Source organism: Aquarana catesbeiana, linkage group LG04 (genome assembly GCF_042186555.1).
Source record: "Aquarana catesbeiana isolate 2022-GZ linkage group LG04, ASM4218655v1, whole genome shotgun sequence".
Classification (NCBI taxonomy): domain Eukaryota; kingdom Metazoa; phylum Chordata; class Amphibia; order Anura; family Ranidae; genus Aquarana; species Aquarana catesbeiana.
In genome coordinates, this window is record NC_133327.1 from 96,362,422 (window position 1) to 96,434,510 (window position 72,089).

A 72,089-nucleotide genomic window follows, 5' to 3' on the forward strand; every position below is an offset into this window, starting at 1 on the left:
GTGCATGAGGCACTGTATTTTTGAAGCACTGGGAACTTGGGTTTAAAGAGAACCAGACATAACTGGATTTAACCACTTGCCCACTGGGCACTTTCACCCCCTTCCTGACCAAGCCAATTTTCAGCTTTCAGCGCTGTCGCACTTTGAATGACAATTGCGCAGTCATGCAACACTGTACCCAAACAAAATTTTTATCATTTTTTTCACACAAATAGAGCTTTCTTTTGGTAGCATTTAATCACTGCTTTTTTTTGCAAAATAAACAAATAAATACCTAAAATTTTGAAAAAAACAAAAACAAACTTTTTCATAGTTTGTTATAAAATTTTGCAAACAGGTAATTTTTCTCCTTCACTGATGTGCAACGATGGGCTGCACTGATGGGCAATGATAGGCGGCACTGATAGGCATTGATATGTGGCTCTGGTAGTCGGCGCTGATAGGTGGCACTGATGGGCACTGGTATGCGACACTGATGGTCACTGGTGGCACAACTGATGGGCACTGGTAGGCGGCACTGATTGGTGAAATTGATAAGGAGACACTGGTGGACACTGATTGGCAGTAGTGGTGGGCACTGATTGTCAGCAGTAGTGGGCACTGATTGACAGCAGTGGTGTATGCACTTTTGCAGAAGCCGATTATCAGCTCTTTTCTTCCTCTCCTCCATACACTGACATTGTGAGAAGGAGCGGTGAAGAGGGCCGGTAGCCATCTTCTGTTGACATTGTGATCAGCTGTGACTGGATACAGCTGATCATGTGGTAAAGAGCCAATGATTGGCTCTTTACCTCAATCTGTGTTCAGCAGTGTCCGAAAGACACTGTAAACACAGAGCGCGCCGCCCACACCCAGCAGTGGGCTCACGGTGGGCGCGATAACGGGAGGCCATTATAGGAAGGTCTCCCAGAACTGGACGACTGCGCTGTAGCCATCATTCAGAAACTGGTTAAACAAGAATATAATTATTCAATTTCAAAGTGGTTCTAAAGGCTGAAGGTTTTTTTACCTTAATGTATTGTCTGCATTAAGGTAAAAAAAAAAAAAAAAACCCTTATACTTGCCTGAGCCTGATCTTGATCCAGTGATGTGCATGAGAAAAGTGTCTTGCTCCCTCCTCATAGGCTCAGAGACAGCAGAAGGAGCCATTGGTGTCAATCTCAGGCAATAAGGAGGAGGCAGGGCCGAGCCACATTCTATGTGTCTATGAACACACAAAGCCAGCTCAGGAGTCAGCCCGAACAAGTGCCCCCATAGCAAAGGGCTTACTATGGTTGGCACTCAGCAGAGGGAGGAGCCGGCAGGGGGACCCAAGAAAAGGAGGATCGGGGCTGCTCTGTGCAAAACCATTGAATGGAGCAGGTAAGTATGACATGTTTGTTATTAAAAAAAAAAAAAATGAGAGTAATGTCATTTAATTATAATAGAAAAATCACATACAGTGGAACCTCGGATTACGAGCATAATCCGTTCCAGGAGAATGCTCGTAATCCAAAGTACTCGCATATCAAAGCGAATTTCCCCATTGAAGTCAATGGAAACTAAAATAATTCGTTCTGCATTGACTTCAATTGCATGCAATACCGCATGTGGCCAGAGGTGGGGGGGGGGGGGTGCTGGAGAGCCTCGGAAATGGTCAGAAAGGCCTGAGCACACCTCGGCTGACCTCGGCAAACCTTGGAAAGTCTCCGTTCCTGAGGTTTGCCGAGGTCAGCCGAGCTGTCCTCGGGCCTTTCCGTGCATTTCCAAACAGCGCCGCTCGGCTCCGGCGCCCCCCCCCCACCTCAGGCCAAACGTGGTACTGCACATGCTTTAGCCTGAATCGTGCTAGTTTTGTGAGACAATACTCGCAAACCGAGTTACGATTTGTAAAAATACAGTGCTCGTATTGCGAAACGCTCGTTAACCGTGTTACTCGCAATCCGAGGTTCCACTGTATTTGGAAATGAAGAGGTAATTTAATTATTACCTATGAGAGGTGTACATTTGCCCCCTTATTTAGTTTTATTTTGTCTTCATCTGGCTCTTCAGCCTGAGAGTCAGAGGAAAGGAGTTGCTGCTGTGACTGCCTGACTATGTTAAAAATACATATGGTCTTGTAGCTCCTAAATATAAATACCCATATCAAAGAACAGAGCCCCATAGTTGTTCTCTATCTTTCTAATTACAGGGCTTTGTTTTTTGATAGTTATGCACACTCAGGAGCTGTCAAAAGTGTACCTGAGCTGAAGTTCAGGCAACTGACAGCGCATCGACTTTTAGTTCTCGGGTGACCTCTTGCATTTTATTTTCAAACTGCTGTGTAAAAACAGGCTAATGGAAAGTAAGGCTAAACTTGGAGGCAAAAAGTATTCTGCACAATTCTAATCATTTCAGTTTTTTCATAAGCACAATTCTGACAGATTCTTTACTACCCATGAGGCACAATATCTGGAAAGAATATTCTCTGTGAATGCTGACTGTCAGAATACAATGGTTGATTAGATGAGGTAGAGTAGTAGGGCAGCGATGTCGCAATCTCCACCTCATCCAATCGGAGAACACTTTGCATTCATACAGAAGGTGCAAGGAATTTTTTTAAGGGCATCTATGCCAAGCGCCAGACCTCCTGTGTTCACAATGCAGCAAGCCATGGTTTTTCTCAGGACAGTGAACTGAATGATATGAGAAAGGTAGGTGGGAAAGCATCAAAAAATGAGCTGCCTTCTGGACGGAGAAGGCAGGGGTCCCACCAGAGCAGATCTGCAGGTCAGCCACATAGGTAGGTTTCAACACAGGTTTCATCAGACATTAGAACTAGTTTCCAGTTAGGACCAAGCGTTTAGCAGAAAAGACCTGCAAGCAGTAGTTCCTTATTATTATTATTAGTTCCTTCTTTAAAAGGTTGTTTTTTTCTAGTTTATCCTCATGTGTGCCCTCCTGATCATGGGGATTTTTACCTGGTAACTTCATTTCCAAGAATCATCCAGGACAGATGGGTTTTCCCAGCCTATGTTATGGTGTTTATGTATTGCTTACTTGCTTAGATAACTATGCAGTTGTCCATGGCCATCGGTTCTCCGAGGCATGAAGGGTTCTAATGCCTTTTTATTTCATTGTGAACGATGGATGGGCTGTCCCTGATGTCAACAGAAAGCAAGCTGGAAACCTATTCATGACAGTTCAAACTATTGCTGTTACAGTGTTTATCACTGTAACAGCAATCACAGTGTAAAAAAATAAAAATTAGAAAAACGCTGATCACCCTTCCAGGGTAGTACAGGTCATGTAAAAAAAAATATATAAACACATTTTTTTTAATGTTAAAAAGAAAAAAATGTTAAAAAAAAAAAAAATATATATATATATATATATATATATATATACATATATATTTATATTTAAAGATTGAATAAAAAAATGATTATTTTTAATATTTTTTTTACATATTGTCACCAGTCAGTATCCCTGACCACCGCCACACCAGTCAAATAATGACGCTGTACTGCTGTTCTGCACTGGTGAGAGTATGCAAAAGAAAATTGTGAAGGGAACTAATTTTTTTCATAACTTCTTCATTTTCCATAAAAATTGTGCCAAAAATAAAAGCTTCAAAAAACTAGCCATGCCTCTTACATAATACCTTGGACTGTCTACTTTCTAAAAAGGGGTTATTTGTACTACATAGTTACATAGTAGGTGAGGTTGAAAAAAGACACAAGTCCATCAAGTCCAACCTATGTGTGTGATTAAAACCTGTCCTGATATTTTTGGGCTTCAAGAAATGAGGCCATCAGTACATAAGGTGTGATCACTTTTCAAATATTTATACTATAGTTTGTAGACTCTATAACTTTAGGGCCCCTTTCACACGTGTGGATCTGTGTTGATCCGACCCGTGAACATCCGCTTGCTCAGCGGGGATCGCTCCGTTGATCCTCGCTGAGTCGGCGGATGATAGGGCGGTCCCTGCACACTGTGCAGGGACCGCCCTGTCAGATCTCCGCTCTCCCCTATGGGGAATCGGATGAACACGGACCGTCTGTCAGTGTTCATCCGATCCGCTCTGCAGATGGATAGAAAAATAGGATTTTCTTCCGTCTGCAGAATCGGACAATAGCGGGGCCGGTGTCAGCAGATGTTCATCACTTATTGGGATTTTTTTCACCAAAGACATGTAACCGAATACATTTTGGCCCTAAATTTATGAAGAAATTTGCTTTCATTGGATATGTTTTATAAGAAAATATTGTTTTTGTTTCAAAATTCTGTGTTTTATTTTCATTTGTATTGTAAAAAATGAAAAATCAAGTAGTGATCAAATACCATTGAAAGAAAGCTCCATTTGTGCGAAAAGAATTATTTAAATGTCATCTGTGTACAGAGTTGCATGCCCACGCACTTGCCAGTTAAAATAGTATATTGCTATGGGGAGGGGGTAAAACTTTCTGGAGGTCAAGTGGTTAAAGCGGTTGTAACCCTAAAAAAAAAAAAAAAAAAAAAAAAAGATCCTGTTCCTATAAAGCATGTTAAGCAACATAGTGCTTGTGCAGTGTTATTTGTCCCTTTCTATGCTGTAAAATACCTAGTTGATTCTGCCTGTTCCTGTGTCCCTCTATGACAGGGATATGCAATTAACGGACCTCCAGCTGTTGCAGAACTACAAGTCCCATGAGGCATAGCAAGACTCTGACAACCACAAGCATGACACCCAGAGGCAGAGGCATGATGGGACTTGTAGTTTTGCAACAGCTGGAGGTCCGCTAATTGCATATCCCTGCCCTATGTGAACTGACCACAGTAATCATGGCTGCTGATTCATGACACCAGGGTCAGTTTACATGCCCCTGTCATCCCGCAGTGTTAAGAGTCTCTCCCCTCTCCCTCCCTGCCTGACAGCTTCTAATCTGTGAGCCATCTCCTCCCTGCCCCTCCTGCCGCTATTCTATGTGTCTGTAAAGTTAGTGATGATCATTACTGGCAGCCCCACGATATATTGGGCAGCGTCTGTGTTTTTTTAAAATCATGCAGCTAAACACCCTATTTTGCATTGCCGCGGTGTGGTCAGGTGACCTCCCAGCTGATCTCAGAGGGGAATCTCAGTCCCTCCCGCTGTAGTCTGCAGATCGAGGAAGGGGAGTGGCGAGATGTCATGTGACTGCACAGCGGTGGGGTGAAATAGAGTATTTAGCTGCATGATTTAAAAAGAAACCAAAGACACTGCCCAGTATAGTTAGTTATTACAGAGGGGCTGCCAGTTTTGGTTATCACTAATTGAACAACCACTTTAAAGTAAAGACCTGTGGGTTCCCCCCTCTCATTGGACTTGCTGCACACTGTCCTGGCATTTTACACTTATTTATAAAAAGCAGAAGGCATAGCTGGTGATGTCCTGTGGTTTGTTCCCGGCATGATGGTGCAGAGAACATTTGTGGAGAGGAGGAGAGCGCTGCCATACGGTCTACTGCAAGGTTATGCTGCAGGCTTCCTCCTTCTTCTTCCAGCACACTTTATCTCTTTTATAAAAATGAATGGAGATTTGCTTGCTTTAGTGTACCTAAGCAAGCAAATTACATTTATTCCGCACACAGCAACACTTCATAACTGTGCCAGAGTAGGTTTCAGTATGGCCCCAGCAACAATGATCAGAAAATGAACCAACATAAATGTTTTATGCAAACAGTTGCAGTTTTATATGGTTATCCAAAAAGGGACAATATTACAGTTCAAAATCAGAAGTTAAGAAATATTTAACAACAAAAAGTAAATACTTTATACAAAAAACAGGAATGAAAAAAAGTTTGCAAACACTGACTTTTTGAGCATGCTACAAATGAGTAGTCACGAGAATTTAGACTTCCATATAAAATAATAGATTTACTTAAAGAGCTTTTTAAGGATCAGGCATATAATCAAGAAGAAAGATAAATGGAAGGAGAACTCCCCGAGTTAAATCCAGTGCATCATCTCACCATGATGGATACCATTTGACCTTTTTGAACAAAAAGAAGTGTAAAAAAATAAAAAACCCTACAATGTGCAGTAACCTAATGCAACCAATCAGAAATAATATTTAGTTGATCTGACAGGATTAAAGGGGAACTACAATTAGTGTTTTTTTTTTATATACGCATGAAACTGAACAGCTAATCCTCAAAAAAAACCTGCCTAAACTGTAAGTATATGTACACAACACCCTTCTTTGCTGTTATGTGCGGCCTCTGCTACATGTTTAGATATGGTTATTGTTTTCTCTCAGCGCAAGTCTATAAGTCAGGTGTGACCGAGCAAGAACAATGGACATTCTACCAATGGGATATGATCTCTGTAGTTGAGGGCTAAATGATTTCAGCACACAGTAAAACCTTGGTTTGAGAGTAACTTGGTTTGAGAGTGTTTTGCAAGACAAGCAAAATTTTTAAATAAATTTTGACTTGATATACAAGCGATGTCTTGATATACAAGTAGCGTCATGTCACAACTGAGTATAAAAAAGAAGAGAGGCGCTTCTAAGTGTAGCAATATGGTTACATTTAATGAAGGTACAACATTTAGCAACATATTGTTACACTTAGAGGCACCTCTCTTCTCTTTTATACTCTGTAGCTCCTGCTGAATTTTGCTTCTAATCCCCTTGTGGAGGCTTCCATTTGTGGATGGACATTTTATGGTTATACAACCTATCACATTGCTATAATCTTTTTATATGGACTATAAACTGAAGGACATATGAATAAATGGTTGTGGAACAAATTATTTGAGTTTCCATTATTTCTTATGGGGAAACTTGTTTTGATATACAAGTGCTTTGGATTACAAGCATGTTTCTGGAACGAATTATGCTTGCAAACCAAGGTTTTACTGTATATAGATGTCCATTAAAAAAAGAATGTGAAAATGTGTAAAGCAAGGCCCCTTTCAGACAAATTGGAATCTGTCAAGCGGATCTGCCTGCTCAGTGGGGGATCTCTTTGCTGATGCCCGCTGAGCAGGCGAATGTGGTCTGTGTCCACTCCTCTGCTCCGCTATGCATATCAGACACAGCCCACTGCTCTCTATGGGGCGGTTGGATGGAAACTGACTGCCTATCCATCTGTTTTTAGCAGACTGGATCAGATGCCGGCGGGTGTCAACAGGCACATGTTCGCTGACATCTGCTGCTCCATAAAGAACAATAGGGGGTCCGATCCTGTCCACCTGAAAAATGGACAGGTGGACCTGATCGGTCCGCTGGTGTGAAAGGGGCCTAATACATACAGTAATGAGAATACAGCAAGTGTGTAAAATTGGTAAAGTCACATTATACACTGGTCTGTGGTAAACATTAAAACCGCTAATGTACCTAAAAATGTGACCACTAATGTCACTTAAGGGCTTGTTCCCACCGGGAATCACACAGGAACGCGCTGTGCATTTCTATGCGATTCACATGCAGTTCTGTGCAGGGCGACTTTACCCCAATTATTTTTAATGGGCTGAAATTCCACCGCACGAAAAGTAGCGCATGCGCTCCTTTTGAAAACTCACTGCAACCACATTGCATGATACTTGTGCAATCCAGTGTAAGCAAACACACTGCGTTTGCAACGTCATTAACTTAACATTAAGACTCGCTGCAGATTGCAATTGCCATGCGTTTTGAACACAATGTGGGAAACAAGCGCAGAATGTGGGTTTCCCACACTGCATTCTGGTGTAAACCAGTCAAAAAAAACTGTAAAAGTTATATTTAACTCTGGAGTCACAGAATCTCAGGTTAGAATAAAAAAAATATACATATCTGCTTAGATCTCTTCTGTCCCCTACAGTCAACTAGTGAATTATAATGTAAGGCTCATCTCCTTAGTTTGCAGTGAACAAAGATGATGATTCAGGAACACCAGTTGCCACAGGGAACCACTATATCGTAGTTATATGGTCACACTTCAATACCAGATCCCATCAGCAGGTGTTGCTTGTAATGGCAGCTAGATATTCTGGTACAGTCCAGGATCTGTAAAACCTCTACAGAGAGGTCACAAATAAATATGGGAAAATCATTATACCTAGATATCCCTTTTACTGTCTCTGACAAAACTGGAATTCATATGAATATTAGTTCAGCCCATACCGCTATAATTCCCTATAGGTAAAAGGCCTGGCAAGGTTACAGAGAATAGTAGTAATGACTGCACGGCTTCCTTCTACCACTCAGCAGCAAATTAATCCCCTGGCTTTGAGAAACAAAATGAAATGTTCTTTTTCCACCGATACTACAGCCTTGGCATAGTAAATGCTCTTCAGTCCTTTACTAGTGGCTTATTCCATAAAATGGAGTAGGGATAAATCAAAGTTAGATGGTTATTAAAAATACCACTTACTAAATGGAAAATCTTACATATAAGGACAGCAATTGTAAAAAAAAAAAAAAAAAAAAAGAAAAGAAAAAAGGAAAGTTTTATTCCATGGGACTTTTAAATGCAACAGAGTGGGGAACATATCCCCAGAAAGTGGAAAGCTTTTGTACATGGCCACAGTGCTGACAAAGTGCACAGTCTGCCATTGTGCACTTAGATACAGAGGGTGGACAAACTTTGGAACTCCATTGAAAGGCCATGGGTTTTTGAGGTTGTTTCCAAGCAAACAATTCTAAGCAGTAATATGTGAAAGCTGCCTGGTATCAAAACAGCTGATGCATGCATGTTCTAAGCAAGGGAAACCCTGCCATCAGTATCGGTACACGTGGATAGGTTTTACACCTTCTACATGAAAGTGTACCTTTTTTTATTACACGATTAGAAATTCGCAGGCAGGGTTCCTCCAGTGGTTGCTAGGGATTCTTTGAGCTGTGACTGATTGACCTCCCATTGGATGGTGCATGCATAGTTTCAGGGCCAATACCACTTGGCAAAGCCAGCAACAAGGCACAGATGATCTTTTTAAGCCATCTGCAAGTGTGGCATTCCTCGCACTTATCACCAATGTAAGGAGCATTCATCCCACTGGTTCCCAATGAATTTAATTAGCAGGGTCTCCCTAATGCCAGCCATACACGGTTCGAATTTCGTAAGAATTTTCTTTCGAAAATCGTATGAAAGAATTTTCGTACAAATTTCGCACCATTAGTGGGCTGCAACAACGGCCGTTTTTCGTGCGGCAATCAAATTTGAGGAACCAGACATGTTGGAAATTTTTAGAAAAACTAACGATTTTCTAATCAATAATGGGAGAATCGTGTGAGAAATGTAATAAGAAAAGAAAATTTAAGGAGAGAAAAGAAGATTCCCAGCCACTAAAATTCTTCTCTGTAGCAAGATGCGGTGAAATTGAAGGCTTGGTCAGTCGAATTTCGAAAATCAATGGTGGCATCATCGAATCACAAAAAACGAACTTCGAAATTCGACCGTGTATGGCCTGCTTAAGGTTAAGAAATGCTGCATTAGATGTTGTCTGTAGTCTGGTAGCTAGATGACTTTCCCTTCTTATGTTAGAAACAACAGAGACACATATGAAAGGGTAGGGGGCATTATTGCAACAGTGTATAACACCAATACGCTAATGGAGCAAGTTAGTCTTCAGCATATCCACAAGAATCAATAAACTAATACTTTGGTTCAAATATTGCAGTCTTTAAGTAGTGTGCAACAGTCTCACTAATTTTTATTAGCTTGTTAAATCCAGTGGCGGATCATCCATTGGGGGCGCCACCCCCTATTCTACATGCAGGGCACCGGAAGCATGGATTCCAATGGAGAACTGCGCCCTGAGCTCACCCAGTTGTGCGACAATAGCGTGGGAGAGGGGGTTGGCTGTGGGTGCATTGTTTGCCACTGACTCAAACCTTCAGCTCCCTCCACATATTTTATATGGGACTAGGTCTGGAGACTGGCTAGGCTACTCCAGGACCTTAATGTGCTTCTTGAACCACTCCTTTGTTGCCTTGGCCGTGTGTTTTGGTTCTTTGTCATGCTGGAATACCCATCCATGACCCATTTTCTATGGCCTAGCTGAGGAAAGGAGGTTCTCACCCAAGATTTGATGGTAGATGGCCCTGTCCATCATCCCTTTGATGCAATGAAGTTGTCCTGTCCCGTTAGCAGAAAAACACCCCTAAAGCATAATGTTTCCACCTCCATGTTTGACGGTGGGGATGGTGTTCTTGGGGTCATAGGCAACATTACCTCCTCCAAACACAGCAAGTTGAGGTCAAAATGCTTGATTTTGGTCTCATCTGACCACAACGCTTTCACCCAGATTTCCTCTGAGTCATTCAGATGTTCATTAGCAAACTTCAGATGGGCCTGTACATGTGCTTTCTTGAGCAGGGGGACCTTGTGGGCGCTGCAGGATTTCAGTCCTTTATGGCATAGTGTGTTACCAATTGTTTTCTTGGCGACTATGGTCCCAGCTGCCTTGAGATCATTGACAAGATTCTCCCATGTAGTTCTTGGCCGATTTCTCAGTTATGATAATTGAAACTCCACGAGTTGAGATCTTGGATGGAGCCCCAGACCGAGGGAGATTGACAGTTATTTTGCGTTTCTTCCATTTGCGAATAATCACACCAACTGTTAGTCACTCTCTCACCAAGCTGCTTGGTGATAGTCTTGTAGCCCATTCCAGCCTTGTGTAGGTCCACAATCTTGTCCCTGACATCCTTGGACAGCTCTTTGGTCTTGGCCATGGTGGAGCGATTGATTGCTCTTTGGACAGGTGTCTTTTATACAGGTAACAAGCTGAGATTAGGAGCACGCTCTTAAAGGGAGTGCTCCTAATCTCAGCTCGTTACCTGTATAGAAGACACCTGGAAACCAGAAATCTTGCTGATTGATAGGGGATCAAATACTTATTTCTCACATTAAAATGCAAATCAACTTAAACATTTTTTGAAATGCATTTTTCTGGATATTTTTGTTATTCCGTCTCTAACTGTTAAAATAAACCTACCATTAAAATTAGACTTATCATTTCTTTGTCAGTGGGCAAACGTACAAAATCAGCAGGGGGTCAAATACCTTTTTCCCCCCTCACTGTACCTGCTGGCTGGGAACAGGCACTTTGAAGATGCAAGTCATTCAAGCAATAGCTCAATGTGAAGTGCAGTTAATTTATCACTTTGTCCTACGCCACCTAATCCTGGCATATACTTGTATGTCTCACGTGGTACCCTTATTTTCTCTGACTCCTGGACTAGTTCCAAACCTTTCTAATGAAACCTGTTGAAGTTTCCATAGCACTGGAGTTGATTTACTAAGGCTACTTTCACATTGGGGTGGGCAGGCGCCGGCGGTAAAATGGCACTATTTTTAGCGCCACTTTACCGTCGTTTTAGTGGCGCTATTCGGCCGCTAGTGGGGTGGTTTTAACCCCCACTAGCGTCCGAAAAAGGGTTAAAACCGCCTGCATAGCATTGTCCCATTGTTTTCAATGGGCAGGGGCGCTTTAGGAGCGATGTATACACCGCTCCTATAGTGCTGCAAAGATGCGGCTTACAGGACTTTTTTTACCGTCCTGCACACACACCGCTCCAGTGAGACAGGAGAGGCTCTTTTACAGGCGCTAATTTTAGCGCTGAAGCGCCTGTAAAGTGCCTCAGTGTGAAAAGTAGCCTAAAGGCAAATAGACTCTTCACTTCGCAAAGTGCAGTTGCCCCAGAGTTTGGTAAATGAGCAGAAGCTCTGCTGACTTCCATCATCCAATCATGTGCAAGCAAAAATGATTGTTTTTTTAATTCTCCTTGTATGCGATTGGGTATTCTTTGCAAAGTGAAGCCTTACCTCATATACCAAGCAGGAGCAACTGCACTTTGCACAGTCTATTTGCCTTTAGTAAATCAACCCCACTAATCTGGAAGCAGTATGCATCCTAAAAGTCACAGAATGGTAGCTTGCAGCTGAAGCTTCTCCAGTGTTCTGCTTTACAGGACATTCCCCTTAAAAAGGATAAGTTCACCCTTTGTAACATGTTACAACCGTATTCAGGGTGTAATGTTACTGTTGCAGCAGCATCCCACCCAGCTGCATCATTCATTCAGAGGCTGTTCTCAATGAACTACCAAGGCACTGTTGAGTACTGTAGGTAGTTTATCGATGGTTCCTGTCAGTGTGTAACTGCCTGCCCGTACGAGGTACAAGAAGACAGCTTACACTGACAGTGTGCAAGAAGTCTGCATTTCACCCGCAATCGGCTGATCATGGGTGCAATGCTTTACATACTCCTAGTAAAAAAATAAAAAAAATAAAAAAGCACAATTTTTTTTACCTGCAAAAAGATGTGCATCTATTCTTTTTTTTTTTTTTCTACAAAGGTGAACTTATCCTTTAAGACTCAACACATGCAAGAACTAGGTCACACTGAGTAAAATCAATGAAGGAGAAAAGATTGTCACTGCTGTCAATGTTCCACCAGAGGGGAGCATGGAGCAAGCACATGAAAAGAAAGTGGGTGAAAACTGTGTTTTAAAATCTTCAGACAGGTGAATTTATGTTTTAGTTATTTACTAAAATGTTTGCATTGTCACGTTTACAGCTTATACAGAAACACATTTTTCCAATATATGTCTATCTGGATAAATACATAATCGTCAGGCAAACAATATGCCTTCATGTAAAGGCAATGGTGACCAAGCTTCTTCTAGGTCAAGGATCTTGCATCTCTTTAAATCCAATTAATACAACATTTAATCTTTCACTCCAGCTTTGTGGGCAAATGTTACTGTAAAAATCATTGGAATTTCACAAATACATATACAAGATAAAAGACGACATATAAAGTATAGTGCAATAGAAATAATGGACACGCTAGAGCGTATTCCTTTTGATAATGCAGTCAGAAGGTGCTTACTGGCAATGCTTTGATCCAGAGCGTAAATTCAGGCTAAAGCTGGCCAATACAAGGGTTTAGATTTATCAAGAGGAATGAAGGCTTTAGTCCAATTGAGGTTGACCCTTTCATTAAGCGATGTTGGGGCAGGAATCTCAACACAAGATACTGAAAATTCAATCATTCAATAAACAGAAGGGCGAACATGACTGCTTATAGAACCCTGCTACTATCAGTCCTGCGTTTGCTGCTCCAGTTTCTTTTACCTATTGATTGGTATTAGAAGATTTCCCAGTAAAGACAATGAGCTCAAGTTTTTGGGTCACTGAAGGTAGGCTTCACTAAAGTGATACTAAAGCTAAAAAACGCTTTTTTACCTTAAAGCATTGCTTGCATTAAGGTAAAAAAAACATTTTTTATTTCTCAGTGCCCCCGTGTGAAGGCTGCATCTTTTCTCCCCTCTCTTCCTCTTTACGCAGCACTCAAGGAGCAGAAGCAGGCTGTTGGCTCCTGCTGCTGTCAACCAAATGCAGTGAGGAAGAAGTGGGGGGCAGGGCTAGGTCCCACTGTGCAAGGCTATGGAGCGCAGCTCCATAGACACACAGCTCGGAAGCATGCAGACACTGAGCCTCCCTAGCAAACAGCATGCTATGGGGACACACAGAAAAGAGCAGGAGCTAGGAACACCACCGGGGGACTCGAGAAGAAAGGGATCAGGGCTGTTCTGTGCAATACCACTGCACAGAGCTGGTGAGTATAACATGTATGTTATTTTAATACATTTTTTTTTACTTTAGTAAAACTAAGCACAACATCTAATTGCTTTCCACAGAAAAACTAACTTTGGGTGGTGCATTCCGATGGAGAAGATAGCAAGTTGCATCACTTGTTGGCTTAATAATTTAAGCACCCTAGTGGTAAGATTTCTGCACCTAGGATCCAACTTTGTCCACATGCAGAAACAATTTAGCGGTTTACTCCCTCGTTTTAGTTATCATCCACTTCTAAATACAGAGAATGTGGATGGAGAAGGGAGATTCCAAAGCATTGAGGGAAAAGAGACTAGAACTCTGCATGGGTCATCTTACTGCCAAAGTCCCTGAAAGGGTAATTAAAAAAAAAAAAAAAAAAGACACGGTGGGGTCCAATATGCTGGTCTCTACCAAAATGCTAGAATACCAGTTTTGAGCGTTATAAAACCTTTAAGTATAAAACAAATATTAAACAAGCTATACTGGTATAAACTGTAAACACAGACTAATTCAATATAAAAAGATTGTCAAACATGATGTACAACTTTTTATTCTGAGAACCACCACCTTTAAATGCACGGTTGGCTAACTTTTGATGACCTCTTTGCTACGTAGACCTTGTTTAAAGGGAGAGCTGAATGCAACCACTGAGTGTTCCAAACTTATTAAACTACAGAACTACCAGCACTTTGCTACATTTTTTTTATGGAATCCCAAATGCTGCCTGCATTGTCTATCTCACAGGTGTCAAACTGGCAGCCCTTCAGCTGTTGCAGAACTAGAACCCTAGCTGATATAAAATCTTGCAGGCACTTTGACTTTGGGTTGTACCCCTAGACCTTACCCCTTAGTGCATTCTCGTGGGATTACAGATACTCTGCCTTCCCAGGAGGCACGACACCTTCATGAAACAGGCAGGACGTGTTGTCAAAGGTAAGTATTTTTCTCTCTTTTCTTCTAAAAGGTATGTATAGATATTTATAATTTTTAATATGCGTTTTTATTTCGGAGGGTCCAAAAAAATCAAAAACTTGCAAGTTCATGCAAAGGTCCAATAACAATAACAGACCGGGTTGGTAAGACTTTGCCCTACAGTCAGGAAAAGCATCTGTAACAAGAAAAGGTGCACAGCAGGGGATCTTTTAGCTACAAATGTTCAAAAAGCTTAACAGGTTCATTTTAAAGCAAAACCAGTGTTATATAAATTTTGATATATATATATATATATATATATATATATATACACACACACACACACATATATACATACATACACACACACCATATATATATTATGAAGAATAACAAATCTCTTGCTCTGAAAATGCTAGTTGCTTCCCTGTCACGTTGATCAATTGTCTTCAGGGCTTTCTGAGACATTGACTTGGAACAAGTATGCAGATCAGTAATTCTGACTTTTGGTGCAGCATGACCAATCACAAATCAGTGGCTCAAAGGACCCAATTCAGAGACAGACAAGCAATTAGCATTTTAATAAGTGGCCGGCGATGGCAACCTCCATATTTCCCATGTACCAGTTTGCTTTAAAGTGACCCTGTCCCTACCAGGCCTCTCATTAAGCTAATCCTAGTATGTAAAAGATGATGCTCTATTATACTTGCCTTTCTGCTGATCCCGGCAGGGTATCTGAAACCTGAGTTTGTTCAATACCCGATGCCCAATCCCACCCTACACTGTACAATCTGGAGGGATCTGCAGTGGCCAGGGAAGAGCAAAGCAGAAGGGTTCCAAGACACAAACCACTGAAAAAGGTAGGTACACAGCATCTTCTATTACTGCTCAGCTTTAGTTTAATAAGCATAGCGACAGTGTCACTTTGAGCTTGGCTGTACGCTAGGTGATAAACCTTCTCAACAAAAGGAACTAAACAAATACTACTCCTTGTATAAGAAAGGAGAAAAATGTTATGATCTGCTTTACAGAACACAAAATTTCACATTAAAAAAAAAAAAAAAAAAAAAAGCTTATTGCCAATACAATAGTTTTTTTATTTTCTTGTGTAAAAATGCTGGTAGGTAAGATTTATATATATTTGTATAATATATTTATATCACTCATAAAGGGTACAAATCAATGTCATAAAACTGGACACAGCCCAAGACGACGTAACAAAGATAAGCACTGAGTTTGTGGTTTAAGTCTCTGGGTGATTCAGTGCGTGAATCAAAAGGCTTTATTCGATTTCAACATATTTGATCAGTCACTCTTATACTGGAGGGGACATGGACACCAGCATACTTAAAGACGGTCCCGGATTTCTTGTCTGCTCGGACGTCGTTATTCTGTTTAGCTTTCCAACCTCTGCCTGCCAGGAGGGAACTTTTTTTGTGGTCATATGTCGTCGGGCGTGCTTGGTCAGGTGATCGCTGCGCATGAATCGTCGGTCGCACAAAGGACAGGCAAATTTCTTCTCGCCTGTGTGGGTTCTGCGGTGTCGAGACAGTTCATCTGATCTGGCAAACTTTTTATCACATCCCTCCCAGTTACAGCTGAAAGGTTTTTCTCCTGCAACAGAAAAACAATAAATAAATAAATAAAAATTACAATCCAGCTGTGGAGTATTTCAGAAATGAGTTATTATCAAGCTCAATTACTAAGAGTCCTTTCACATGGGCCCAGCAGACTCTGCTTTGCTCAGTGGGGGATCGATCTGCTGATCCCCGCCGAGAAGGTGGATGACAGGTCCGTCTCTGCTCACTGTGCTGAGACGGACCTGTCAGAGCCCCGCTCTCTTCTATGGGAAGATCGGATGAAAACAGACCGCCTGTCCGTTTTCATCCGCTCCGATCCACCAGACGGACAGAAAATAGGGTCTCCACCCGTCTGGATTTCACAGACCGGATTGGATAGCAGTGGGTGTCTGCAGACAGGTCACCGCGGACATCCGCCGCTCTATAGGAGTGAATGGAGCGTCTGATCAGGTCCGCCTGAAAAACGGACAGGTGGACATGATCAGAAAGCCTGTTTGAAAGGGGCCTAAAGTCTACATATGCTTACCTCTCTCATTCACAGCATTTTCTATTACTAAAATATTAGAGCCCCACAAAGTGTTGCCCAAAGCAATCATTCCATCTCCTCTTTTCATTTGCTAACCTCAAATAAAAGAAAAAGCAGAGAATTTGATTTGCTGCTATGGCAACACAGGTCTTAAAGGCACTCTGATAAATGAGGCACAATGTTATGCGAGGGCTGTGTGACCCAAGACATTTATAAACTGTCTAAAAGAATGCTCTGTGCCATCAACAGCAAATGATCAGATTATCCCTTTTCAGTCTATTGGTAGCTGTGGGCAACACAAAACACGGTTCTACTTTCAGACACTGACAAATGAAGCTGCGCAAGTCTAACAGTTGCCAGTAAATATATTTTTTAATCCCATTTATTCTCCAAACAGTTGTTTTTGGAAAATGGAAACCAGCAACTTCACTAGCAAACTGACTTTGCTAAAAAAAAAAAATCTGCATTTTTGCTTAGACATGATTGGATGATGGAAGTTGGCAGAGCTTTTACTCATTCACTAAGCTCTGGAGGAACTGCACTGTCGATTTGCTTTAGTAAATCATTCTATGCATAGCAATGAGCTGCACATGTACAATGCAATACATTTTCAGCATGGCAGAAGACCCAGCAGCCAGAAGATGCCAGTACCAGGAAGGGACCTCACAGACATTGGATGGGAGGCAGGTATTGCAGTTTAGTTCCACTTCAAATCCACTACAAAATTTAAAAAAGGTAAAAGAAAACAAATTCTCTTTTTACTTCTGCTTGTAAATTAAACCTCATCACAATATTTAGGTCCTCTAAAAACAAATGGGAAATCACTAGACATAAACTTAGCTGATGATCAGATAAAGCCTTGAGGTCCATGCTGCTCCAGTACTGGGTACAAAACGAATTATCACTACAGCCATTTATAGGGATAATAATCTTCATATAGTCTGAAGATCAAATGACCGAAAAATGAATTTAGGGCATCATTTACTGTATTAAAAAGGAGAAGTATAGTCAAAGCTATTTTAGCTATACTTCTGTAGGTCACAGGAGTGAAATTCATTCTGCACTCCTGTGACTTGGTTCCAGCCGATAGTGGACTTTAGCCCACTGAGGTCACAGAGCTGGCCCGGGCTCTAAAAAGATCACAACCATAGGGTTAGGATCCACACAGATGCCTGGACCAGTCTAGAGTCTTAGAAGTGGTGGGGGACAGATGCATCATCGGTCCGATGCTGCATCCACCTAGGGAAGTATCTTTTTTTCTGAAACCCATACTTCTCTTAATTTCCAAATGACCAAACAGTGAATTTAGGGCACCATTTACCATCTTAAAAAAGGAGAAATAGGGCCAAAGCTGCAATTTGTTCTGCACTCCTGTGACTTGTTTTCAGCCAACAGCAAGCTAAAGCCCGCTGTTGGCTGATGTCACAGAGCCGGTCCAGGCTCTGAAAAGATCCCAACCATATGGTTAGGACCTACCCAGATGCCTGGACTGGCAGCTGACTCAGCCTTTCAGCGAGCCACATAGGCCCCATTCACACTTGAGCTTATCATTTGTTAGAGCTTCAGGCGTTTTGGAGCTTCTGGCTTCAGGCGTTTTGGAGTGGAGATGTGAACCATCTCCATAGAGAATAATTTATTTTTTTATCCTCCAGCATTTTGTAGCTTCGAGGCTTCAAGCTACAAAACGCTCAGGTGTGAATGGGGCTTTAGAGCCTGAGCCAGGCGCTCTGGCCCCCTCCACAGCCTAGAGCTCAAGTGAGTGCTGGAGGGGAAGAGCAGAGAGCTGGTGACTGACCGTCACAGTCTCTCTGCTCACTGAAAGCTGAGAACTCAGTGATCAGCAGTCTTTGATCTCTCAGTCTTAGAAGTGGTGGGGGACAGATATAGTATCATACCGAGGCTGCATTCACCTAGGGGAGTATAATTTTTTTTCCCTGAAACTCATATCTATTAATTTTGCAAAAAAAAAAAAATTGTGCTCATGAGTACTGAAATTACTTCAAACCTTTTATTAAAAAGCATAACAGCAAAAAAGTTTTTGTGGAAAAAAAAAACAAAAAAAAACCTGAACAGATTTTTTTTTATCAAAGTGTCTCACCTGTGTGGGTTCGAAGGTGTGCTTTTAGGTGTGAACTTTTGAAGTAGGTCTTCCTGCACCCAGTGAAATTGCAGACGTAGTTGCGCCTTCGGGAAAAGTCCATTTGTGGGGGGCTAGTCTGCCCAGAAGTAATAAATACAGGAGCTGGGGCAAGAGGCAATAGCTTTGTGTTTCCGACTGTCATTAGAGTCTGTGGACACTGCTGAGATGGCTGGGTGACAGATGCTTGAGGAAGGACAAACATAACAGTCCCTGGAGACATTGGTGTGCCCATAAGGACTTGTTGTGAAAGGGAGGTGGTTTGGGGCAAAATGGGTTTAATGGTATTGCACATGGGTTGAGAAGGTGGCTTAATAAAAGCGGAGAGAACACCAGGTTGCCCGTTTACTGGAATCATCTGGCAGAGAACAGGGGAACTAGAAGCAGGAACGGACACCAACGGATTGGTCTCGTTTGAGTGTTCATTTTCACATTTCACTGGCTCCTGTGTCTGTACACTGGCAGTTTGTTGTCTCCCAGTGTTTGCATTTGCACAGGGAATTTCAGTCTGTGGAAGGTACATAGGGGAGTTGCTTCTGGACAGGTCCTCTTGGACAGGAGTCTCTTTGGTGAGCTTGGAATGTTTGACATCACAGTTTCGGGAGGATACGGCTGTTGGTGCTTTAGGTGGAGATTGGGGGAGGTGGTGGAAGGCAGATGTGTCAGCTGTGTGACGTATGACACTGGTGACCATTGCCCTGCAGGGCTGTGACCTTTCTGACATCTCACAGCTCTGCGAGGACAAGCTGTGGACTGCTGGAGTAAAAGGCTTGGACGCATTAGAAGAAGACACAGAACAATGAGAACTGCTGGACATGACAGTCACTGGCTTGGAATATGTCACTTGGCAGGCAGGAGGGAGTGTTGTACAAGGCTCAGTAAATTCTGGACTGTGTGGAGGAGTCATGCACTGGAAAGCAAAAAACAAAAAAACACAAGCATAAGATAAATGGTGTCATGAAATTAAAGCGGAGGTAGCCCACCTCTGCAAAAATTAAATGCCAGCAGCTGTACATACTGCAGCTGCTGACTTAATAAATCGGACACTTACCTATCCTGGAGTCCAGCGATGTCGGCACCGCAGCGGATGTTTCCATCCGCTGTTGGGTGCATTCCGCCTCCATTGCGAGTAAGTACCCGCAGCTGAGGCTCCCGGAAGTGGGAACATGATACCTGTGAAAAAGACAGGTATCCTGCGCCCCCCCCCCCCCCCTCCAAAAGTAGTACAACGAGAGGAAGTTCCACTCTTGGGTAGAACTCCGCTTTAAAGGGGTTGTAAAGGTAAAAATTTTTTCACCTTAATGCATTCTATGCATTAAGGTGAAAAAACTTGACAGTACCGCCGCCCCCAGCCCCCCCATTTTACTTACCTGACGCCTCGAATCTTCGCTGCTCGTCCTCGTCATCTTCATTGCAGCTCAGCCTGGTCGCTGATTGGCTGCAGTGGATGGATTGAAAGCAGCGCAGCCATTGGCTCGCGCTGCTGTCAATCACATCCGATGACGCGGCGCGCCGGGGGGCGGGGCCGAGTGATACAGCGAGCGGCTATAGCCGCCGGCTGTATCACGGGAGCGCGCCCGCAAGCACTCACCACCATGCGAGGGAGCTCGCATTAAGGTGGTAAATGCTTGCGGGGAGGAGCTGAAACAGCCGCCGAGGGACCCCAGAAGACCAGGTTCGGGGCCACTCTGTGCAGAACGAGCTGCACAGTGAAGGTAAGTATAACATGTTTGTTATTTTTAAAAAAAAAAAAAAATACCTTTACAACCCCTTTAAGTGTAATGATGTGACCATGCAAGGATTTGTCTGCACTGAATCCACTTGAATTTACTCATTCTGCATTTTAAATGTGTAAAACATATTTTCAGTTTTGCTAAAGTTAACGGACCATGACACACTAGGAATTAAAATAAAACTTTTACAAATTAAAGAAAAAAAAAAAACAACACACCACACAACACAAACTAAATGTTTAGGCGTACTGATCCACTAGGGCTAATGTGCCCTGAAAAGATAAGGTTGAAAAAGATGCTTTCAAAAGACAACTCCTAATGTGAACCCATGTCCAGAACTATGCACATTTGTAGTACTTTTACTGCCCGTTCAGAATATGTGAACACTTTAAACAACCCCCCATTCTCACCTCTGCAGCTATAGGCATTGTGGAGAAATTCATCTTCACAACAATCTTTGCTTATTTTTTGGAGGAAAAAATTGGATTTAGCAGCATGCCAGTACTCCAATATAAACACACAGTTGGTGTTTATAAGCTGTTAGAAGCCAACATCAGATTCTTTGCTGTTATGTTTGGGGACATATTCCTTTACATTACAAGCAGCTAAAGGCGGCGAGTGTGTGTTTTCAAGCGCTTTAATACTCACCTCTCTGGCAGCAGGCAGCAAGTCCTTACTTTAGCCAATCCAAGAACTGTGGCTTCTGGCAGATTCTTCAACAGCTGACCCTAACTGGTGGCATTAGACCCCTTTCACACTGTTGGACCGTTCAGGTCCGCCTGTCAGTTTTGTCAGCGGACCTGAACGGGCAATCTATGCTAGTCTATGGAGCGACAGATGTCAGAGGTGACATGTCTGCTGACATCCGACCTGGTCCGATCCGCTAAAAATCAGACGGATGGCCCTACGTTCGCATCTGTCCCTGGCGGATCAGATCGGGTGAGATCTGATGAAAACGTACATGCTGTCTGTTTTTGTCCGATCTCTCCAAAGCTACCAGCGGCGCTCGACAAGCCCCTCCCCGCTCAGTGAGCAGAGAGGAATCTGTCATCCGCCGGCTCAATGGAGATCAACGGAGAGATCTCCCGCTGAGCTGGCGGACAGAGGCGGACTCCGTGGAAGCGGATCCGCCTTGTGGGAATGAAGCCTTAGAAGCCTGGTGTCTTCAAGGTAACCTCCTGTAGTAATGTAGTGGTGAAAGAGAGGTACCACGAGAGAAGCAGCAGCTTCTGAAGATTCTGCCAGAGGCCAGTGTTTGAATAGAGAAGTGATGACTGTCTCTGCCTGCTGGACAAGTATCAGGTCTTCTTTAGGCAACCTGTTTTAGATTCTTTCTCCCCCCAAGTGTCATAGGTAGAGCTGCCCCGATACTGGTATCAGTGCCGATACTAAGCATTTGCACGTGTATCGGTACTTGTGCAAATGCTACGATACTTGAAACCGATACTTTCAGGCTTGGGTCTTTCAGCGGGATTCCACCACTGACAGCGAAATTGTAATAAAACAAAAGAGAAAAAAAAAAAAAAAAAAAAAAAGGCCGGCATTTATCTGTTAACCACTTCAGCCCCAGAAGGATTTGCCCCCTTCCTGACCAGGCCATTTTTTGCCATACGGCACTGTCGCTTTAGCTGACAATTGCACGGCCGTGCGACGGTGTGCCCAAACAAAATTTATGTCCTTTTTTCCCCATAAATAGAGCTTTCTTTTGGTGGCATTTGATCACCTCTGCGGATTTTATTTTTTGCGCTATAAACAAAAAAGAGCGACAATTTTAAAAAAAAAAAACAAAAACACTATTTTTTTTCCAATGTATTCTACATATTTTTGGTTAGAAAAAAAAAAAAATATTGCAATAAGTGTATATTGATGGGTTTGCACAAAAGTTATATTCCCCATAAATAGAGCTTTCTTTTGGTGGCATTTGATCACCTCTGCGGATTTTATTTTTTGCGCTATAAACAAAAAAGAGCGACAATTTTAAAAAAAAAAAAACAAAAACACTATTTTTTTTCCGATGTATTCTACATATTTTTGGTTAGAAAAAAAAAAAATATTGCAATAAGTGTATATTGATTGGTTTGCACAAAAGTTATAGCGTCAACAAAATAGGGGATAGATTCATGTCATTTTTATTATTTTATTTATTTTTTTACTAGTAATGGCGGCGATCTGCGATTTTTATCGGGACTGCGACATTGCGGCGGACAGATCGGATACTTTTTACACTATTTTGGGACCATTGACATTTATACAGCGATCAGAGCTAAAAATATCCATTGATTACTGTATAAATGTCACTGGCAGGGAAGGGGTTAACACTAGGGGGCGATCAAGGGGTTAACCGCATTCCCTAGGTGTGTTCTAACTGTATGGGGGATGGGACTGACTAGGGGAGGAGAGAAATTGGTGTGCATACTTAGTATGAACACACAATCTGTCTCCTCTCCCCTGAGAGAACCGGGATTTGTGTGTTCACAAGCGATCACAGGTTAGTGCATCGGCTCCAGGGACATCTTAAAGAAGCGACGTACAGCTATGTATATGTATAATATATTTTTTTTGTTTGTTAAATGTTCCTCTGTCTAACCCCTTATTAACCCTTAATTTACTCTAATCAGCCTTAATTAACATCTTATTCTCCTTCTCCATTTAATTATTTTGCTGCTGACTTTTTTTGTTCACTTCTAAATTTATAAATTGCTAACAAACGTTTTTTTCACATTGAAAAGAGCTCAAAAAAAGAAAAAAAAAAAATGCATTTCATTTGTAATTAACCTTTCAATGCTTTGTACCATTGCTTAGAGCTGAAGTGTAAACAAAACAGTTGTGGTAGGTATCAGAAAAAAAAAAAAAAAAAATGGTATCGGTGCATCCCTACCGTGTTTCCCCGAAAACAAGACCTACCCCAAAAGTAAGATCTAGTGTTATTTTCCAGGAGGGCTGCAATATAAGCCCTACCCCGAAAATAAGCCCTAGTTTAAAATGCTTGTAAAATCCTATAATCCACTCTATTACAGCAGTATATAAATGTATAGTGTGTGTGCACGTTTCTGGAATATAATTGCGGGGAAAAGAGCTCCGGCAGGTCACAGAAGCGCAGAACGGCACTATAACGAAGGTATTTGGCACAATTATATTACAGAAACACACACATTGTATATAATATACTACTGTAATAGAGTGGATTATAGGTTTTACAAGCATTTTAAACTCGGTTCACACTGGGGATTCCTGTCAGATAGGGAGAGAGAGGGGGAGAGAAGACAGCACATTACATGGTAAGACCTACCCCGAAAATAAACCTTACTGTGTCTTTTGTTGCCAAAATTAATATAAGACCCGGGCTTATTTTTGGGGAAACATGGTAGTCATAGGTATACATAATCAGGTCATTTATCACAATGGAAGGTCATTTCAGTTCCAGATCGCTAAGAAATATCCAGTAATTAGCAAAACAACTTAGGAAGCTAAATGTAGCAAATCTCTCAATGTGTGGTTGTGTGGCATGCCAACCTACTTCCTCCACATTCAATTAAATATATAGTCTAGTCAAATCAGTAACAGCCCTGCCCCAATCAAAAAATATTTCTCTTAAACTGCTTTCACACTGGGGCGGGCGTTGACGGTAAAATGCTGCTAGTTTTAGCGGCGCCATTCGGCCGCTAGCGAGGCGATTTTAACCCCGCTAGCGGCTGATTAAAGGGTTAACTGCGCCCGTATAGCGCCGCTGCCGAAGCACTTTGCTGGTGCCCATTCATTTCAATGGGCAGGAGCGATGTAAACACTGCTCCCCCACCGCCCGAAAGATGCCGCTTGCAGGACTTGCAAGCGCACCGCCCCAGTGTGAAAGCAGGCTTTTACACTGGGGATGCGGGGGGGGGGGGGGGGATCTTTCAGGCGCTATTAGCCCAAAAGCGCATGAAAAACCCCCCTAGTGTGAAAGGGGTCTTACTGTGTCTATTCACACTGAAGAATTTTTCTATAACTTCTTGTGACAACACGTCAATGAAACAGGAAGCAGGGGGAAATTTCCCCAATTCGGAATGCAGATAGAAAAAAAAAAGAAAAAAAAAATAGAATATTGTATGTAGCCAGCCTCTATGTCTATGCAAACCTAAAAAAACAAAAAAAAAAACAAAAAAAAAAATTGACAAGAGTTGGGCATTTTGATTTTGTTGGCCAATACTTGAGATTAGCTATGGCCAGCTGTAGGCATCGCATAAACAGAGGATATTGGGCTCCTCAAGTCGCCACAATTTAAGTCCATTGCTCCCGAACAGACGGCTATGCATTAGAAGGTCAACAAACGCTGAGCATCATAACAGTGTTCACTCCTAACTCTCATCCCAGCTGAGACCTAGGACTCTCGGGCCCTTTTCCATAAGGGAGGTAGCCATAGAGAAGGGAAGACATCTAAACAAAACAATCATGTGCCAGCTTTAATGACATAGAGTTTCAGGTCCCTCATCTCTGTCCTGTGTTTTCATGCCTGATTAATTAACTACAAAACGTAAGAGCGGATTGCAGCATATTAGAAGGAATTACAGAAACAGAAGGCAGCAAGTACACGCCGTACAGCCAGTTACATCAGCTCGGCAAACTGGCCTGTGCTTACTGGCAGAAAAACAACAGGAATCTATACAAATAGTCTGATTATGCAGTAACAGTGCACAGGTCCGGGGGTGGGGGGGCGTTCGGCGAGGACGTGCATTGCTGTGCCTATAACATTACCTAATGCCGAATTTATACTTAAAGCTTTCCTACACCCAAAAACAAATATTATATAGCAATTTGCCAGCCTGTAGATGTGGTTGCTGCATTAGTTTTCACCTGGTGATCCTGCCAATAACAGGGTGACAACCCTCACTCACTGTACTTTATCTATGGAGGAGCATTAAAAAGATGCTCTCCTGATGTCGACTACAAGCACCCCTCCCTTTGCTCATCTGGATGAATTAGAAGGACGTTACTTTTGTAGTTCACAGAAAATATCAGAGAAAGCCGATGACATTGTTTGAGATTTCAGTGTAGTCCACAGGAAAAAAAAAAAAATGTTTTTTTCCAGCTGGTATTTCTATGTATTTGCAGAAAATGTCCTTGGAAAAAAAGAAAACAAATGCAACCACCACATCCAAGGACTGGTAACCTGCAATATATTAACACTTTCTCTGCCACCAATGTATGTCACGAGTCGATAGCAGTAGGGGGTTTTACACGATGTGTGTAAATCTGAAGCGGACTGTCCACTGTCAAGTGGAAGCAATCCACCTACTCGCTGGATCACTTCCACACACCCCCGGTACATTTCACTCCTCCATAACCCCCCCCCCATTATTCATGGTCAACTTTTCAGTACATGAAAAAAAAAACGACAAAGCTAAAAATAAGCATTTAGGAGCATTGAGCGTTTTTTTTCTGCTGGAAAAGCGCTCCAAGAAACTCCACAAAAATGATTTTTTTCTTCTCCTAGACTCTAAAGCTCATAAAATGCTAATAGCCTAAAGTAGTGTGCATGGACATATAGTATAACACTATTTAGCCTCTTGGAGCAGAAAAAGAAAAATGCTAACAGCTTCTAGGAGTTTAAAAAAACTCTAGAGTGCATGGAGCCTAATCTTCAGGCCTAAAAAGATTTTTTTTAAACGTATTCAAAAGTGGCCCTGGCAGCAAAACGGTTAAATGTATGTTTTTGGATTTGGATATTCTAAAAAAAAAAAAAAAAAAAAAAATCTGTGTGGCAAGCACTATCAACTTATGCCCACAGCCGCTAGTAACCCGCGCACAGAAAACTATTAGTTGTAGAAGGCCCTAACTTCAGAAGAGTTGGGCATCTATGGTGATGGCCAAAATGGACATACTGACACAGATGCCGAACACCCATACCATCTAGCAGCCATGCATGAAATGCAGACAACATTGACTATGACCGTTGTAGAACTAAATTCACATAGGATACAACCATCCTTGCCAGGTGGAGGTTTAACCATCAACTCCAGGCAACTAAAAGATTATCCCTTGCAGTGGGGCTGCTCCCACAACTTCAATCGTAAATCGCTTGTGTAGGCCTAAGGCCCCTTTCACACTGGGGCGGTGGGGGCGTCGGCGGTACAACAGCGCTATTTTTAGCGCTGCTGTAGCGTCGTTCTTGCAGTGGTATTCGGCCGCTAGCGGTGCGGTTTTAACCCCCGCTGGCGGCCGAAAAAGGGTTAAAATCCCTCGTACAGCGCGGTATAGCCGCGCTGTCCCATTGATTTCAATGGGCAGGAACGGTTTAGGAGCGGTGAATACACCGCTCCTTCACCGCTCCAAAGAAGCGGTTTGCAGGATTTTTTTCACCGTCCTGCCAGCGCACCGCTTCAGTGTGAAAGCCCTCGGGCTTTCACACTGAACAAACAGCAGAGGCTGTTTAGGGGCGGTTTGCAGGCGGTATTTTTAGCGCAATACCGCCTGCGAACCGCCTCAGTGTGAAAGGGGCCTAAGGGGAACAAAAATAAAAATTAAAAAAAAAAAAGGGAAGGGGGAAGAAAGAAAAGGATTTACTTAACAGATCCTCCGCTTTTCCCTGCAGCATCTTCTCCCCCCAAACCCTAGCAGTCTAGAGTGCGGACATAAAGACCAAAGCAGGGTCAATAGTCCTGCAATCAACATGTTGACACCGAGGGACAATCCACTGCCAGAGCGATTTGCTAGGGGAGCGGAGGATGGGGTAAAGTGTTTTTCCTCTCCCCTGGACAAAACGAGCAATAGACCCTTGTAGGGAAAGTTGGGCTTTAACTGTTGGCTGTGAAAGTTTGATGGATGAGGACTTGTGAAAGATTGGACTGAGTCACTTTAGGTTGACTCCTCTATAAGCCAAAAAATGAATACGAAATCACTTTGGGGCCAATTTACTAAAACTAGAGTGCAAAACCTGGCGTAGCTGTGCATGGTAGACAATCGCCTTCTAACTTCAGCTTTTTCAATTAAACTTTGACAAAAAGTTTTAGTAAACCAACCCCTTTAAGTCTATGGCACTGAATGTCAAAGACGTAGCTGTGTTTAGGACTGGTGTCATTAATGCTTATAATGAATACTACATTCTTGAACGCTGGTGGTAATTATGTGTTCATTCTTACCAGGGTGGCTAGAGAGTGGAAATCTTTCGATATGGATGGGGAGGACTCGTATTGTAGTAGGCAATCGGAGGAGTCAGAAGCTGGAGTCAGTGGCCTCATCTTCAGCACTTCTCCTTTGTGAGATCGCTGACCCCAGGAACTCATACACACCAGAGCTTCCACCGCCTCAAAGTCATTCTGCTCCAGTGTGCTGCAGGAGGAACGTTCACTGTCATGTCTCTTCCTTTCCAGGATCGACTCACAGATGTCCATGAAGTCAACCTATGGATACAAAGTAAAAGGGTAACTTGATCAATAAGAATGTCACACTCTATAAGACACCGCCTGTGGATTTGGTCACACTAAAATAACACAACATAGTCCCTCCTGTACATCAGTGTCTTCCGCCTACTCCTCACATCATAGTGCCCCCCGTATATCAGTGTCCTCAGTTCCCCTTTCACATCACAACACCCCTTAACATCACAGCCCCCCCCTCAATATAAGTACCTGTAACAATAAATAAAGCTACGATCTCAGAGTTCAGCTGCTAAATCTGAGCCTGCACAACTAATTAAAGTGGTAGTGAACCGCTGAAAAAACAAAAACAAAAAAAAATGCAAGACAATAACATAATGTACTAGTATGCATGGCATACTAGCACATTATGAAATGCTTACCTTAGAACAAAGCCCCCGCAGCAGTGCCTGGTCACCGCTGAGGGAGCTGACATGTTCCCTCAGAATTTCTTCCGTGTTCACCGGCTCCAGCTTTGCGAGTGGCCGGAGCTCCGTTCCGGCAAGGAGCTCTGAAGTTCCGGCACAGTACACCGGACCTTCAGAGCGCATGCGCCGCAGCGGCTGCATTCAAGGTGAATAACACCTAATCCATACAGGTTTAGGAGATATTCATTTTACCTACAAGAAAGCCTTATTATAGGCTTACCTGTAGGTAAAAAATTACCAAAACGGGCAATACAACTGCTTTAAAAGGATATGTAAAGGTTTGTTTAAAAACAAAAAACAAACAAACATGTTATACTTACCACCTCTGTGCAGTTGGTTTGCACAGAGTGGCTCGATCCTCCTCTTCTGAGGTCCCTCAGCGGTGCTCCTGGCTCCTCCTCTTCTTTTTGCAGATTTGCACTACAGTCCATTTAACATGGTTTTCTATGGAACTCGTTCTGTAGTGCAAATCTGCAAAATGCAAAAAGCACTAAAAATGCATAGATGTGAATCCAGCCTTACTGAATATGCAGCTTTTCTAATTTATAACCCTTGTCTATGTTCCTGTTCAAGCTGGTGCCATGACCACTGCTCCCCGGGTTTCTTGTTTTAAAGCGTCTCCTTTTTCTGGAAGCATCCTATGGAGCCACCCTTGCATGCAGGGACTAGAGCTGTGCCTCCCCACACTATATAGATACACAGCCCGGCAGCCTAGGATCCTCCTTTGTCCAAGTTAACAGACTGATTGCACAGTACATAGTTAATGCTTTCCTGTAAAGACCAAAAGTTCAGGGAAGCAGCACTGAGAAAACAAGAGCCAGCAACATTGAAAGTTGTACTGCAAATGAAGGGGTAAATCTATTAAATAGTTTTATTGTGTTCAATGTACCAAGCTAAAAAAGCTAACGGGTTTCCTTTAAAAATGCCTTAAGAGTTCAGACACTTGACATTTTCCTCAATACACTTGCCAGATGACAGGGCCTCTTGCACATCCCTGCATGCGTTGCTTCATTTCTGGTCATGATTAAAAGCTGTAATCGTGTTGGGGAGATTCCAGTTGACATTCTGTTCTGTAATTATAGGGAATGCACAGATCTCCTATGGCAAGCAACACTGGAATAATGAAATGAGGAAAATGAGCTAAATAAATATAAGTGGTGTAAATTAGCACATCTTCTGCTAATATAATTAAAGTATAACTAAGGGCAAAACTTTTTTGTTCGTTTTGGATAGACTGGAGAGGGTCTAGAAACTATTAGGTTTTTATTGGGGTCTGTGCCCACACCAGGGAGATTCACCCCACTCTGCTTACAATAAAAGTGAAAGTAAAAGAAAATCCCAAATTTTGAGTTGTCCCCAAAAAAGTAATAGATGATAAATCTTCCAATAAGGACACTCATCCTGATGAGCCTAAAGGGATTCCCTAATTTAAAGGGATTTCCTCTCACTTCCTGGCTTGGCTATGAGACAGGAAGTGAAGGTAAATCTCCCCAATGGCAGATAAATGGCAATAAAACACTGACAAGGATTTTAAACCTCCCTTACTCTAAAATGAAAAACGGTAAAGTATAAATACTAAAATCGTTACAAAGTAGAGTTTTCAGCGCTATAACGTCTACTGTTAAAATGCAGCCCCCCCACCACCACACACACACACACACAATCCCGCTGCACTGCATACAATGAAGCACAAATCGCAGTACAAGTATCTTTGCGGGAGATCGCCGGCCACAGGTACTGCGGTACCGGGTGTGATCGGGAGAGGGTCAGGTGTAAGTTAACCTCACAGATTTTCTATAAAGGTGAACTTACACTTTAAGGGTCCATTTACATCTGTTACAGCAACGCATGTTACATGAGCTGATGAGTTGCAGGGCCATTCGTCTTGAATAGCACCCAAAGGTACTAAGGCAACGCACATACATCGCAGTGCACTACAACATATACCAATGCACCATGCTGCGTTGCATTACGTTCATTTTGTGGCATTTGCATTATTTTTTATGGGCTGCAACATACACTGAACTGAAGTGTGACAGAACGAACATTACAGCATTGCACAAATATAAAAAGGGCCCTAAATGTGTCCGTTCAATCTTCCCAAACCCCACTTACATAACATTACCTCCGTGTTGATGTTATAAGCCAACTGTGGAGCCTAAAATCAATCACAGTGAAGGAATTCATCTCAATGGAGATGCAATCACCGTATTAGGGCCCACCCAGCACTTGTTTCTTCAAAGTCTCCCACAACAACGTCTTATTCAGCATTCATTGAAGTGCTTGTAGGAGGGGAGCCAATCAATGCCAATGTTGTTCCTAATGCTTTGCTGCAGGATCACATCAGACTGAATACCCCTGTCCTGGCATTGGGCACACCACACGTGGGGTGCCCCCCCTTTCACTCCCTGTCCTGGCATTAGGCACACCAGCACACGTGGGGTGCCCCCCTTTTCACTCCCTGTCCTGGCATTAGGCACACCAGCACACGTGGGGTGCCCCCCCTTTCACTCCCTGTCCTGGCATTAGGCACACCAGCACACGTGGGGTGCCCCCCTTTCACACCCCTTAATATGGTGTCATTTGGTGAAATGTCTGAAAACGTGACATCAACAATTTCCAGAAAGGAAAAAGAAAATCCTTCCTCAGCGCTGCCTGTGCGGTGTGTGTGACTCGCGCCGCTCTCCGTGTCCTCAGATAACCTGAACCAACATGGAGATGAAATGTCACAGTACTCTCCTCACAGGCTAAATTGGACCCGACGTCTGCTTATCACTCACAATCATTTACCAGAGCAAAACACAGTGTCAGCCAAACACAATACTCAATGGGCAACATTTATCATAAGTGGAGCAGCTGTGCACAGCAACCAACCAGCTACTAGCTTCAGCTTGTTCTGTAAAGCTACAGAAAAAAAAAAAAAATGAAAGGCACAAAATGATTGGTTGCCGTGAACAACTGCCTTAGATTCTGGCTGCTCTAGTTTTGACAAATTCCCCTCAATTTTTATTAGCCAGTGCAAAGAGCAATGATGAACAGTATCCCATTGGCAACCACATCCGGTGCAGTCAGATCAATAAAAGAGGACTTCTGATTGGCTGCCACAGATAAATGCACTTTCCAATTGTCCCCATATAAGAAAATATGATGAAATGTGAAATGCACTGCTCACAGCAACCACATGTCTGGTGGTCGTGTACCAAAGAATGAAGGAAATAGTACGGTTACTGTTTTTTTTTTTTTATTTAGTGTTATAAATCAGCCCCTTGCACAGAACAAATGGTGTACAGTTCAGCCGGCCATACACAGATCCACAGCATGGATGGCCAATTCTGCAGTGCTGGCTACTGTATTGTGACCAGCAGCTGTCAGAACACCCAAACAGTGGCTGGATCTGATTGGAATTAAAAGATGACAGTGCAAGGTGCCAATAGGGCCACCTGTGAAGCAAAATTCAGTGTGTTCATTAGGAACTGGCTGAACTTTGCTCAGTCTATGGCTAGCTTAAAATGATTAACATGACCTGATTTCTGATTGGTTGCTATGGGCAACTCGAAGGGTACTTTTCAGCAGTTTGGCATCGTTGCAATGTGCTTGCAGTTTTTATGCAGGTTGTCCACATAGGCTTCTATTCTCTGCTTTTCTGAAAATGCACCAAAAGTCCTGCATGCTGCATCTTTGGTGCACAACTAAAAAACTGACAAGCTTTCAAGCTAGGGCAATGAAAAAGGTTAAACCAGAACCAAAGGCATTTTCATCACCCTTGCAGGCAATTTATTACAGAAGACACGTGCGGTGTCACTTCTGCAATATAATGCACCTACCTGCCTGCTCACAGTGTTCTGCAGCATGTACACTGGGCTGCGCATGCACAGCTCAGCTTACATCTCCGGAACAGTCCGTGTGTGCTGGACTGACTCCTATGTATGCACAAGAGTTACATCATCCTGTGCCAGCCAATAAAGAGGCCCAAAGACTTGCACTCTGGGAGAAGATGCCAGAGCCAATGAGAGACACCTTGAGAAGGGCAGATGTTAGGCTCCTTTCACACTTGTGCGACTTGAAGCAATGCCTGTGTAATCTTGAGTTCTATGGACCTCAAGTCGCATCAAAGTCGGACCAAAGTAGTGCAGGGACTACTTTGAGGTCGCTGCGACTTGAAGATGCACAGATATGAAAGGTACTCATTGGAAATCATGGGGTACGAATTGTCATGCGACTTTGCAGTCCAAAGTCGCATAAATGTGAAGGGGCCTAAGTGAGAAGGTAAGTGACTGACTTTAGTTCCACTTTAACAGGTAATTGATGTCTCCAGCCGCACAACGGTGTTCAAAGAGACAGAAGATGAACCCTCTTTAAGGAGTTCCCTGTGTCTCTGCACACCTCACTCCAGGTTTACATTCACTTTAAAGAGTTTGTTGGGACCAAGCAAAGCAAATATTACAAAACTGCTGCATTAGCGGTCAGTGCTTTATAAACGGTATGTGTCATCAGCGACACGCAGCGCCACGTTCCTGCAGTACTACAGAGACTTCCCGTCTACGGCTGGAACAAAACCAAACTTGGCTCAGCACTAACCCATCATTCACAGGAAGCACTGTGTTCTACCAGCGAATACAAAGCTTCCTCCGACTGGCTGACGTGAGCGGATGGTGTCACCATCTCCACCTCAGCCAATCAGAGGAAGCCTTGTATTCATTAATAAAAATGCAAGGCTTTGTATGAATGGCTGAGCAGCTATTTAAAGGGAGAGTACCTTTCTGTTGGTACTTGCGCCCACTTCCTTGTTCTTCACCTAGGTGAGGATGACGTCACCCCACCCACCTGAGATAGGCTTCATTCTCACAGCATATGCGTATTTCCTGCACAGAATGCAGGTTCTTGCTAGCAGAGCTAACCAAAGACCCTAAATAAAATACGCACCTAAAGCGGTCACGTTTAGATGCATACATTGCTTAGACACTTGTGCGGCTTGGGACTGCAAAGTCGCATGACAAGTCGTACCCCATGATTTCCAATAAGTACCATTCATATCTGTGTAACTTCAAGTCGCAGCCACTTCAAAGCAATGCGGTGCGGCTACGATCGCCGCGCGCATTTTGGGACGTCGTCCCAGAACGAGAGCCGCATCAAATGACGGTGGGGAGGCTGGCGACTAGTTAAGTGGTTAATGAATTAATAAAAAAAAAAACTAAACAGTAATGTTAGCCCATTTTTTTTCTGGTACAAGCAAAAAAAAAAAAAACCAACATTGTCATTCTCATTTTGGTCAGAATCGTGCAGCTCTAGTGTGCATGCTATGGACACAGCAGTATCCTAATTCTATTGTACACTACTACATGGGGCCCACATTTTCCTTTGTAGACACAGCTGTGTATATGGCCCAATTAATTCCTTTAGCGTTGCATTTAGATGCTTACCAAACTATACGCTGTATGCATCTAAACGCAGCATTTAAGATCCCTATGTGAATGAGCCCATAATCCCAGGAGGGGAGGCTGCAGGACCCGTCTGTGGCTTGATCTTGTGCAGTGGTGAGCTGTCTGATTGGTTAGGAAGTCACAGTCGTCTCCCTATTCCTAGTTGGCGTCTCCGGGGATGGCAGTGTTGAGAAGGTTCAGTTGCAGGGAAGACAGCGCTGGACTCCATAGCTTGGTCAGTATCAGCAGTCTGCACAATTTAAATCTGCTGACATTGTCGGGTGAAGTTCCCCTTTTAATGAGGAACTCATCATTCATCAAACTGCTGAGCTCATTTCCTGTGTTGTCTCCACAGCGGATGGCTGACCTACAGCAGTCAGGCCACTTCTCACCATCAGCCTGAAGTACGATGAGTAATAGAAGCTGAACGTCACATCACACTGAACACGGGGCATGTCCCAACCTGCTCCCTGTGTACAGCTGTTTGTTATTAGGCCACTCAGACACACATAGCTGCAGGCTTAGGAATCTCCCGTACACAACACCCATCTGATTGGATGGGATCACTGCAGACTCAACCAGAGGAATCTCCTGTACTGTACACAACACCCATCTGATTGGATGGGATCACTGCAGACTCAACCAGAGGAATCTGTACACAACACCCATCTGATTGGATGGGATCACTGCAGACTCAACCAGAGGAATCTGTACACAACACCCATCTGATTGGATGGGATCACTGCAGACTCAACCAGAGGAATCTGTACACAACACCCATCTGATTGGATGGGATCACTGCAGGCTCAACCAGAGGAATCTCCTGTACACAACACCCATCTGATTGGATGGGATCACTGCAGGCTCAACCAGAGGAATCTCCTGTACTGTATACAACACCCATCTGATTGGATGGGATCACTGCAGACTCAACCAGAGGAATCTGTACACAACACCCATCTGATTGGATGGGGTCACTGCAGACTCAACCAGAGGAATCTCCTGTACACAACACCCATCTGATTGGATGGGATCACTGCAGGCTCAACCAGAGGAATCTCCTGTACTGTATACAACACCCATCTGATTGGATGGGATCACTGCAGACTCAACCAGAGGAATCTGTACACAACACCCATCTGATTGGATGGGGTCACTGCAGACTCAACCAGAGGAATCTCCTGTACTGTACACAACACCCATCTGATTGGATGGGATCACTGCAGACTCAACCAGAGGAATCTGTACACAACACCCATCTGATTGGATGGGATCACTGCAGACTCAACCAGAGGAATCTCCTGTACACAACACCCATCTGATTGGATGGGATCACTGCAGGCTCAACCAGAGGAATCTCCTGTACTGTATACAACACCCATCTGATTGGATGGGATCACTGCAGGTTCAACCAGAGGAATCTCCTGTACTGTATACAACACCCATCTGATTGGATGGGATCACTGCAGACTCAACCAGAGGAATCTGTACACAACACCCATCTGATTGGATGGGATCACTGCAGACTCAACCAGAGGAATCTGTACACAACACCCATCTGATTGGATGGGATCAATGCAGACTCAACCAGAAGAATCTGTACACAACACCTATCTGATTGGATGCGGTCACTGCAGGCTCAACCAGAGGAATCTCCTGTACTGTACACAACACCCATCTGATTGGATGGGATCACTGCAGACTCAACCAGAAGAATCTCCTGTACTGTACACAACACCCATCTGATTGGATGGGGGGGGGGGGGGGGGGGTCGCCGTTTATATGGCAATTTTCCATCTGACTACAATCGCTGTACAATCTCTAAAAATAGATTTACAAATCCCATGTAATATGAGGACCTGGCTTGAATGGAGGAGAAGATTTGGATGCCGCACACTGGATGTAGTCAAAAAACTTCACTTTATTGCTCAGCTATGAGTAAGCACTCAGTCCTGAGTGCGAAACGCATCAGCTTACCTGTACTTTCTGCATGACAGTCTTGTTGTTTTGATGATCCCATTTTTTCAATAAAGTGAAGTTTTTTGACTACATCCAGTGTGCGGCATCCAAATCTTCTCCTCCATTCAAGCCTGCTTTGCCTCGCATTCAGCCAGCACCTGGAGCTCTTCTGCTATGAAACTTCTACTTACACCTGGGTCAGTGTCAGCCTGAGCGGTGGAAACACTTTCTTTGCTTGTCTGCATCTAATAATATGAGGACCTACCTAAAGCATACATTCAATATCTAATCGTTCAGCTCCTTGAACCACGTAGTTGTTAGATCTAAGGCTCCATTCAAACTAGTGCGATTTCAGATGCAACTTGAGTCGCGAAGAATTGTATGACAACGGAAATCACATTGTTTTCAATAGTATCTGTTTACATCAATGTGACTCAGCAAGGAGTGATTTTGTGCTACTTTGGCCCAACAGAATATGCAAACCTTATCAAAGTTGCATCACATAATTGCACTGAAAATCAGATCAAAGTCAGTTTTCAGCAATGTGAACCTAGCCTAAGAGAGGCTGAACAGACTGTATAGTCAGTCTAAGCCCCCATGCACACCAAGCTCTTCTGAATGCCTTTCTGCTGAAGCATTAAAAATGTGTTTAGATGGATTCCCTCTTAGATTGTAAGCTCTAAGGAGCAGGGCCCTCTGATTCCTACTGTATCAAATTGTATTGTATTTGTACTGTCTACCCTCAAGTTGTAAAGCGCTACGTAAACTGTTGGTGCTATATAAATCCTGTATAATAATAATAATAATAATTCAAGCCTTTGGGCGTTCAAACACTTAAATTGGGCAGACATTAAAGTAGAGCTCCACCCAAAAGGGAAGCTCCTATTGTCTGCCTCCCTTCCCTGGCTGACACCTTTTGGGGAGGGGACCCCTGGTTTGGACAGGTACCCACTTCGAAGGTCCCAGAAGAGTGCGGCCCATTCACAGCGTGCTTCATGCATGCGCAGTAGGAGTCCCCAAGGCTTCACTGCCGGGTTTCTTTAGTCAGGATGTAATATAGAAGAATCTGTCTGATTGGACAGTTTAGGTATTTTCTTACAGTGATGAAAAATCTAAGTGGATTATAAAACACCTGTATGATCAGATTGTATAATGTAGGATCACCAAGTACCTTATAATTTGATTGTACAATCTCCTTTCGATCCCTTTCAGGAACCTATTGGAATTGGTAAAAATGAAATGGATTGTTCGGATGTGTCCTATTTAGAGTTTCAGTAAATCTTACATAGACTGTACAGTATGGCCAGCTCTCTAAAAAGGTGTAACAATTCCTGAAAGCACATAATCAATGTCACCATCTCCTTTTATTCTAATGTACAGGAAACAAGAATGCTGAGGAAAGGAATTTAATAAAACTGGCAACCAATCAGCTTCTAGCATAAGCGTGTTCTGTTCAGCTTTGAAAATGGAAAGTGGAAGCTGATTGGTTGCCATGCTCAAGTCCCAGTAGACCCCCCCTCTGAGGATCTGGTGGAAATTTCCTGGCTGTGATTGGTCGCTGGTCACAGGAGATCCTCAGAGGTTCTACAAAGGGTTAATCATCTCATCTGAGACACTGTATTCTTTATAGAACGATGACATTGTATCCAATGCTTCACAGCACACAATCTCAGATCACAAACGAGTCCTTGTCTGCAGAGCTCGCAATCAACGGCTCGATATAAGCCCCACCCTGGCAGTGCCGATCAGCTGTCATCCCCCGTGGACGGAGTTGTTTTGCAGTTTGTGGGCGGAGCCTATCGCGGACAATGAGAAGTGAGCACAGCGTTGCCCCACCCAGAGACAAGCGGGCAACAACTGCGAGCCCCGCCCCTCTCGGCCAGCCCAGAGGGCGGGACCGCGCGATCCAAATATAGACTTTCAATACGTCATCCATTAAAATAGCCATGTGAGGGGGGCCGGGAGTGGGCGGGGTGGGAAACGAGGTGGGCGCGACAGTGGAGCCGGTGGGCGGGGCCTGCGTTCAAAAACCATCCAAAAACGAAAACAGGCAGGGCGGTTGTCATTTAACCCCCTTTATATAGAGAGCATCCTCCGGCGTCTAAGGGGTTACAGGATACCCCGCACCCAACACAACCACACAGAACTCCATTTCCTGGGGCGACACTCAGCACCACTGACATCTCCTATACAATACAAAGCACCACTGACATCTCCTATACAACACACAGCACCACACTATACAAAGCACCACTGACATCTCCTATACAATACAAAGCACCACTGACATCTCCTATACAATACAAAGCACCACTGACATCTCCTATACAATACAACACACAGCACCACACACATCTCCTATACAACACAACACACAGCACCACTGACATCTCCTATACAATACAACACACAGCACCACACTATACAAAGCACCACTGACATCTCCTATACAATACAACACACAGCACCACTGACATCTCCTATACAATACAACACACAGCACCACTGACATCTCCTATACAATACAACACACAGCACCACTGACATCTCCTATACAATAATCAGCAACACAGACATCTCCTATACAATAATCAGCAACACAGACATCTCCTATACAATAATCAGCAACACTGACATCTCCTATACAATAATCAGCAACACTGACATCTATACAATAATCAGCAACACTATCTCCCACACTATACAATACACAGCACTATATATGATTAACACAGGATTCATACCACTACATTCTGCACATAAGAGCACTATGCCCATACTATACTGTATATAGGGGCATTGATCCCATACAGAACACAGTATAGAAGAGCCCTGAGCCCATCAGTTACCATATATGGGGGCACTGATACAATTTTATACTTTATACAGGGGCATTTAACCCATACTATACTGATTACATACAAAATACAGTATAGAAGAGCACTGAGCCCATTACTATATATAGGGGCACTACCCCCATACTATGCTATGTATAAAAGCACTGAACCCTTACCAAATACTGAACATAAGAGCACCGATCCCATAGATTTATGGTCACTGAACCCATTCTATACTTTTATATGATCCCAAACTGCACACAGCAATAAGCCCATACTATATATGTCTGATCATAGTACTGAGACCATATAATACTGTATATACGAGCACCAAACCTATATATTATGATCACAGTCCACACATTTTTTTAAGAGAGAGAGAGAATATATATAAAGCTATGGGCTTAGTGTTGTGATCATAAACATTATATAAGGTACAGTGATCTTATATACAGTATTATATGGTCACAGTACAGTGATGGGAGCAGTGTGCCCATACAATACTACATAACAGCACTGAGCCCATACAATTCATTACATCTGCCCATAGAGCAGCGTTATCATTATGACATGACCAAATCCCCCCAGGAGGACATCCTACACCCTCCCCTGCCAGTGACAGCACCATAGAGCCCACTATATACAGAGTGATGACACTATGGTGGTATATACAGATGATGATCTATACAATGAGGGGTGATATACAGATGTTGACACTTTACAGATGATGTCTATACAAAGTGATGAGACACAATGACAGATCCTCCTCCGGTGATGGTCCATCCACCTGTAAGGACCAATCACAGAGCCCCTGTATAGAGTAATAATAATATTCTAGGTGATAGACTGGGTGTATATAGAGAATAATGTGTATACCATAGGGGGTTCCCTGGTGTACCATTCCTATGCCACCCTCCCTTTGTCTGCCCATCTATCCCCCCATTCCCAGCACACAATGGTCAGTGGGTGACTTACAGCCCTGTCGGTGGTGGTGACGTTGATCATGGTGTCAGGCCGGTCCAGGGTAACAAAGGATGGAGCGGTGTCGGTAGCAGGACGTGGTGCCGCCTGCCAGAGCCGGGGCTGCTCATCAGCAATAACAAGCTCGCCTCCTTTGCATTGGGGATGTTACCTCGTCGTCATGTTGCATGGGAGGGCCCGGCTCCGGCGTGCACACCAACACACAGCGGGGAGGGGAGGCGGGGAAGGCAAGGTGAGGACATCGCACTCATTGCACAACCAAGGGAGGGAGGGGGGAAAGAGCCGCGGGCCAATCAGCGCTGGCCTCAGCCTCCGCTCAGCCAATGGCGGCCGAGCCGGGAGCGTGATCAGCTCGTGTTGAAGGCATGCTGCTCAGGGCTGAGTGTGCGAGAGCTTGGAAAGTAGGGGAAAGGTCGCGCGGCGGAGGGGGCGTGTCTGGGGAAGAGAGATGCGGTCTGTCACCGAGGAAGCCCCGCCCTGCCGGCTCAGACAAATACACGGAGGGAGCCGCCTGTGTACTCGGCTTGGCTCCCCTGGGGGGGGGAGAGATGCTGGGCCAAGACTTCAATACAATACAATGCTGTGCAGTGCTGGGGGGGGCAGAGGAATGCTGAGCTGGGCTCACATAGGCGCCTTGTACCCGCCCACTGACACGCCCACCGGGGAACTATAGATGTTTACAAAGTGCACAGTTCAGGCGGAGTGCACAGTGACAGCACACAAAGAGGACCTGTCATTCCTGTACTGTGTACACCGCTAATACTATATACTGAGACAACAGGCACAATCTGGATCATCTATGGTAACCAATCAGCTTCTAGCTTCACCGCGTTCCATTAAAGCAGAACTAAGCCCTGCTTCACACTAAGGGTCCAGTCACACCTGAGCGCTCTGGATCGCAGGCGGAATTACCGCCATTCCAGAATCGCAGCGGAACGCATTTGCAATGCCATTATTTCTTAATGGCACCACAATCGTGGTGCAATATTACTGCGATTGTTAAGCATCAAAATGCTCCATAATTGCAGCAAAAATGGCAACCGCATATCAAGATTTGGTACATGAGCTTCTTTTGGAGTGGAAGGAGGCCCATTCAAATGAATGGTGCCGCTCCAAAAACGCTCAACTAAAAAAAAAGCTTAAAAAACAAGCTGCAGCAGTTGTCGCTGCAAATCGCTCAGGTGTGAAAGGAGCCTAATGCGGTACGGAAACGCAGCGGATCCTGTGTGTTTCCCACACTGCATTGCAATCTGCTGCGGGAGTCAATGTTGTGTTAATGACACCCAGAAACAGCTCATAAAATGCAGTGCGATTGCCAAAATCGCATGAATGTGATTCAAGTGCAGAAAGAAGGGTCCTGCACCCTTTAGGTGTAGATGCGATTTGAGCCATACAAAATGTATGGCTCAAATCACATCGCACGTGATGTGCACAGAAATGCGGTGCGATTTCTGTGCAAGTCACGCGCAACACACAATTGTGAACCTAGGCAAAAGTCACCTTACTTACCTCCTCTCTGTTAGGTGTCCCAACCAGCATCTTCTCCCGGATGCCAGTCTTCATGTACCTATATAGGCTGATGCATGATGATGTAAGTCCTACACAGGCGCAGACTTCAGTGACCCCGACATGCAGGGACTGTGCCGGGGATATAAGCTGCCCACACATACACAGCTCAGTTTACATGCCACAACAGGCAGCGACCAGGCAGGTAGGTAGGCAGATGTATTTTATTTCAGAAGAGACATAGCAGGTCTTTTTTGTGATGAATACCTGGCCTGCTCCCAAGTGTTTGTGCTCCCAGTTCCTATTTTCTGGCAGTAGTAAACCACCAGAAAAATAAAAAACATTGCCCCCCCCCCCGCATGTTTAAGTCATAATGTGCTAGTAAGCACCGCATATCAGTACATTATGACAGACTTACCTGAACACAGAGCCCTCCAGCACAGCACTGTCACAGCTTCCCGGGTTCGCGGGCTCCAGCTGTATGAATGGCTGGGGCTGCAATGATGTCCCTTCCATGTATGGAGCTCTAAAGGTCCAGCATTGTATGAGATACTTTTATGGATTTTTTATTTATTTATTTATTTTGCTGGTAATGTCGGTGATCAGCGACTTAGAGTCGGACTGCGACATTGCGGTGGACAAATCAGACACTAAGTGACACTTTTGTCATTTTTTTGGGGACCAGTGACACTAATACAGTGAACAGTGCTAAAAATATGCACTGTCACTGTACTAATGACACTGGCTGGGAAGGGGTTAACATCAGGGGCGATCAAAGGGTTAGGTGTGTTCCTAGGGAGTGCTTACTAACTGTGTGGGGGGAATGCATTTACTGCAAGAAGGCCGCCCGCGATATACCCGAAAAAGGGGTACAGTGCGGGTCTTAATTGCCGGGAGGGCGTCCATGGACGTCCTCCCGAGCAATTGTTGTTTGCGCATCCCTGCGGGTCACGTGCGACGCGCTCTGTGATCACCGAGTCTATGAGACTCGGCTGATCACAGATCAGAGTAAGGGGTCAATCCCGTCCCTTTTTCACATGATCAGCTGACAGCCAATGACGGCTGATCACGTGATGTAAACAGAAGCTCGGTAATCTGTATTTTTTTTCCCCTCACGCTGTCAGCATGAGGGACAAAAAAAAAGCTGATCACCAGCTTCTGTCAGAGGAACATCGGCCCCTCACACAGAAAGCCACGGTTGCATTTTCTGTGCCCACCAGTGTCAGCTTCCAGTGCCCACTGTGCCACCTACCAGTGCCCCCGATCAGTACCCACCAGTGCCACCAATCAAAGCCCACCAGTCCTGCCAATCAATGCCCATCAGTGTCTCATAATCAGTGCCACAGATCAATGCTGCCTATCAGTGTCACCCATCAGTGATCATCAGTGTATATCAGTGCCGCTTATCAGTGCCACCCATCAGTGCTACTTCTCAGTGCCACCTATCAGTGCCCATTATTGCTGCCTTATCAGTGCCCATCAGTGCCACCTATCAGTGCCCATCAGCGCAGCCCATCAGTGCCCATCAGTGCAGCCTCATCAGCGCACATCAATGAAGGAGAAAAATGACCTATTTTCAAAATTTTATAACAAACTATGAAACAGTTTTGTTTTTTTGTTTTTTCAAAATTTTCGGTCTTTTTTGTTTTATTTAGCAAAAAATAAAAAAACCCAGCAGCAATTAAATGTCACCAAAAGAAAGCTCTATCTGTGTGAAAAAAAATTATAAAAAAATCATTTGGGTACAGTGTAGCATGACCGCGCAACTGTCATTCAAAGAGAGACTGCGCTGAAAGCTGAAAATTGGCCTGGGCAGGAAGGGTGCCCAGTAAGCAAGTGGTTAAAGTGGAGTTCCACCCACTTTTACAACTCTTCAGCATCCCTCACTAAACTGTGCACTGTAAACTAATTGGATATATATATTTTTTTTTTTCTCAGCACCTACTGTATATCTGCTGTATTCATTTTTCACGTCCTCCTCCCTGGCCGTGGCCCATCGCATCATTTCCTGTTTGCAATGACTTCTGGGAAGGGGCGGCAACTTCCTCGGACACTGCCGTTGCTATGGAAACCTGACCTGAAACCTATTACACTGCTTGTGCTGCACTGAGCATGTATGAGATCCAGGAAGAAATACAGTCTGGCTTCAGATGCCCACACTTAAGATGGCCACGGCCTTGCTGTAACTTTATAAAATAACAAACTACTGCTATAAACTAACAAAACAGACCTTAGTTTACAGACTAACTTTACTAGAATCCATTAAGCTTGTGTATTATAGGGGTATTTTTATTTAAAAAGTATAATTTCGGCCAGAACACCACTTTAACTCTTACATGGGTCATATAATAAATTAAAACTGAACTCTGGGCAGATAGAGGATCCTATTTACACTTGGGCTGAGCATTATTGGTCGTTTTTTGTCTGGAGGTTTTTTGTTACTATTTTTAGTCAATAGAAAGTTCCCAAAAATGTGCCTTGTGTGTGTTTTGTGTGTTTTTCAGGCACTCCCATTGAAGTCTACTGGAGCCAAAACACACAACTAGCCCCCAAAAGTACTTCATGTACTTTTTTAGGTGACAGGCTTCAAGCTACACTATGGTACCAATGAATATAACTAAAATCATTGGGGTTAATTTAGTAAAGGCAGATAGACTGTGCATTTTGCAAGTGCGGTTTCCCCAAAGCTTAGTAATTGAGGGAAGCTCTGCTGACTTCCATCATCCAATCATGAGCAAGCAAAAATGCTGTTTTTTTTTTCCCCTTGCATGTGATTGGGTATTTTTTGCAAGAAGATGCTTCACCCTATTTTGGTTCCATTCACACTTGTGCAACTTGTCATGCAACTTTGTACACCAAAGTCGCATGACAAGTCGTTCTCCATGTTTTTTAATGATAACCATTCATATACAGTATGTGCAACCTAAAGTTGCAGCGACTTCAAAGTAGTTCATGCACTACTTTGGGCCGACTTTCATGCAACTCGACGGCCATAGACTTCAATGTTAACCTTCAGAAGTTGCATGAAAGTCGTAACTGAATGTTATACAATGTAACAGTTGTCCATTATCACTGATCAAAGCCAAAGTTGTATCCAAGTTGCACCCATCCAAAGTTGTGTCAAAGTTGCACTCCAAAGTCGGCGCAACTTTGGAGTCGTTCAAGTGTGAATGGAGCCTTAATGCGTTCGGGCGCAACTTCACATGCAGAGTGCACAATCTATTTTCCTTTAGTAAATTAACTCCATCGTGTTGAGTGTTTAAGCACTTTTGGAGACGTTTCAAATCGTTCAGGTGTGAACAACGCCTAAAAAAGACATACATTTATGCAGCTCAGTACGTATATTGATTGGTTTGCGTAAAAGTTATAGTGTCTAAAAAATAGGGGATAGATTTATGGCATTTACACCCACAGCCCAGGGCAGAGCCACCCCTCTCCAAACCACCCCCCTCCCCATGTTGAGGGCATGCGGCCTGGTATCGTTCAAGAGAGGGGGGGTGCTCGCTCGTCCCCTCTCTTTCCTCACCCGCCGGGCTGCATGCTCGGATAAGGGTCTGGTATGGATTGGGGGGGGGGGGGGGGCCACACCATTTTTTTTTTTTTTTATCTTGGTGTGGAGGTCCCCTCCAAATCCATACCAGACTCAGATTTTTTAGCCAGCAATTCTTTTTTTTACATTCAGCTGCAGCTGATGGCGGCCAGCTTTCTGGCCTGCTCCTTAGCAACCAGCTATATACAGTGATTTTAAAGGGAACAAAAAAACACAAAACGTAAAATGCATGCAAAAACCCAGGATTAAAAATGCAAAATGCACCACAAAACATGCCTGAAAAATGCATCGACCACAACTGAATGGATGTGAACCTAGACTAAAAATCATCCAATTATTTTTCAGCCCATTAGAATGGGCTCTGAGAGCAGGTGTTCACTAACTGCTGTGATTGTTTTATTGTACATAATAAATCAGATCAGTGATTGCTTTGTAACCATTTGGGTTGTGCGCCAGTTTGTGCTCGTGCATAGGTTGCTTTTCACAATGGAAGAATGTGACTGGTTTCTTTTTTGTAAGATTTTGTAACTTCTCCCCCTGTGTACTTTGGTCTCTACACCTTCTCTGCACAAAGAGCACAGCCCCCAATGAAAAAAAAACGCATTTTACTATCACAAGGACTGTACGTGTCGAGTCATAAACACTCCGTCACAGGGTTTATACAACATGTTGCTATCCTGATAAAGTGTTCTCGATGATGGAAAAAGTTAATATTAATTGTGCTTCACAGTTGCAGATCTGATCTTCTTTTATGGCTTTCCTCTGTTTGACTTCTTGATATGAGGACCATACCCATTTTCCAGGAAAAAGCAACTCCTGCCTTCCCAGTATTATAAAACCTAGACAGGAGAGATTAGAGCACATTGGCGTTCTCAAGGGTTATCAGTCTGAGCTATTGAGACGAAATATGCCAAATAATTAATTCTATAAAACAGGTATAGCATCATTTAAAGGAAGCCTGTGTTGGCCATATGTAGGCTGACATTGTGGACTTTCTTTTGAAAATGTAGGCGCCTGGCTCTTATGCTGTTCCTCTAGCTTTAATATCAGGGCCGATCCTAGGGTCCCAGGCGCCTGGGTGCCGAAATATTTCTGGCGCCCCCACATGGGCGTGGTCATCTTGCTAACTCCTCCCCTTTACTGAAATGGGCACAGTGGCTGTGTTTGATGGGCACAGTGGCAGCTTTTGGTGGGCACAGTGGCTGTGTTTGTTGGGCACAGTGGCAGCTTTTGATGGGCACAGTGGCTGTGTTTAATCACACAGTGGCTGCGTTTGATGGGCACAGTGGCTGCGTTTGATGGGCACAGTGGCTGCTTTTAATGGGCACAGTGGCTGCGTTTGATGGGCACAGTAGCTGCATTTGATGGGCACAGTGGCTGCATTTGATGGGCACAGTGGCTGCGTTTGATGGGCACAGTGGCTGCTTTTAATGGGCACAGTGGCTGCTTTTAATGGGCACAGTGGCTGCTTTTAGGCGGGCACAGTGGCTGCGTTTGATGGTCACAGTGGCTACGCTTGATGGGCAGTGAGGCCGTCCTCGCTCACAGCAAGGCAGCTGCTCTCTCTTCAGAAACGCTCCACTCCCTCTGAGCCACGCTGTCTAAACAACATGGCAGAGGTGGGCGGAGCTTGTTCACTAGCCGCGGAGGTGGCTCGCTATGAATGCTGGGGTGGCCGCGGCCTCTGACTGACGTCACTGATTGCTAGCTAGACGCCGGATGGCCAACGTTTCTAGCAAGTGAGCAACCAGTGCAGTCAACTTCAAGTCAGTGCCACAGACAGCTTCGGCTCCCTTCTTCTGCAGCAGATTACAGTGCTGGGGCGCGGTGCGCCCTGTGCACCCGCCCAGGATCGGCCCTGTTTAATATTATCTTGGTCACTTATACATAACAAGCATGAACATTCATGTGTGTCCTGCCTGGATCAGGGATAGTATTGAAGTCAGGCAGGCAGTTAGTTAAACAATGTAATGAATGCCAGCCTACGTGTAGGCAGGTGTCTACAAGTGTTGAGTTCTTTTTAGTCTGCCCAGGTAGGGGAAGAATTAATTTGGGATCTGCAATTTCCCCGGCATAGGTTCTGTATTTCACCCTGGTCTGTATAACAAAGGGTGAAGTCCGGGCTTGGGGGCTCAAGCGGGACCAGATGGGAAGTAAGAAGGTCCAGCTTGAGGGGAAGATTTAGCCCGGAGCAACGCTTGACTACCACCCTAAGGGGACTTACCTGCAAGTAATTTGCCTAATATGGATCTCTATCTGCAAAGGGCAGCCCAAGGTAGTTAGTTGGGAGGAATACCTGAATGTTATTTATGTGACTGTGATGTTTGCTTCAGTAAAGCATTTTAACTGTACTCTAAGCCTGGTCTGAAGTTATTCAAAGGGGTGCATGGAGTATCAGAAGAATCAGTGTTTGTAAAACACACACAGGCATACTTGCCAACTGTCCCGGATTTCCCGAGACATTCCCGGGACTTGGACGCCATTCCCGAATTTCTGGTGTCCCGGGAAATGTCCCGAGAAATCCGGTTCTTCACGATTTCCCGCCGCCGCCGCTAGAGGTCCGCAGCCGGCGGAGACAATGTCTGCACCGGCCGCCATTTTGATGAAGTTCAGGAAGACGGCTGGGGGGGGCTAGACGGAGCTCCTGCGTCACCGCCCACCCTCCGCCCCGCTCCGCCTTGCCCCATCTACCCCCCACCCCTTTCCATATCAGACTGGCAGCGGGGCGGGGGGGGGGGGAGGGTGGGTGGCGACGCAGGAGCTCCGTCTAGCCCCCCCCCAGCCGTCTTCCTGTCTGATATGGAAAGGGGCGGGGGTTCTAGCCATGCTACTACTAGGACACATCTGAGGTGGGGGGGCACACCGCTGTGGGACTCCTGATGTGAAGGGGGGGCTCCTTTGGGGACACACCTGATGCAAGGGGGGCTCCACTGGGGATACCTGATGCAAGGGGGGCTCCACTGGGGATACCTGATGCAAGGGGGCTCCACTGGGGACACCTGATGTGAGGGGGGGTCCACTGGGGACACACCTGATGCAAGGGGGGCTCCACTGGGGATACCTGATGCAAGGGGGGCTCCACTGGGGACACCTGATGCAAGGGGGGCTCCACTGGGGACACCTGATGCAAGGGGGGCTCCACTGGGGACACCTGATGCAAGGGGGGCTCCACTGGGGATACCTGATGCAAGGGGGGCTCCACTGGGGATACCTGATGCAAGGGGGCTCCACTGAGGACACCTGATGTGAGGGGGGTCCACTGGGGACACACCTGATGCAAGGGGGGCTCCACTGGGGATACCTGATGCAAGGGGGGCTCCACTGGGGACACCTGATGTGAGGGGGGGTCCACTGGGGACACCTGATGTGAGGGGAGGCTCTGCCGGGGACACCCGATGCAAGGGGGGCTCTGCAGGGGACACCTGATGTGAGGGGGAGCTCTGCCGGGGACACCTGATGCAAGGGGGGCTCCGCAGGGGACACCTGATGTGAGGGGGAGGCTCCACTGGGGACACTTGATGTGAGGGGGAGCTCCACTGGGGACACCTGATGTGAGGGGGAGCTGACAACCATGGTGCCGGGATGATTGAAGTGCTAACACCAGGTGTTTGGAGTATCTTTATCTGCTGATTGTTAAACTTTCTAGAATACACATATTTCTATTGTTGTGTAGGATCTGGGGCTGCTGTCCCGTCATTTCCCTCTCCCCCTCTCCCCCTCTAATCCCTCTCCCCCTCTCCCCCTCTCTCCCTCTCCATCCCTCATTCATCTCAGACTCTAACCACACCCTCTTGAGCCACGCCCATTTAAGCCACGCCCACTATGTCACGTAAACCACGCCCATTTTTCGCCGCGGCGCGCTTCGCACGGCGAACTTGCATATTATTCCTAAGCCATGCCTACTAACGAATGCCCCACCCCCTAATTATTGTCCCACATTTTTTTTTTACAATGTTGGCAACTATGCACAGGGTGGAAGAGGAAGGCCAACACAAAAAGGATTAACTCGGCAGAAAAGTTGGAGGAAGAGAGTAGTTGTCAGGGGTAACCATAAACTGGTGGGGATGTATAGCAGCCAGTCAATAAAGTGTGGTACCTGGCGTAGGTGACAATTCCTCCAGTAGCGAGAGGGTTGATGTACTGATTGATTCCCCAAAAGCAACCGGGACCTAACCATGTACTCCATGTACCTAGCGGCATGGTATGGAAGAGTGGAAAGAGATAATCAAATGCAGGCATGAGGTCTGTGCAAGTGCACAGCGGAACCCCGCTGGGAAAGGTACACTGTATGGGTGGAGAAGGCCTGGGCTCAGCAAAGTCCCTCCCAAATGCTACATACATTGAGCAAGGGAGTGTGGAGAGAGAATCTGTACATTGAACTGCTGCACGTTTACAGCTCATCTCTAAGCCGGGGTTCAGCCTGAACGTTAACTTTCACATGAACGTTTCTCGTTTACTTTGGCCTCAGTCAGTGGTTTCCTGACAATGCATCTGGCTGACAACTGGGACTTCAAATTTCATAAGATACTAGTATCAGCTTTCCACTTGAATAAAGTTATTGTATTTCTGTTATTTTGTGAAAGCCAGTGCACCCTAAGAAAGTTGCATTACTTTCTTTGAAAGTATTCACGACAATTAGGGTGTATTTGAATGCCATGTCGTGGGTCATATTCATGGTTGTAGAGGGCCCACATAAGGGACTTGCAGATCTACTACTACTATGTCACACTGGATCCAGCAAACTGTTGTCGAAGCATATGGTTTCAAACATCTGGAACCACCATTCCTGTTTACAGTGCATTCTACTAGAGTGGTATGTACATCCTGGGCTTGCAGGCGGCCTGTAGGACCAGCTGCAGCTCCCCTTTTACAGTTGAGCAATAGTCTCCATTTTGGATGCTAGGGATCTCCCTGTTTAGATAAGCACTGTATAAATAGAAGAAGAGTGGGGAGAAGTTGAAGGTTGTTGGTAGTAAAGTAAGAGGGAGCAGACAGAAAGAACACTGGTTTCTGATTTAGGCACTGATTTAGGGACCGGCAGACATCATGTAGTTCACCAAACCATGGCTGAACTCTCCCTAATCCTGAGTGAGCCAAACCAGATTAGCCAGATGAGTATTTGTTTACCACTTGAGCGCCAGAAGGTTTTATCCCCTTCATGACCAGTTAATTTTTTTGCTCTTCAGTACCGTGCTACTTTAACTGGCAATTGTGTGGTCATGCAACACTGTACCCAAATTACATTTATATAATTTTTTTCACACAAACAGAGCTTTCTTTTGGTGGTAATTGATCACCACTGGGTTTTTCATTTTTTGCTATATAAACCAAAAAAAAGACCAGACATTTTGAGAGCAAAAACGATATTTTCTACTTTCTGTTATAAAACATATTCAATAAAATGTATTCTGCTACATGTCTGGTGGAAAGAAAAATTCTCAATAAGTGTATATTATTTCGTTTGTGTGAAAGTTATTCTACCAACTATGTGTAGTGCAACCCCTAAGAACCCGCAGATGAACTTGGATCTCCCCCACTCCTGCACAGCCAGGCACGCCAAATTTTCACAGGCACTCCAGAGTCACAGTCTGTGACTTTGTTTTTGTTATTTTCTTTAAGGGTTAATATCTTGGATAGGGATAGGGGGTTATGGGATGCCCACTTGACTTAGCAAAACTTTAGCAACAACCTCAGGGATATCTTCCTATATAAAGTCTATATACAGTCTCCTTTACACTCTTCATGCACACGCTTGCTGGCTCCAGCTGCATCAGTAGATCTGATAAGCCCTCAGTCAGATTTAAGCAATGGCCCTTTACAGACAGGAACCCGTAGCCTCTTGTTGTGTAGCAGATGTCAGTGAAACAGCTTGCACATCTCCTCCTGTGGCTATTGATCCCAGCACCACCTCTTCAGGCACTGCCAACCCACCTGGCTGCAGCTGCCCCTTTCACCAGCCCTCCAGCCTAACACTTCACACCAGTCCTCCAGGCTGACTCTCTCACCAACCCACCTGGCTGACTCTCAGGAGATCTCCTGGGGAAGGATGAAGACTTAAAGGGGTTGTAAACCCTCTTGTTTTTCATCTTAATGCATCATATGCATTAAGGTGAAAAAACACCTGGCAGTGACCGCCCCCCCCCCCCCCCACCACCTGTTTTTCTTACCCGAGCCCTGGAATTTCACACGTCAGAGTCTTCCTCTGCCCGGGGTTCTTGGCTCTTGATTGGATAGATTGATAGCAGCGCAGCCATTGGCTCCCATTGCTGTCAATCTGCTGCTGTCAATCAAATCCAATGACACAGGCGCCGGGGGGGAGGGCCGAGTCCGGAATTCGTGTCTATGGACGCAAATGCTGGACTCAGGAGCACGCCTGCAAGGAAACCCTCCTGGGAGAGCGCTTCTCCTAGGGGGTTGCCTGATGCAGGGAGGAGCCGTGAGAGCCACCGAGGGACCCCAGAAGAGGATGTTCAGGCCCACTCTATGCAAAACGAACTGCACAGTGGAGGTAAGTATCATAAGTTTGTTATTTAAAAAAAATTAAAAACGAGCCTTTACAATCACTTTAAGCCCACCGCTGTCCTCGGGGAGACTGGCTACATGTGTCAGCCCCCCCCCTTGTAAGCCCCCAGCTGTGCTGATCTACTTATGCTGTCCTCTCTCTTGCTCCCGTGCCTCCAGGAAGGGCTTTCTCTGTTCCAGCACCCGAGCCACCCGGCCCAAGGCAGGAACCCCCCCTCAGACTTGTAGGCATCCCTAAGGGCCATGACAGCCTCCTCAGCACTATATCTCCATCTTCCGCCCGACTGCCCCTGCAGACATGGTTCATGTCTATTTATGGAGTGGTCTCAGCCCCCTCCCAGCCAGCTTCTGGGGGTTGGCTGAGGCTCCATAAATATTCAAGACAGCTTCTCCAAACCTCCACCCACTAGCTCTAGAACATTCCCCAATGTCCCAGAAACAGGGGGAGGCACCAGAGGAGCTGTCAGGATGAGTCATCCAGCCCTGACTCACAGAACCCTGACCCAGGTTCACAGCTTAGGCTTAGCCGTGAGCTAACTAAATTTACCTACTCTAACAAAACCCACTCTACTTCTAGCACACACTGGAGGGTGCTACATATGGTATATATATTTGAAAATTGATCAATCCTGATGTACTGACGGCCTATCTCATTTCTTGAGGCTCGAAAAATAAATGCTAGCACGGTACAAAATAGCCCCAAAAGTACCCCTTTTTGGAGAGTAGACAGTCTGAGGTATTATGTAAGAGGCATTGCAAGTTTTTAAGTTTTAATTTTTTTGTGTCACAATTTTGTGCAAAATTAGGAATTAAAATAAAATTTTTTATTTTACATTTTTTTTATTTACACACTATCAGTGTAGTACAGCATCATCATGTGACTGGTGTGGCAGTGATATAATTACACTGACTGGTGACAGTATGTAAAAAAAAAAAAAAATATATATATATATATATATATATATATATATATATATATATATATATATATATATATATATATATATATATATATATATATAATTTTTTATTTAATTTTGGAAACTTTTTTTTTTACATTCTTTCATCAGAGCAGCTCAGTGTCACCAAGCTGTCATGTATGGGTTAACCATTCATAAACAGCTTGCTTTTCATTGTGATTTGTGATTGGCCACAGCTATTCACATTGTACAGGTAGCCAGGTACCATGTGATTGCTGTGGGCCAATCACAGATCACAACAGTAAGCAAGCTGTTCATGTTCATGTGAAGCCATTCATGATAGGTTGTTTACATTGTTATCATTTGATCACTATGACCAGTCATAGTGATAACATGATACCCAATTTAGATTACCTGTAACTGTAATCCACAAGATACAGGAGGGGCGTGCTGCACGCTCTTAACCCAGAGCAGGCACAATGTTGTACATATACTGTATGTGATTGTGCCTGCACATGCCGCCATGCTGCAGTATAAATTCTGTGGCAGGTTGGCAAGTGGTTAAAGATTGCTATGTGCAGAGGATTGAACTTTATGCCATCATTCCAAAAATTCAACAAAGCAAGTAAAAGTCTCTTCTTTGTCTAATAAAGTAGAACTATAAGTAGGTATAGAATGATAGGTAAAACGTATTTTAATTTTAGAGTAGAGTAAGGGATGGTTATAATTCCTGTCAGATTTTTTCCCCATCTATGTCCCATCGGGGAAATTAACCTTCACTTCCTGTCCCATAGCCAAAACAGAATGTGAGAGGAAATCCCTGCAAATTAAGGGAATCTCCTGGGGCCCCCCAGGTCACCAGAACTAATGCCCCTATTGGAAGATTTCCCCTCTATTACTTTCTGGGGACAACCCAAAGGATTTTCTTATACTTTCATAATGATAATGGTAAACAGGGCAAATAGAGGAGGTGAATCTCCCTAACGGGGACACAGACAGCAATAAAAAGCTAGCATTTGTTCTAAACCATTTCCACTATATCCAAAACTATAAAAAAAAAAAACATTTTGCCTTTAGTTATACTTTAACCACTTCCCGCCCGGCCTATAGCAGAATGACGGCCAGGCGGTCGTCTTATGACGTCCAGCAGGATAACAGCCACCACGCGCCAGTGGGCGCACGCATCGCAGCGATTGGTGGTGTGGTGTGTCAGTCTACACCGATCTCGGTAAAGAGTCTCTGACGGAGGCTCTTTACCATGTGATCAGCCATGTTCAATCACGATGTAAACAGGAAGAGCCGTTTATCAGCTTTTCCTCACTAGCGTCTGACAGACGCGAGTAGAGGAGAGCCGATCGGCGGCTCTCCTGACAGCAGGGGTCTGTGCTGATTGTTTATCAGCGCAGCCCCCCCCCACGGATGCCCACACTGGACCACCAGGGACACCACCAGGACCAGCAGGGATGCTACAACAGATGGATGACCAGGGATGCCACCCTAGACCGCCAGGGATGCCAGTAAGTGTCCAAATAATGCCAATCAGTGCCCACACATCTTGCCACTCAGTGCCAGTCAGTCAGTGCCTGCCAGATGTGTCCTCATCAATGATGCCCAGCAGTGCCATCTGTCAGTGTCCATCAGTGCCACCCATCAGTGTCCATCAGTGCCCATCAGTGCCAATCAGTGCCCACCCGTGCCACCTATCAGTGCCGCCTATCAGTGCCCATCAGTGCCACCTATCAGTGCCCATCAGTGCCCATCAGTGCTGCATACCAGTGCCACCTATCAGTGCCGCCTATCAGTGCCCATCAGTGGCCATCATCAGTGCCCATCAGTGCCAACTCATTGGTGCCACCTCATCAGTGCCACCTTCTCAGTTCCCATTAGTGCAGCCTCATCAGTGCCCGTCAGTGAAGGAGAAGACTTATTTATTTACAAAATTTTATAACAGAAACAAAGAAAACTTTTTTTTTTTCAAAATTTTCGGTCTTTTCTTATTTGTTGCGCAAAAAATTAAAATGCCAGCAGTGATCAAATACCACCAAAAGAAAGCTCTACTTGTGAGAACAAAATGATAAAAAATTTGTTTGGGTACAGTGTAGCATGACCGTGCAATTGTCATTCAAAGTGCGACAGTCCTGAAAGCTAAAAATTGGCTTGGGCAGGAAGGGACAAAAGTGCCTGGTATTGAAATGGTTAGGCTGTGTGGCCTATACCTGGGGTACCTTGAATGGAATTAGGCTCAGTGAGAGGCAGTGGTGCTCTGGTGAATTGAGTTGGTATATGCAGAACCCTGTCTTCACCATCCATCCAGCAGCCCTGAAAACCTGAGTCTGATAGTTGGTGGAACTCTGGATGCACCAGGCTGGGACCCTGTGTATTTAGCATATAGGGGATTGCTGATAGAAGGTGGAGGTCTCCTAAGTCCCCAGCAGTAAAGTTCCTGATCTAGGCCTCCTAGTGTGGGACCTGGCTTATTAACCACTGCTAGGGGTTGCTACAGGCTATGTGGTCATCAGTTCATATGTTCACCACATTTTCCAGAGTGGATGTGCCAGCTGATGACAGTTTTGGGCATAAAGTATTGCAGGCACTATTACCTTTACTGTTTTATTATGCTAGGAAATTAATAGTGCTCTCCTGGAAAAAGCCTACCCCTCCAACTGTTCCGGCATGGAAGGCATGCCTCTATATAAAGCCACGTATACCAGTAGAGGAATTCCTCATACATTTGATAAAGTGTGGGGTGGATGGATGATAGCGAATCTATGGTGCCTGATTAAATGGATATATTCTATTACTTGTGGGAAATTCATGTTATGTCAGGTATGAAGCGCGTATAGGCATACCAGTGATTCATCTAGGAATAACAGATTTAGCAACAAGATTGTTTTGGATTCCATTAGCGACTCACAGTAGCTTAAACTATAGTTCAGCATAGGAGGACTTTGTTGCCCTGCCCACTCCGGACACCCCTAAAGGGATCATGCTGTGTCCAACGTGGGGCTTAGGCCCCATACGCTCATGTCCTGTACAGTTCCTTAATGGTCTCCTAGCAACGAGACTAATGCATCTCCAACCTCCTGGGAGACCATGCCTGGAATGTATCTTGACCTCTAAAGTGAATGTAAACCCGGAATACCGTTGGTCCTTAGTAAGTCATAAAGACCTTATCATGAGGTGAATAACTGGTGTCCTATCGTGAGGACTTCAGAAGAAAAATAGAGAGCAAAGTAAGAAAAGAAAGGAGGAGAGGAGTAGCTGCCAGCCTGAAGGTTGTCAGTCCCAATGGTCAGTGGCCAATAGTGCCAGTTGTGCCAGGTATCAGGGAAATGCCCAGATGTTGGGCCCAGGGTTACCATATAGCTTCAAACTGTTTGGTTGTGTCCAATAAGGAGCTAATCAGTTTTTCTTCTGGCATTATCCAGGAAATCTTTCTTTTCGTGGATAATAGGGAGACTGTGGGTAGTTTCCAGGCTTTGGCTATAGTAATTTTTGCCCCTGTTAAGAAAAACAGGATTAGTTTGTGAGTGAGTTTAGGGATAATCGGGGAGAAACCATTAAGTATGGCTATTGCAGGTGTTTGGGGGATCGCATAACCTGTGACCCTGCGGATAAGGTGGAAGACTTTATTCCAGAACCCCCTGAGTCTGAGGCATTCAACCAAATGTGGAGTATAGTACCCAGACTCTGGCAGCCTCTGAAGCACAAAGGTGAGGATGATGGGAACATGGACGCCAATCTGGTCGGGACCAGATACCATTGTGTAAAGATTTTGATGTTGGCTTCCATGAGTGAGGCCACGTTCGTAATCTGTGATGTTGGCTTCCAGCGTTCGTAATCTGTGAACGCCGGAGGATTAGGTTTATTTTTCAATGTGGAATGAATGAAACAGATTTGGTGGAATCTGAATTTTTCAGTGGAGGGGAGCTCTAGCTCCTTTTCAAAATGTTTAAGGGGTAACAGGCCTGTGCAGGAGAAGAAATGTCTGATGCGTTACACCCCCTTGTCTAGCCATCATTTGAATGCTTTGCTGTCCATGCCCGGTTGAAATAGCGTGTTTCGGAACATATGAGCTAGTGGTTGGGTATCAGAGACCAGGGAGGGAAGTTTCCTCAGCGAGTCCCACAAGGAGAGCGAGTGTGAGAGGGTCTGCTTTGGGATGGACACCATAGCAGAAAATCCAGGGTGCTGCCTGTCTCTCGCTACCCAATCTGGCTTTTCAACTTTAAGATATATGGTGGACAATTGTGCTAACCGTGCAGCCTGGTAGTACCATAAAAGATTTGGCAGGCCTAGCCCCCCGTGTGTGGGAAGATTAAATAAGTTGCATTGTGAGAAGTGGGGCCCTTTCTTGTTCCATATGAATTTGATAATCTTTCCCTGAAAGGCTTTAAGGTGGTCCCTTCTAATCGGGATAGGGAGGGAGCGGAACAAATATAGTAACCTAGGTAGTGGTGTATTTAGGTTTTGTGCTGCCCTAGGTCTGACTAAACTCATGCACCACCCTAATTTAAATACGACCCACCCCTTCCTGCCAAGGCCACACCCCTTCCTGTTTAAGACCCACCCTATCATCTGTAAACCACACCCCTTCCTCTTTAGGCTCATTTGGCACCTTTCAGGGGGGAGGGGGGAACAGGTACCTGTTTTTGACATGTACCATTCCCCACTCCCGGGAGACTGCGCTGCCCCCTCTGAAGTTCAGCCCCCCTCCTCCTTCCTCCACTGGGCCATTCAGAAAGTGCAATGTGCTTCGTACACGTGCAGTAATGAACCGTCCGGTTTCCCTCACCATGAATGATGGTGGCAAAACCCGAGAGCCAATCCGAAAATCGGCTGAGGTGTCAACATCACGGTCCTAATATTAAAAGTCAGCAGCTACAGTATTTGTAGCTGCTGAGTTTTAATGTTTTCACAGGGTGGGGGCGGGACTCCTCTTTAATGAGTTTGCATTGATTTCAGCATTGATGGAGCACTTTATTGCAATATCATGATCTGCATATTAATGCACTTTCACTAAATGTGGGCTGTTTAATGGGTTTGCATTGATTTTAGCATGCACGGAGCACTTTGCACATGCCAGTGGCAGCTGGTGCTTAAAATTTTTTTTTGGGGGGGGGGGGGGCGCAAACAAACTAAAAAATTCAGAAAAAAATACATCAATTGCAGCCTCACTGTGCCCATCAAATGCAGCCGCAGTTTCATCAAATGCAGCCACTGTGCCCATCAATTGTAGCCACTGTGCCATCAAACGCAGCCACTGTGCCCATCAATTGTAGCCATTGTGCCCATCAATTGTAGCCACTGTGCCATCAAACGCAGCCACTGTGCCCATCAACTGCAGCCACTGTGCCCTCAAACACAGCCACTGTGCCCATCAATTGCAGCCACTGTGCCCTATCAAAACGCAGCCACTGTGCCCTATCAAACGCAACCACTGTGCCCCATCAAACGCAGCCACTGTGCCCTCAAACGCAGCCACTGTGCCTTCAAACGCAGCCACTGTGCCCATCAAATGCTGCCACTGTGCCCATCAAATGCTGTCATTGTGCCCATCAAACGCTGCCACTGTGCCATCAAATGCTGCCACTGTGCCCATCAATTGTAGCCATTGTGCCCATCAATTGTAGCCACTGTGCCATCAAACGCAGCCACTGTGCCCATCAACTGCAGCCACTTTGCCCTCAAACACAGCCACTGTGCCTTCAAACACAGCCACTGTGCCTTCAAACACAGCCACTGTGCCCATCAACTGCAGCCACTTTGCCCTCAAACGCAGCCACTGTGCCTTCAAACACAGCCACTGTGCCCATCAAATGCTGCCACTGTGCCCATCAAACGCAGCCACTGAGCCCCATCAAACGCAGCCACTGTGCCCCATCAAACGCAGCCACTGTGCCCTCAAACGCAGCCACTGTGCCCTCAAACGCAGCCACTGTGCCCATCAAACGCTGCCACTGTGCCCATCAAATGCTGCCACTGTGCCCATCAAATGCTGCCACTGTGCCATCAATTGCAGCCACTGTGCCATCAATTGCAGCCACTGTGCCCTATCAAACGCAGCCACTGTGCCCTATCAAACGCAGCCACTGTGCTCCATCAAACACAGCCACTGCCCTCAAACGCAGCCACTCTGCCCATCAAATGCTGCCACTGTGCCCATCAATTGTAGCCACTGTGCCCGCAAACGCAGTCACTGTGCCCATCAAATGCTGCCACTGTGCCCATCAATTGTAGCCACTGTGCCCTTAAATGCAGCCACTATGCCCATCAAATGCTGCCACTGTGCCCATCAATTGTAGCCACTGTGCCCATCAATTGTAGCCACTGTGCCATCAAATGCCAACACTGTGCCCCATAACACCGATATAATTAATTTATTAAATAATTTTACCTGCTGTCCTGGGGGTTTCCCTCATGCTCCTCTCTCTCTCCTTCCTCCTGACGTCACTGCAGACCCCGAAGAAGATTCAAGGAAGGCAATGCGGAGGAGGGTAAGCGGAGCATAAGGCTCCACCTCCGTCAGTCACCAGCCGCTTATGGGGGCGTGAGTCACACGCCGCCCCCCCCCCCCCCATGAGAGAAATTCCCCACGCGTCTTCCCGATTCCCGGCTCCTGCGGCCGCCCCCCGCACACATGCAGCCCACGGTGGCCGCCTTGCTGTAGCGGCACCGCTGTGTATGGGCGTGATTGGCAGAGGGTGGAGGGACATTACACGCCCCTCCACCCTCTGCCAAGCACGCCCATACACAGCGGCGCCGCTACAGCAAGGCGGCCGCTGTGGGCTGCATGTGTGCGGGGGGCAGCCGCGGGAGCTGGGAATCGGGTGGGGGGACTTTCTCTCATGCGTGGGGCGGCTTTCTTTGCCGCCCCCCGCAAAGTGCCGCCCTAGGCCTAGGCCTTGTCGGCCTAGGCCAAAACACAGCCCTGAACCTAGGTAGGAGGGTCATCTTGACCGAGTTAATTCTACCCATCCAAGCTATATTATGTGACGCCCAACTCCTGAGATCTGCTTCTAGCTTCTTGTACATTGGGGGGTAGTTTGCTTGATATAGGCGTTCGACCTCAAACATGAAATTGAACCCCATGTATTTGATGGAGGTGTGACTCCATTCAAATTTGTAGGTGTCCTGTAGGTGGGAGACTAGGGGGAGTGGCAGTGATACATTTAGGGCTTGAGACTTCGACATATTTACTTGTAGGCCTGATACTGTAGCAAAGTTGTTTAGTAATTGGCATACATTGGGAAGGGAGGAGGTTGGGGAGGTTAGAAAGAGCAGCAGATCATCTGCAAATAGGGCACATTTATGGGTTTGTGCGGCTGCACTGAACACCCCCAATACCCGGGTGAGTGCGTATGGCTATTGCCAGTGGTTCGATCATCATGGCAAATATCAGGGGAGACAGCAGACAGCCCTGGCGTGTGCCCCTGGCTATTTTAATCGGGTTAGAATAGAATCCCTGAAGTCTAACCTTGGCCTCTCGCGGTTCTAGGATCCCTATAAAGGGAGTACGCTTTAAGTCTAGGGGGGAGTTTTGAGGTGACCATGGCCCCTTTTTTGTCCTTTTGCTGGTAGAACTTGGCCCCCGTCCATCTAATGTTTTTATCAGCTTTTGCGGTTAGAGCCAAGTTTAGAGCCACTCGAGCTGTGTCGAGAACGGCCTTAGGGACACTCGTGGGGTCTTTTTTGTGTTGTTTGCTTAGAGTAGAGAATTCTTTCTCAAGTCTCTCTATTTCTCCCAATCTTTCCCTTTTCTGTTGTGCCGCAATCTGCATAAGCTTACCCCAAATGGTCACTTTGTGGGCCGCCCAGAGAGTCTCTGCTGAAATATCCCACATCATTGAGGCGGAAGTATTCCTGCAGGGCCCCCTGTATTTTGGTTACTCTGACGGGATCGTTCAGGATGGATTGGTTTAGTGTCCAGTGGGAGGAATGTTGTCTAGGCGTATCTCGTCGCATTGTTAATAGAACCATTGAGTGACCTGACCAAGCCACAGCCAAGATGTCGGACATAATGGCGAACGGTGTGTGACGTGTGGCGAATAGGATATGGTCAATTTGCGAGTATGACTGGTGTGGGTTCAAGATGTGCGTAAAGTCCCGATTTGGTAGGATTTAATTCCCTCCATATGTCTGCCAAGCTGTACTGGAATATCATTCTCATTGTGTATTGAGGGGTTTAGTCTTGTCAAGGCCTGAATCAAAAGCCATATTGGAGTCACCTCCCAGGATTGTGACACCCTCTGTTAGGGTTCCTAGGGTTTGAAACATATTCTGAAAGAATTTTGTCTGTCCTCTATTGGGGGCAATAGTATGATATGAATGAGTATAGACAGTCATTAAGAGTTCCTTTTACCAGGAGGAATCTTCCCACCGGGCCTCTGTGTTCCAACAGTGGGGTAAATTTGCAGTGTTTAGAGAATAATATCGCCACTCCTTTCATTTTGTCCTTGGTATTTGCCAGGAAAAACTGGGGGAAGTGTGCATGGAGGAACAAGGGGGTGTACCGGGAAATGGGTCTCCTGCAGGAGGACTACGTTAATGTGGCGGGATCGATATACCTGAAAGGCTTTCCGCCTTTTTATGGGTGAATTTAGCACCTGTGCTTTATGAGAGATTATTCATAGGGGAGGTGTTGCTATGACATCTCTAGCCATGGAGCAGAAGGAGATGAACGCTAATATTTCCATGGTCACTTACCTTCTCCCAGGGAGGAGACGGGGGGGAAGTTGATTGGTAGCAGGGCTGTTGGGGCTCCCAAGGCCACTTCGCAGTGAGATAGCATCTGTAGGCTGGCTGAAAAAGAAAAGAGATTAACAAAGAGATAGGGGAAGAGGAAGAAACATATCAGCAATATATCATAAAAAACATAGGGTCTTTACTAGGCCCGGAATAAAAGGAGGGGAAGGACTCCCTTCTCTCATTCAGAACAAATACTTTTGTATAGCCCGCAAGTAGGGCTATATTCCTACCACCCAGAGTTGAAAACAACATGTCTGAGTAGCAGGAGGAGGCGCAAGGCATCTGCCCCGGCCCTGAACAGCATTGAAATAACTTTTAACTTGAACCTTTACAGAAACAACCAATAAGTGCCCCCTTTGGTAGTGTAGACTGGAAGGTCCATATAAGTGAGACGGAACCAGTGGAGGGTAGTGTTATCGGGATGGGATGCCTGGGGAGCAATTCGCTATTGGAGGGGAGGATGGAGCGAAAGCCCCTAAACAAATCAACGGGAACATTGTTGTGGAAATTGGAGTCGAGGTCAATCCTTCAGCAGGAAGAGTTCTCAGGCAGAGAGTCTAGTCTGGTAAAAAAGGTTACCCGAATCAGGAAGTAAATTATCCCTGACTCTCTTGGACTTGGCTGTTCCCCATAGTGGCGAGGTAGGGCTCATTGGGGTGGGGCATTTGTCTGACCCCTGCTTCATGTTTGAGGTATCCATCGCAGACTCCTGGGTGATAAGTTTGAGGTCCAGCAGTAATCGTTTGCTCTCCGGGAAGCTGTGAAATGCATGTTGTTTACCCTTATAAGAGAATTTTAGGGCGAAGGAGAACGCCCAGCGATTTTTGATGTCCCTCTTGGTAAGGGCAAGTAGGAGGGGTTTTAGGGCTCTCCTTTTCTGAATGGTGAACGGCGAATATCTGGATGGCTTGTCCCTGGAACTGGAGCTGGTCCTGTTGATGGGATCGCTTCATCACTTTTTTCTTGATGGAAAAAAAGTGGGGTTTTACCACTATGTCTCTGGGGGTTCCGTCCTTCCTGGGTGGGCCCAAGGATCTGTGGGCTCTATCCAGTTCCAATTAATGTACCGGAACCGAGGGAATAAGGAATATAATAACATCCTGCACTGCAGACTGGATATCATTTACGTATTCTGGGAGCCCCCTGATCCTAAAATTGTCTCTCCTCGAACGATTCTCAAGGTCGTCGATCCGGGCATGGGCAGTATCAAGCTGCTCCTGAAGGAAGTATAAATGATCTGTATTTTGATTTGTCCTGGAGATAGTAACGTCAAGCTTATGTTATATAGTTTCAATTCTTGCGCCCAGGTTCTGGAAATCTGACCTAATTTCGCCAGTGATTCCGTCCGCTGTTTGAGTCAGTCCCTTATCCAGCAGCTTTGAGATTTTAGAGAAAAGCTCTGAGACATTAAAGGGAAGATCAAGAGCCGGCGCAGCCTGTGCTGGGCTGATGTCTGGGTGTGTAGGGGTTAATTCCAGCTGGGACAGTCCCTTATGGAGCACTCTATGAGGGACACTGTAGATGCTGGTGATGGAGTGTGGGCAGCGGGTACAGTGCCTGGCATCTGGGGAGTGTATGACAGGGTTGCAGATGTCAGCACTTGCTTGGCTGCTGCAGAGGGATCATCAGTGGCCTGGTCTCGTGCCTGAGACGCAGCCGCCATCTTGGAAATGTCCTGGCTGTCCATGGACTCGAACGGGGGTCCCAGAGCTCTCCTGGCGCTCCCTCCCTGCATGCACCGGTGCTCGGAGGTCTCCCTGCTTTCCGCCGTCACTTGGGGGTTTCCTGAAGGCCGTTCTCCACGGCTATCGTGGTTGTGTGGTCAGCGCAGTGCAGAGCTCCTGGCTTACACCGCCATCTTGGGAGTCTCCGTGCATGCGCCCCAGAATATTTTTTTTATAACCTAACCCTGCTTTAAACTTCTCCACAACTTTCTCCTTGACCTGTCTGGTGTGTTCCTTGGCCATCATGATGCTGTCTGTTCACTAAGGTTCTTTAACAAACCTCTAAGGGCTTCACAGAACAGCTGTATTTATACTGAGAATAAATTACACACAGTTAGACTCTATTTACTAATTAAAATGATTTCTGAAGGCAATTGATTGCACTACATTTTAGTTAGGGTTATCAGAGTAAAGGGGGCCGAATATAAATACACGCCAACAGATATTTATTTGTAAAAAATGTTGAAAACCATTTATCATTTTCCTTGCACTTCACAATTATGTTCAGCTTTGTGTTGGTCTATCACATAAAATCCCAATAAAATACATTTATGTTTTTGGTTGTAACATGACAAAATGTGGAAAATTTCAAGGGGTATGAATACTTTTTCAAGGCACTGTACATTTGTAAATACTGCTACAAATTTCACACGCACCAAGCTTTAAAGGATTGGCATCTTAGTTCAGGAAGTAGATGCTGAGCCTGGACAATGCCTCCACAAAGATGGCTCTCTCCTTCTAGAGGGGGAATACCCTGATCTCTATAAGGGGTAATAAATACCTGGAAGTGTTACACCTAAATATACAGCAACATGCATGCCAATATCTGAAATAAATATATCAGATGCTAGGTCCTCCTAAAGTATAACTAAAGGCCAACTTTTTTTTTTTTTTTCCCCAGATAGAGTGGAGATGGATTAGAACCTGGGATGCACTGATATATTGGCCCCTGAAAATTATCGCCCGAAAAGAAGGTTATTGGCAATTTGCTGATAGGAAAATAGGAAGGCAACCCATTGAGTTTAATGCAAAATTGTGTCTCATTGATTTCAATGCAAAGTCGCGTCCCATTGACTTCAATGAAAAAATGTCCCCTATTGACTGAAAGGCAAAATTTCATCCCATTGACTTCAGCGCAAAATCACGTCTCATTGACTTCAATGCAAAAAAAAACGCCAGCCACATTAATTACATTTTTTTTAATTAAAAAAGAACTGTCTGTTTTTGGTTTCCGGCCAAGTGCATCCTGAACTTTCGGTTTCGGCACCAGAATTTTCATTTCGGTTCACCACTAATTAGAACCCCTGTCAGGTTTTTATACTTGTCTGTGCCCCTGATTCACCCTCTCTATTTGTCCTGTTTATCGTTATCACCAAAAGTGTAGCTCAAAGAAAATCCCACATTTTGGATTGTCCCTGGGAAACCTTCCCATGGGGACACTGGTTCTGATGATGGTAAAAACCAGGGATTCCCTCACTTGGGAGAGATTTCCTTTCACTTCCTGTTTTGGCTATAGAACAAGAAGTCAATGGAAATCTCTCCCAATAGGATACAAAACAAAAAAAAAACTGACAGGGGTTATAAACCTCTGTTATTTTATTATTTAAAAAAATAAAAATTTCCATTAGTTTTGCTATAAATAAGTTACTGTGCTTACTTCATTGCTTTTTGTGTTGTCACTTGAGACTCCATTCAGCATGGATCTATATCTGCACAAAGTGAATGGTATAGATTGGATACAAAGTACATCAGCTGTATTGTGGGTACAATAGGAGCATAGGGCGTAGAATGGCAGTGGATCCGTCATAAACAAGGCAGACAGTCCTCCCCGGGATATTATTATGAGTCACACTTGTTATGATGCATTGGGATCATGTGCTTTATAAACACCTTGCACCCGGGAACACCTCCTGATCATCACTCTGCACAAACAAGAGATGAGACAGCAAATCTCACCGTCTGTGATATGTAACTGCACAAAACACATTCAACTAACCGCACAAGATGTATTGTGATGACGTTCTATTGTATACTTCTAGTCATAATAATTCACTTCTTTGGAGAATAACATGTTTTGATCCTTTTCTCCACCTGTTACATTCTGATTTGTTATATGAACAACAAGCTAACCGCAATTATGCTTTGTGGTCCGCTCCCCCAAAACATCCACTAATACAGGAGCTGCTAATTCCTTTTAAAGCTGAACTCCGGGCACACAGCCTTTTTATTTTAATATATTCCTCGATGGCCATAAAGGTTATAAAGTCACTTTGTGTGCACTAAATGCATTAAAAACCCGAATATTACCTTGTAAAAGTAGCAGTGACATCATCACTGTGTTGTACGTAGATTGGGCAGAGAGCAGAGCTGTGGGAGGGGTCCATCAGCTCCTCCTACTACAGGATGGATGTTGAAAACTATGGGAGGGGCGGAGACAAGACCCGTCACCCTGCACAAGGACAGAGAGCAGCAGTGATTGGTCTTTATTACAGGAAGCTCCTGCACAGAGGAACATTTTTACACTGGATCACTGCACAGATCTGGAAAAAATAAACAAGCAAAGAAGAAAAACAAAGAAGACCAAGTAAAAATACACACGTCAATATTTACTTATTTCAGAGATCAGCTTTAAAAGTACATGCTCTGCTGCTGTCTTCTGATCTTGTTACTGACATAAAACAAGCATGTGGCCAATAAAATCTGAAATGACTGTACTTCCATCCTGCATGTTTGTTCCTGTGTGTCAGTCACTCTCTAAATAGTGGCGGTGCATCCATAAGGGCGCACAGGCGCCAACCCCTCTATCACCAATAGATAGATTCATGCATTGCATGAATCTATCTATGGCCGCCGCTGCCATCCCCTATTCAGGTGCCTGGCTCCTTTTCAGGTGCTGGGCTCCTGAATTACAGCGTCAGGGGGTGTTTTTGAAGGATTGGCATCTTAACCATAGGTTCTAATAGGCGTCAAAAAAGGTAAACAGCAAGCGCCAGTTCACCCAGGTGTGTTAGAAAAGCGAAACAATATTCGCTTTCCTAACACTGAACCGCCTCTCTGCCAATCAGGTGCTCGGGTCTGTTATCTGACTGAAACGACAGGCGCTGTGATTGGACGCCCAGGCGTCCAATTATAGGAGAGGACAGGAGGAGAGGATGGGAGAAGAGGATGGGAGAAGACATTGAAGACATGGAGAAGCATAGAGGACACCGCCCACCGACGTCACCCGCTGTCCCACCGAGACAGGGTAAGTGCCAGGCAGACAGCGGGCGAGGGGGGTGGCCCAGTGGGAGCATTTGATGGCACAGTGGCAGCATTTGATGGGCACAGTGGGAACATTTGAAGGCACAGTGGGAGCATTTGATGGGCACAGTGGCAGCTCTTAATGGGCACAGTGGCAGCATTTGATGGCACAGTGGCAGCGTTTGATGGGCACAATGACAGCGTTTGATGGCACAGTGGCATCGTTTAATGGGCACAGTGGCAGCATTTGATGGCACAGTGGCAGCATTTGATGGGCACAGTGGGAGCATTTGATGGGCACAGTGGGAGCATTTGAAGGCACAGTGGGAGCATTTGATGGGCACAGTGGCAGCTCTTGATGGGCACAGTGGCAGCATTTGATGGCACAGTGGCAGCGTTTGATGGGCACAATGACAGCATTTGATGGCACAGTGGCATTGTTTAATGGGCACAGTGGCAGCGTTTGATGGGCACAGTGGCAGCGTTTGATGGACACAGTGGCTGCGTTTGATGGGCACAGTGAGGCTGCAATTGATGGGGGGGGGGTTTTCAGAATTTTTCAATTTGTTTGCGTTCCCCAAAAATTTTGAGCACCAGCCACCACTGGGGGTCAGCAACCTGTAGGTCACGATCTACCAGTAGATTGCGGACAGGTGACTGGTAGATCACTGTCTGGGCTTGCTGACCCGCCATTCCAGAGCAACAAACAGAGTGCAATGCAGAGGGACTACTTGTAAAGTTGGAGCTGTAGTAGGGAGTAAGAGCCACATAACCGGATGCCTCCTCTGTAGTGCTGGCTCCTGTCCCATACAAAGTGATACCAACTGCACACCACCTCTTATCCCGGCTATCGGTCTCCAGAGTGGTGCCAGCAGCAGGAAAGAAGCGACCTTCAGTGTCAGTGTGAAGCAATACACTGGGCATTATAGTAAAGGACTGCTTTCACGCTGATGTGCTGCGGTTTACCCACATCGCTGGTGGAGGGTATAACTCTTTCCCGTCTTCCTCTGGCAGCCCTTTAACTAAGTTTTAATGCCTGGAGGCGGGACAGACCTTCTGATCACTGTGAGTAACTGTTATGCCCCATACACACGGTCGGATTTTCCGACGGAAAATGTGTGATAGGACCTTGTTGTCGGAAATTCCGACAGTGTGTAGGCTCCATCACACATTTTCCATCGGATTTTCCGACACACAAAGTTTGAGAGCAGGCTATAAAATTTTACGACAACAAAATCCGTTGTCGGAAATTCCGATCGTGTGTACACAAATCCGATGCACAAAGTGCCACGCATGCTCAGAATAAATAAAGAGATGAAAGCTATTGGCCACTGCCCCGTTTATAGTCCCGACGTACGTGTTTTACGTCACTGCGTTTAGAACGATCGGATTTTCCTCCAACTTTGTGTGACCGTGTGTATGCAAGACAAGTTTGAGCCAACATCCGTAGGAAAAAAATCCATGGATTTTGTTGTTGGAATGTCCGAACAAAGTCCGACCGTGTGTACGGGGCATTACAGTGGGTACATGATCGTAAGCTAGTCTTATCGGATCATAATCATAATCAGAGCCTGGGAGCTGTCTGTCACAGTTCAGTCACTGTGCTGGGAGCGCGCACTGAGCACACTCTCAGCACAGAAACGTCAGTCATCATGGAAGCCTTTTTGCGGCATAAGAGGATTAAGCCCACCCTCCCTGCTACCACACATATGCATTACATGATCAACAAGAGGATAACCTAAAGTCTATAAAGAGGCATAGATGATGAGCAACAGAATGGAGAGCCCTTTCCATCCTAGCCATACCTGGGAACTTTTGGAAACTTGAATTCCTTAGATTGGGGGCTGAGTAGAGGGCAGAGTTAATGGTGCCCATACAGTAGACAAAAAATGATTAAAAAATCTGTCATTTGGACAGTTTTTAGCCCAAAAGCACCTGAAAATCGCCACAGCGTGAAAGGGGTCTTATTGAAAATTAAGCTAATGTGAACACAGTGAGTGTGCTGCTTTCCACAAGATGGTGCCCTCTGTACCTGCCCAGTAAGATTGGCTATTACAGTGCACCATCCTGTGGTAGGCAGTGCATTCCCCCTTTTTTTAATCTGTAAAAAGTAAAAAAATGAGTGCTCTGTCTGACACAACATGGTGCACTTTGCACTATAGTAGCCAACCTTACTGAGGAGGTGCAAAGAGCACCATCTCCTTGTAGGTAGGAAGCACACTCACTTTGCACCTATTTAGTTTGGACTCTAATACTGGACAATAGCCATCAGCTTTCATAAAAACTGGAAGAAGGAAAAAACTGAAATCAGGTTCAATTTCCTAAAGGACCTGATAAAAATACAATTAAGGATGTGATTGCATACTAGGGGCAACACATATCATTTTTCCTTTTTCCAGTCTTTATAATTTTGCCACAATTTATTTTATTTAAAAAGACTTTTACTTAGTAAATGCTGCTGACCCCCCCCCCCCCCCCGAACAAAAAATTATCTACGGCCCTGTGTTGGCCAAGCTAACCCTTCCACTTGCCCACTATGTCCATCCCCTGGGCTAAAGTGGTGTTCCTCATCTGTTGAGCTCAAACATTGTTGCTGTCCAAGCCCCTACTATCCCCCTTCAGGAAGGGTCACTGTTGGCCATGCTCCAAGAGACCTCCAGCCGCTCCTGCTCTCCGCCGGACTGTTCTGCTCTTTCACAAAACCTCTCCCTCCTATCCTTTCAGTGATTGTGAATCCCAAGAATGACCGGCACTGCCTGTATGTTTACAAATACTGCAGATGCAGTGCCTGTGGGCCCCACCCACTATGCTTTGGTTACATTTTACATGACCCAGGAACCCGGTCAAAATTTTGGCATTCTAGAAAGTTTCCAGGTACGGTCCCAGGCTATGCTTGTACCCCCATCATGGGTATCTATATAGTAGGTGGTGTATGGAACAGGAGTGTACGTAGAGGGGTTGTAGGATTCGCCATTGCAACCTGGCCCCATGCTCCAGGGGGCCCACTCGGCCCCCCTGTAAGCCTGGATAGGAGGGCAGCGGCATGTAGGGGAACTGATCCCTTCATGCAGCCACTGAGTGCCCGCTTCTCCTCCTCTCCCTCCCGCAGACATTTAGTGGCTGCATGAGGGAAATGGAGAGAATAGTTCCTCCGTATCCCGCTCCTGCCACCTCCCTATACCTGTTCTGCTCCCCCGGTCCCCTGTGTGCTCTCATGACACCCCCCCCCCCCCCCAGCGGTTTGAGGATGGAGGAGGGGAGCAGGAAGAAATACCAAGGTAGCAAAGGTCGCATTTGCGACTGGGCTCCGGCATTCGGCCCGCTTGGGGGGACCCCAAGACGGCAGGAAGGTGGCCCGCTGATCAGTGGGAAGGGCCCCAGTCGGGGGCCATGGGGACCCATCATGGTTTCTTGCACCAGGGCCCTGAAGGTTCTAGTTACACCTCTGTATGAACAATAAGTTATTTTACAAATAGAGAGCTTCAACAAATCAGTTCTGGCTGAGCTGGGAAAGTAAGCGCAGTAGAAATGTTCTAGCTAGTGGAAAGCTATGTCACATTCATCAATAGGGAACATACAGGTTATACAACTACGATGTATGTTGTAATAATCTCTTCTTCAGATGATCACCCAGCTAGGCTGAGAAAAGTCAATACATTTTAACCACATGAAAAAATAGAATTCTATAAAAAACCTTGTATCACCCAAAACCTTTAAAATATACCTAAACTTTTTTGTAGTTTGAGAAGTTGTAGGTGTCTTATTGGGGGAGATGTGGAATTAGGGATGCTGCCCTTCTGACAATGCTAGTTGCCTGGCACTCACTAGCTGTAAAGGCTGTCTCTACCTTTAGCTATATGTTACCTGTTACACCCGTATTTAAGGTAAACAATGTAACATGCCGCTCATGCCGCTCAGGACCTCAGACTGGGTCGAAGGTTTACCTTCCAACAAGACAATGACCCTAAGCACACAGCTAAATAACAAGGAGTGGCTTCACAACAACTCCGTGACTGTTCTTGAATGGCCCAGCCAGAGCCCAGACTTAAACCCAATTGAGCATCTCTGGAGAGACCTAAAAATGGCTGTCCACCAACGTTTACCATCCAGCCTGACAGAACTGGAGAGGATCTGCAAGGAGGAAAGGCAGAGGATCCCCAAATCCAGGTGTGAAAAACTTGTTGCATCTTTCCCAAAAAGACTCATGGCTGTATTAGATCAAAAGGGTGCTTCTACTAAATACTGAGCAAAGGGTCTGAATACTTAGGACCATGTGATATTTCAGTTCTTATTTTTTAATAAATCTGCGTTTTTCTGTCAATATGGGGTGCTGTGTGTACATTAATGAGGAAAAAAAAAATGAACTTAGATGATTTTACCAAATGGCTGCAATATAACAAAGAGTGAAAAATTTAAGGGGGTCTGAATACTTTCCGTCCCCACTGTACATGTATATATATATATATATATATATATATATATATATATATATATATAGATGTATATATATATATATATATATATATATATATATATATATATATATATATATATATATATATATATATATATATATATATATAATTATAGTTATAGATATACATATATATATATATATATAGATATATATCTATATATATATATATATAATGTCTTTTGTGGCCCCCAACGAATCCCTGAGCGCCGCTCAGGACTAAGGATGAGCTTGGGCGTGTTATTTGGATATACCGTATTTATCAGCGTATAACACGCACCTTCACTTTAAGAGGGAATTTTCAGGAAAAAAGTGGAATTTTTAATAAAGAACTGTGAAGCAAAATAAGGGCCAGTGCCCATCAATGCAGCCTAATCAGTGCCCATTTGCAGCCTCACCATTGCAATCAATGCAGCCTTACCATTGTCATGAATGCAGCCTCACCATTGCAATCAATGCAGCCTTACCATTGCTATAAATGCAGACTCACCATTGCAATCAATGCAGCCTTACCATTGCAATCAATGCCGCCTTACCATTGTAATCAATGCAGCCTTACCATTGCAATCAATGCAGCTCTACCATTGCAATCAAATGCAGCCTCACCAATGCAATCAATGCAGCCTTACAATTGCAATAAATGCAGCCTCACCATTGCCATGAATGCAGCCTTACCATTGCCATGAATGCAGCCTCACCATTGCCATCAGTGCAGCCTAATCGATGCCCATCTGCAGCCTCGGAGGGAACAGGGAGGGGGGCGGGACAAGCGCTAACAGATCACATACAGGAGAATCTCCTGTTTACTTGGCAGCCTCTTTAATACAAAGTCCCGCCTCCTATGATAGACAGAGCAGTCGCCCAATGGCAGGCCAGGAGATGGAACTTCCCATTACAGAGGCCGTTGAGTAAACAGGAGATTCTCCTGTACAGTATGTACTCTGACGTTGCTTGTCCCGCCCCCTCTGAGGCAGCGCCGATAAGTAGGAGGCGGGGCGCAGGCCTGCCTGAATTTGTAGGAGGAGCCTCACCCCTGGTCCTCTTTTGCTGTCAGCGTATGCCCTGTTGAAGCTCCACTGATCCGACAGAGCATCCACTCCAAAGGCCTGGCTGCAACGGCCCGAGTGTAATATTTCATGATCTTGAAGTTGCAGGGGGATGCAAACAGGTCCACTTCAGGACTGACACCCAAAGACAGAATCCATTCGAAAAGTGCTCTGGACACACCACAAATAAACACACACACTGCCATGGAGATAATATAAAAAATGGACTGAAGACTGACCTTGCCAGCCGTGCTGCACGTCACCTCCTGGGCATACAGAGGCTGCCCCCCACCACTGGGGCATACATGCCTGAAGCCGCTCACCGGCCCTGGGCTCTCACAACGCTCTGATGGTATGCCCGACATCAGCCCGCTTGGGACTTAATTCATCCGGATGGACGTAAAGAAACGTAAGTGCATATCATATATGTCCAAAGAGGAGGACAAAAGGAACGCAATGTCTGGTGGTGAGCTCAAACTTATGGGAGTGGGGTCCTATAGAATCGGAGAGGAGAAGGGGTTAACCCACGCGTAGGCTGCCATGGAGTCTGTCAGGAAAGATTGTTGTGAGATGGAGAGTAACAAGTGAAAGTGAGAGAGAAAAATATATTTTACCAAAACATCAAAACATTCCACATTCTTAAAACAAAATATTTCAAGTAGAAGCAACAATGTTGCAAAGGCAAATTTATTTCAGAGGAAACGGAAAATTTATTATCAAATAGATACCATAATTTTCCTTTCCTGATGGACTCCATGGCAGTCTACGTGTGGGTTAACCCCGCCTCCTCTCCAATGCTATAGGACCCCACTCCCATAAATTTCAGCTTACCGCTGGAGACTGCGTTCCGTAATTAGCCAACTCTTGACCAACGAGTGGGACCTCCGTCTGCCATGGAGTCCATCAGGAAAGGAAAATTACGG

The 72,089-nt window shown here is 45.1% G+C and overlaps 1 protein-coding gene across 2 annotated transcripts; it reads right to left on the reverse strand.

Annotated features, from left to right (window-relative positions):
* Positions 1–12,438: 12,438 nt before the first annotated feature.
* On the reverse strand, positions 12,439–39,666 carry KLF11 (KLF transcription factor 11). Of its 2 annotated transcripts, XR_012243754.1 has the most exons (5): positions 39,431–39,666; positions 27,536–27,796; positions 18,649–19,597; positions 13,192–16,058; positions 12,439–13,148 (listed from the first exon to the last, which is right to left on the reverse strand). XR_012243754.1 is itself a non-coding variant. In XM_073625398.1 (4 exons), exons 1-4 carry the CDS (start codon positions 39,458–39,460, stop codon positions 15,760–15,762), a joined length of 1,539 nt encoding a protein of 512 aa, XP_073481499.1. In that variant the 5' UTR covers positions 39,461–39,666; the 3' UTR covers positions 12,439–15,759. The 2 variants fall into 2 exon arrangements, 1 of the variants encoding a protein (XP_073481499.1); XM_073625398.1 differs by having other exon boundaries at positions 12,439–16,058.
* Positions 39,667–72,089: the final 32,423 nt, after the last annotated feature.

What these genes read in the sequence shown, in the direction of transcription:
- KLF11 (XM_073625398.1), bottom strand. Translation starts at nt 39,460, where the DNA reads ATGATCAACGTCACCACCACCGACAGGGCT. An exon ending in TCACCACCACCGACAGGGCT is followed by an intron (nt 27,797 to 39,430) that starts GTAAGTCACCCA and finishes TTGTATCCATAG; the next exon opens with GTTGACTTCATGGACATCTG. An exon ending in ACACCTTCGAACCCACACAG is followed by an intron (nt 16,059 to 18,648) that starts GTGAGACACTTT and finishes TTTCTGTTGCAG; the next exon opens with GAGAAAAACCTTTCAGCTGT.